Consider the following 70,720-nt stretch of genomic DNA (forward strand, 5'->3'; position numbering starts at 1 on the left):
GGCAGCTCTAGCTGCTCCATGCAGACTGGCAGATCTGGCTGCTCCTTGCAGACTGGCAGCTACTTGCAGACTGACAGCTCTGGCTACTCCATGCAGACTGACATCTCTGGCTGCTCCATGCAGACTGGCAGCTCTGGCTGCTCCTTGCAGACTGGCAGCTCCTTGCAGACTGACAGCTCTGGCTGCTCCATGCAGACTGACATCTCTGGCTGCTCCATGCAGACTGACAGCTCTGGCTGCGCCATGCAGACTGGCAGTTCTGGCTGCTCCATGCAGACTGGCAGCTCTGGCTGCTCCATGCAGACTGGCAGCTCTGGCTGCTCCTTGCAGACTGACAGCTCCTTGCAGACTGACAGCTCTGGCTGCTCCATGCAGACTGACATCTCTGGCTGCTCCATGCAGACTGACAGCTCTGGCTGCTCCATGCAGACTGGCAGCTCTGGCTGCTCCATGCAGACTGGCAGATCTGGCTGCTCCATGCAGGCTGGCAGCTCTGGCTGCGCTGAACAGGCAGGAGACTCCAGCAGCGCTGTAGAGGAGGAAGGCTCTGGCAGCGCTGAACAGGCGGGAGACTCCAGCAGCGCAGGAGAGGAGGAAGGCTCTGGCTGCGCTGAACAGGCGGGAGACTCTGGCAGCGCTGTAGAGGAGAAAGGCTCTGGCACCGCTAAACAGGCGAGGCGCACTGTAGGCCTGATGTGTGGTGCTGGCACTGGTGGTACTGGGCCGAGAACACGCACAGGAAGCCTGGTGCGGGGAGCTGCCACCGGAGGACTGGTGTGTGGAGGTGGCACTGGATAGACTGGACCGTGCAGGTGCACTGGAGCTCTTGAGCACCGAGCCTGCCCAAACTTACCTGGCTCGATGCCCACTCTAGCCCGGCTGCTGGTATGTACCACACCGGACTATGCACCCGCACTGGAGACACCGTGCGCTCCACAGCATAACACGGTGCCTGCCCAGTCTCTTTAGCCCCTCGGTAAGCACATGAAGTTTGCGCAGGTCTCCTACCTGGCGTATCCATACTCCCTGTGAGCACACCCCCCCCCAAGAAATTTTTGGTGCTGACTCTCGGGCTTCCTTGCCAACCGTGTTCCCTCGTATCGCCGGCTCCTCTCTCCGGCTGCCTCCTCATACCGGCGCCTCTCCGCTTTCCGCGCCTCCAGTTCTTCTTTGGGGCGGCGATATTCTCCAGGCTGAGCCCAGGGTCCTGCTCCGTTTAGGATTTCCTCCCAAGTCCAGAAATCCTTATTGTGTTTCTCCTGCTGTTGCTGTTTCCTGTTACCACGCCGCTTGGTCCCGTTGTGGTGGGTGATTCTGTAACGGTTCTCTTCTGTTGAAGGAGAAGCGGACCAAAATGCAGCGTGGTGGTTACTAATATTCTTTAATGAAAATGAACTAGACATGAAATAACTTAAATATACAAAACAACAAACGGAACGTGAAAACCTATACAGCCTATCTAGTGACAACAAACACAGAGACAGGAACAATCACCCACAAAATACTCAAAGAATATGGCTGCCTAAATATGGTTCCCAATCAGAGACAACGATAATCACCTGACTCTGATTGAGAACCGCCTCAGGCAGCCATAGACTATGCTATACACCCCCAAGACAAAACACACCACAAAAAACCCATGTCACACCCTGGCCTGACCAAATAAATGCAGACAAACACAATATACTTCGACCAGGGCGTGACAGCATACAAAAGTGAGCTAGCTACTTAGCTTGGCTACACTCATGTAAATAAAAACAATTAAAGTAACTGTCCTGTGAAAATCTAACATTTAGAAGTTAATACCCAAATACCCAAATAATGTTGTTGATGTGTGGACAAAGCATAAATTGGAGAAAAAACATTTTAAAAAACCACCTCAAACTTGTAGCAAAAACTGCTATTTCCTAATATAGTATGATGTCATGAGGAGGATGAGCTGGCCAATCAGAGGTCTAGAGGAGGATGAGGAAAACAATTTTTTGAAAGGATGAAATGTCACTTACATTGCAAGTAATTATAGGTCCTTTTTCATAGAACGTGAGTTGGCTTGATATAGGTTGAGTTCAATAACTACAGGCAGATGTAGTTGGGGCTCCCGAGTGGCGCATTGGTCTAAGGCACTGCATCTTAGTGCCAGAGGCATCACTACAGACCCTAGTTTAATTCCAGGCTGTATCGCAACCGACCGTGATTGGGAGTCCCAAAGGGTGGCGAACAATTGGCCCAGCGTCGTCCGGGTTAGGGTTTGGCCGGGGTAGGCCGTCATTGTAAAAAATAATTTGTTCTTAAATGACTTGCCTAGTTAAATAGAAAATTAAGATGTATGGCGAGATGCCAGAGGAAGCTTTGAATAGGTCAGTAGCCTACAAAATAATATGAGAAGAATGCAGTTGTGTAATTTATCTAGATATTCTAAAGTAAGTGTTTTGATAACTTTCAAATGTAATAACAGGTCCGTGCAGAATAAACAACCCTTTACATAATACCATAGAAGCAGTTTTCAGCTAATATAACAATGTCCACCTTTCACCTTTCATTGTCATTCCCAGCCGATACATATACTGTGTCTATCGGCATTTTGTGTGGTGGTAATGGGGCCACATTGGCAAACATGTCAGAGTGGTCATACCTTCCTGTGTGGTGTCCCATATACAACAGGAGTTCCCTGATCCTGGTACAGAATACACAGGGTTTCTCCCTCCCAATATTTACTAATACCATTCAATTCAATAATCAATTTAATAATTGATTATTAGTAAAATTGTCATGCCGAGTGGCAGGTCTCTCTCCATTTAGAGACATCAGTATCAAGCCCGTCTGTCAGTCTGGACTTCCAACATCATCTTGCAAGTCTCCATGTGCTGTCTCCAATAATGTTTCTGTGAACACATACACACATAGGCACGGTTCTATCACCAATGGCAGTAAGGATAGATAATATCTGACACACAAACAGGTACTATGTTGAAGTTTGAAATACTGGATATTTCTGCTGTCCTGTATTTTTAGTGATTACCTTCAGTCCTACATTGTGGATGTGTTAAGTGCCTATCTCTCGGTTAAGTCTCCAAGTGCTGGGTCCATAGATGCATCTGTGAACACATACAGTACCCATTCACTGTTCTATTACCAGTGGCAGGTAGGATAGGTGTAGTCTCACGTTGCCATACCTCCAGAATCACATCGTTGTCACGCCTCCTTTGGGGGTCTGGAGGATTTTGTATTGCAAAAACGGTTTGAATGGTCCGCTGCCTCCCAGTGGCAAGATTTTGATTGGATGTTACATTCCAAGAACCGTCCCCCCACATCACAGGTTGTTGGTGGCACGTTAATTGGGGAGAACAGGCTCTTTCTAATGACTGGAGCGGAACAGGTGGAATGGTAACAAATGCATCAAACACTTGGTTTCCAGGTGTTTGATGCCATTCCATTTGCGACGTTCCATTCTCTCCTCAGCAGCCTCCTGTGCCCCACACGCCCATTGAAGGGTGTGGTACATGTTATGTTAGTCACTGTTTTCCGACCAGGTAGGACCCATTATGTAGAAAGTTGTTCCATATGCTAGCATTGCAGAAAATGGATGTTTCAGCATGATCGTGCACGGCCCCATGTCGCAAGGATCTGTACAATTCCTGGAAACTGAAAATGTCCCAGTTCTTCCATGGCTTGCATACTCACCTGACATGTCACAATTTGTGAATGTTTGGGATGGTTTGGATCGATGTGTACGACAGCCTGTTTCAGTTCCCGCTAATATCAAGCCACTTCGCACAGCCATTGAAGAGGAGTGGGACAGCATTCCACAGGCCACAATCGAAAGTCTGATCAACTCTATACAAAGGAGAGGTGTCGCGCTGCATGAGGCTAATGGTGGTCACACCATTAGTTTTCTAATCCACACCCTTACCTTTTTTTAAGGTATCCGTAACCAACAGATTCATATCTGTAACCAACAGATGCCATGAGAAATTCATAGGTTAGGGCCTAATTAATTTATGTCAATTGACTTATTTCCTTACATGAACTGTAACTCAGTAAAATAGAATTGCATTCGGAAAGGATTCAGACCCCTTGACTTTTTCCAAATTTGGTTACGTCACAGCCTTAGTCTATTAATTAAAAATGTTCCTCCTCAATCTACACACAATACCCCATAATGACAAAGCGAAAACTGATTTTTAGAAATGTTTTTACATTTATTACAAAGAAAAAACAGAAATACCTTATTTACCTAAGTATTCAGACCCTTTGCTATGAGACTCGAAATTGAGCTCAGGTGCATCCTATTTTACACCTATACCTTTTTACTATATATAACTTTAACCCATTATTCTATACATAACTTTAACCCATTGCATAAGAGATATAAATCTTGATTGGCTTACACAAGCCTCAGATCAGTGTAAGAATATCTGTCTTGAGTAGGGCTGTGGCGGTCATTACATTTTGTCAGCCGGTGATTGTCATGCAAAAAACTGCCGGTCTCACGGTAATTGACCTTTAATTAACATATTTAGCATCACCAGGCTTCCACGCATAGCCTACAAGCAACTGATGCAGACCTTTGGAACATCTACATTTAAAAAAGTCTAATAAATCCATTTAATATAGCCTACACCAGGGGTTCCCAAACTTTTTCACTCCGGGCCCCACTTCCAGCTTTGGGGAGCATCTGCCCCCCCCCCCCCCGCTGGAAGTGGTGTTGGGGGGCCAGTAGGTAGCACTCTTTCCTCTGGTATAAAAAATATCCCAATACCCCAGGGCAGTGATTGGGGACATTACCCTTGTGTATGGTGCCATCTTTCGGATGGGACGTTAAACAGTTGTCCTGACTCTCTGGTCACTTATCGTAAGAGTAGGGGTGTTAACCCCAGTGTCCTGGCTAAATTCATACCATCGTGGTCACTTAATCATCCCCAGCTTCCAATATGCTCATTCATCCCTCCTCTCCCCTGTAACTATTTCCCAGGTCGTTGCTGTAAATGAGAATATGTTCACAGTCAATTTACCTGGTTAAATAAAAAGAACAGAATAGCATATTCTGAGTTGTACTTACAGTTGAGAGTTGGAAGTTTACATACACTTGGTTGGAGTCATTAATACTCTTTTTTCAACCATTTCACAAATGTCTTGTTAACAAACTATAGTTTTGGCAAGTCAGTTAGGACATCTACTTTGTGCATGACACAAGTAATTTTTCCAACAATTGTTTACAGACAGATTTCACTTATAATTCACTGTATCACAATTCCAGTGGGTCAGACGTTCACATACACAAGGTTGACTGTGCCTTTAAAGACCTTGGAACATTCCATAAAATTATGTCATGGCTTTTGAAGCTTCTGATAGGCTAATTGACATCATTTGAGTTAATTAGAGGTGTACCTGTGGATGTATTTCAAGGTCTACCTTCAAACTCAGTGCCTCTTTAATTGACATCATGGGAAAATCAAAAGAAATCAGCCAAGACCTTAGAACAAATATTGTAGACCTCCACAAGTCTGGTTCATCTTTGGGAGCAATTTCCAAATGCCTGAAGGTACCATGTTCATCTGTACAAACAATAGTACGCAGGTATAAACACCATGGCATGACGCAGCCGTCATACCACTCAGGAAGGAGACGCGTTTCTGTCTCCTACAGATGAACGTACTTTGGTGCAAAAAGTGCAAACAATCCCAGAACAACAGCAAAGGACCTTGTGAAGATGCTGGAGGAAACAGGTACAAAGTATCTATCCACAGTAAAACGAGTCCTATATCGACATAACCTGAAAGGCCGCTCAGCAAGGAAGCAGATACTGCTCCAAAACCGCCATAAAAAAGCCAGACTACGGTGTGCAACTGCACATGGGGACAAAGATCGTACTTTTTGGAGAAATGTCCTCTCGTCTGATGAGACACAAATAGAACTGTTTGGCCATAATGACCATTGTTATGTTTGGAGGAAAAAGAGGGAGGCTTGCAAGCCGAAGAACACCACCCCAACTGTGAAGCACAGGGGTGGCAGCATCATGTTGTGGGGGTGCTTTGCTACAGGAGGGACTGGTGCACTTCACAAATTAGATGGCATCATGAGGATGGAAAATGATGTGGATATATTGAAGCAATATCTCAAGATATCAGTCAGGAGGTTAAAGCTTGGTCGCAAATGGGTCTTCCTAATGGACAAGCATACTTCCAACGTTGTGGCAAAATTGCTTTAGGACAACAAAGTCAAGGTATTGGAGTGGCCATCACAAAGCCCTGACCTCAATCCCATAGAAAGTTTGTGGGTAGAACTGAAAAAGCGTGTGCGAGCAAGGAGGCCTACAAACCTGACTCAGTTACACCAGCTCTGTCAGGAGGAATGGGCCAAAATTCACCCAACTTATTGTGGGACGCTTGTGGAAGGCTACCCAAAACATTTGACCCAAGTTAAACAATTTAAAGGCAATGCTATCAAATAGTAATTGAGTGGATATAAACTTCAACTTTATTTTTCATGTTCACGATTTCTTCATTTTGAATTCAATACATATGGAGTGAAATTGACCCCATACCCCTGCCCTATTGCTTGCATTAGATACCAAATTTAAAAACTATGACTAATTGTGAAGAGAAATGTAAAAACATTCTCTCCCCAGGCGTTCCTTTGTGATCTACATTATTCAGAGCTTTTTTCAACTAGCTGCATACCAAATCCTACATTTTCTCAGCTATTTTTACCTCTGGCTCATAAACCAAACAAGCCCATGGTACTCTTCTGTACTCGCAGACCTCTTGATAAAAAACCGAGCCTTGGCCATCGTCAAACTGGCTAGTTAGCTGATTGGCGGCTATTTAGTCACTTGAGAAATAGGTGCACTGCCTCGGTTAAACAGGCTAAAACAAACTACTTCCTTAGCGCTATTACTGACGTGGATCACTCTAAATTCTGGAAAACCGTTTGTTCATTCACTGAAGCTGGTGTAATTTCTTTACTTCCCTGTCTAAGCAAGTCATTTTGGACTCCTGCATCATTACTGACAAAGGTCAGATTTGTCATGTTTTTAATCCGCCTTTTATCTCAGCTGGTTTCCTGTTTGAAAGAAATTGTAGTCATATGGCTCTTGGCCAGTTGACGGTTCTTCCCACATACAGCCTCTAGTTGCCTCCCAGCAAGAAACCAAAAATCGTCACTCAAACAGGAGGAGGAACTACCAAAATGTCACTAACTAAAATGAAGCAGGTGGGGTTTTGTAGGGGTTCTGAAAGACACTCATGAGGGTGGCCACTGAAAGTTGACTAGCAACCACTGGGCCCTAAAAGACATAAGTACCCACTACATTTGCCCAATAAGAGGCAAACAAAATAAAAACCACACCAAACTTAGACCGGGAGCAAACCAAAAAGTGGAGCAAAACAAAAACAGGGAAGATCAGTTAAAGGATTGTTTTTTATAGAAATCCAAATAGGGAGATGCCAACTAAAAGGTGTTAACCCTCCATATCTCTCAAGCCAACTGGAGCATCGGGCCAGCCGCTCTTAAATATCAACTATGCTGGCAGGTTCACCTTCTGAGATGACAAGCCAGCACAAGTGTAACACATACTGACTAACGAGGTGACACCAATCGGTGTGCCCAACGTGCTAACGTCCAAACTCTAAATATAAATGGAAAAACAAAAGCCTGTAACACCTTCCCCCTTAAGACAACAATATATTCCTTTTTAAAAAGCTACTTTACGCACAACCAACTCTGCGGGCTCTATGCAGGCAGTCGAGTTCTTCCACATAATCTTGACAAACCATTTCTTTATGGACCTCGCTTTGTGCACGGGGGCATTGTCATGGTGAAACAGGAAAGGGCCTTCACCACTCTGTTGCCACAAAGTTGGAAGCACAGAATCGTCTAGAATGTCATTGTATTCGGGTTAAGATTTCCCTTCACTGGAACTAAGGGGCCTAGCCCGAACCATGAAAAAAAGCCCCAGATTCCTCCTGCATCAAACTTTACAGTTGGCACTATGCATTGGGAAGGTAGCGTTCTCCTGGCATCTACCAAACCCAGATTCGTCTGTTGGACTGCCAGATGGTGAAGCGTGATTCATCACTCCAGGAACACGTTTCCACTACTCCGGAGTCTAATGGTGGCAAGCTTTACACCACACTAGCCGGCTGCTCGACCAAGGAAACCCATTTTGAGAAGCTCTTGATGAACAGTTCTTGTGCTGACTTTATTTCCAGAGGCAGGTTGTAACTCGGTAGTGATTATTGCAACCGAGGGCATATTATTTTAATGCGCTTCAGCACTCGGCGGTCCCATTCTGTGAGCTTGTATGGCGGCTGAGCCACTTCACAATAACAGCATTTACAGTTGACCGGGGCAGCTTTAGCAGGGCAGAAATTTGACGAACTAACTTGTTGAAAAGGTGGCAATCTATGACAGTGCCACGTTGAAAGTCACTGAGCTCTTCAGTATAGGCCATTTATCTGCCAATGTTTGTCTATGGAGATTGCATGGCTGTGTGCTGGATTTTATACACCTGTCAGCAATGGGTGTAGCTGAACTAGCTGAATCCACTCATTTGAAGGGGTGACCACTTACTTATGTATGTAGGGAATCTAATTTCAGGTGTTTCTTTTACACCTGCTATGTTAGGTTAATCTATGGGTAAATAGGGTTGATGTGTTATGCTCAACTCGCTGAGTTTTCCAGCACAAAACTCCAGAAAATTGCCAAAAACAGTAGAACCGGCTCATCTGCTTTTACACTATGATTTGACTATTAGATGTTTACTGTTTCTTTTGAAAAAACAAAAGGAATAGTTTTACCATATTAAAACAAGAGTTCAGTTAACAGTGTTGACCTTAAAATGAGGGACAAACATAAATGAATCACTGATGAAATAAATAATCATCTTCAGAGATGATTTTGTCAAAGCAACAAAATAACTAGGGCATACGATGATGGTGAAAAGTGTGAGAATTTTGGGGGGTTAAACTCTCCCTAGAAGTCACAGAGGATTCACCGAGGGACATGTCAACATTTCTACTTAAAAGGCGTTATTTTTGTGGAACGACCCACATGCGTCTCTGACTATGTTGTGTTGCCTGTTCCCATCATCCAGCATGGACTGCTCTAACTGAAGTTTCAGTCAGGCAACAAAACGACTGTGTTTGTCCCAGACATAGCGTAAGTGCATTCACGTGCATGTCCCACAGAAACAGGACACGTGTATACACACCGAGCACCCCACCTCCCCATTAGTTATGTAGCATGGGGTCAGAGGGATTATCCCTTACCCCATCTCTGACCCTGTGAAAACTAGGTCTATTTATAGTCCAGGAGTAATAATAGTCATTGTTGGATTTATAGATTACTTATGGGTGATTTATGGATGGGATGGAAGCCTCTTGACCTGACAATGACAAGGACAGTTGTTAGGAGCTGCTTTGACCTATTCCCTAATTAAGGTTTTTGGGTCATCGTGGAAATGTCAGGGTTGTTTTCCAACTGACTCTGAGGTGGAACCCTACTGGGCACGTGCAGAAGTTTGACCCTGAAGTGGCATAATCCAAAGCCAAGAGATCTTTAGTTTAACGTCCATCAGAACAGATAACATAACAGCTAAGATCAAACCTATGGTGGATAATGATTTAGGGGGCTGTAAATGTTTTTGACCCCAAGTTGATCCACTCCTCCCAAAACCAATGTGCCAATGTGTTCAATGTGTAAACTAATGTTTCTCAACTGTAGTGCTTTGTGTTTTATATTTAAATGTGTACCACTTTGTGCTGTCTATGGCCAGGTCTCTCTTGCAAAATATATTTTTTAAACTCAATGGGGTCGATTTGGAAATGTATGCCTTATTTACGTGTTTTGATTTAAGCTGCCAAAAACCCTCCCACTTGTTGGCCAACAGATTTTCTCATGGAGTTTTCATTCAGTAGGATTTTCAGTACAATCATCTAAACTTTTCTCGACAGACTCACGAGAATATATTGAGAGAATGGGTTCTAAGTATTAGGGATCAATGAAGAAAGCCATCCAAATGTGCCTTTGTCTCTGTTTAGTAGATTAAAACACTCTGATTTATAGATTATTTAGGGTTATGAAAGTATGAAATATACTATTTATGAAATCTACCTAATTCATGAAAAAGAAAACAAGTTCGGAAAGCCTTTATGCACAATATTTTGGGAAATCAAAAATACAGAGGTTTGATTCATCCTGAAAATTGCCATATTCAGTAGTTTAATCCATAAAATATTAGAAGGGGAGAAAAGTGTACAATAGTAGTTGATCATTAGTCATATAAACCTACCTAAGTCTTCACTGATTATGGGACTGTGATGACAACGGTCCAGTCGTGAACAGTATGCCAAGCTCAAGGTTTAAACTGCCACGTTTTGTCTGTGTTGCATAATGATTCAAATAGGCGACATGTCCCCCCAAAATGTCCAACTTTTAATGAATTATTATCCCCTATTGATAGCGACCCTCAGCAACAACCATGTAGCAGGGCATTCGGAAAGTATTCAGAACCCTTGACTTTTTCCACATTTTGTTACGTTACAGCTTTATTCTAAAATGGATGAAATTACTTTTTTTCTTCATCAATCGACACACAATACCCCATAATGACAAAGAGAAAACAGGTTTTTAGAAAGTTTATAGAAATACCTTACTTGGTTAAGTATTCAGACCCTTTACTAAGAGACTTGAAATTGAGCTCTATTGATCATATTTGAGACGTTTCTACAACTATATTGGAGTCCACCAGTGGTCAATTCAATTGATTGGACATGATTTGGAAAGGCACACACCTGCCAGTTGACAGTGCATTTCAGAGCAAACATCAAGCCATGAGGTCAGTGGCGGAACTAGAGTTTCATACGAGGGGTGGCCAAGGCTACTTCAGGGGATCCATAGACCATGACAGAAGATTAGTGTGTCACCTTAACCTGGCATCTAAGGAGCATGAATGAATCCTATGGTTTCTGATTAGAGGTAGAAGTGATAATTCACTTAACCCGGAGTTCTTCAATGTGGCAGATAAGGTGGTCCAAAAGGGTTACTTCACTAGAATTCTTTAACATACTATGAATAGTCAGTGTCTCTACCTCGGATCTGCAGATTAATCTTTTTTTTTTTTCTCTCTCTCTCTCTCACACACACACACACATGACTGTACTCACATATTGGAGAGACTTGGGTCACTCTGTTTTCATGAATATATAATCTGGGTCTATAAGTGTTGAATATCCAAAATATTTTCAGAAAATAAAGCAAAGAAAGTTTTGGAATTGGCCTAATCAAGACCAAATTAAATCTGTGTGACATGATACCCTTTGGATTTATAATTGTAGAATGTCAGTGTACGAGCTAGTACACAGTGCAGATTTTAATCATGACAGGAGGGACTGCCTAAATGCCAAATTATCCTAGGTAGATTTAAAACAGCATAATTCTGCGGTTCTGGTGAGAACTGGCAAAATATTTCACAAACTCATCCATGTTGAGGGAGAGTGCCCTCCTTGACTCAACACTGAGAATTCTAAGGTGACTTAACCTGTCATCAACCATTGTTGTCCTAAAGTGGGTTTTAATCAATTTTTAAAGCTGAGTAGCTTCTTTCGCAAGAAGCACTGCTGACTGGTGTAACAACAGAAATCTTACAGAGTTGAAATAGCTCATGGAGACCTCTTTATAAGGTTCTAGAAACACAACAAAGTCATGGAGAGTAGATGGTCTGTCCCTTCCACTTTTCTCTCTCCTATCAAGAAGCCGCTTGGTTTGATGAACCTCATGTTTGAGGTCCTCTAAATCTGACTCAAAGGTCTGCGCAAAGGCAAACAGACGCTCCTCATTCAAGAATGTTGTACTCTTTGGGTTGAGAGACTGGACCCCTTGCATTATCTCGCAATTCTTCTTTGAAAAGCACCTCTGCAGCTCAGCTGTGAGACTGTCAAGCACCTGATAAAAGATAGCTCTTTGGAAGCTCTCACCATCACTTTGATCACTCAATGAGTCATGAAATCTTAAGCTTGTTTTAGGCTGTCTTTTACACACTGATGTACACTTATTTTGCAGTGCTCTGCAATCTCTTCAACCTCTTTCCATAGTTCTCCATAGTAACTCTCACTTCTGTAGTCCTGTAATGTGTCTGTAAGGGCACCTACTAGATCCACAGCCCTTGCTAGGTCAAGAGAGCTTGATTAAAGCATGTCAGAAAGACATTTGGTGTCACCAAGCACTTTACAAAAGGTAACCAAAAGCCCTATGAAATGTAAATCTACCTGAGAAAGAAGGCCCCTTGCCTCCACTGATCCATCACCACTATTTTCAAGTGTGATATCCTGTAGCGCTCTCAGAACTGCTGGAAGCCTATCCCTCAGATTATGGCATGCCACGTATCTGCATGCCCACCTTACATCCGTAAGTCTCTGTAGTTCCCTGGGCTGCTGCTGTGGATATGGCTCTTTCTGAACTGCAAGCCACTTGAGATGAACGTACGAATCAGATACAAAGTTATCAAGCTTCTGCAGGAGAGCAGCAAAGTTAACTGCCTCAGGCACTGATTTTACAGCATCAACAAGAACCAAATTCTAACAATGTGCATTACAGTGCACATAAAATCTTGCACTGTTTTTAATCCGTGCAGACACAGCAGAATGCTTTCCGCTCGTGACGGATGCACCGTCATAGCCTTGCCCCACAAGATTATTTCTGTAGTCCAGACCATGTTTTTCAAGGCAATCAACTATAACTTTTGTGAGACCTGCTGCATCTAAGTTTTCAGCTGACTGAAAGTGTAAAAAGCTTTCGTGGATGGCCCCGTTGTAATAGTACCTCACAACTAAAGACATTTGATCTTTTTTCATTAAAACTTTGGTTTCATCTGAAATTACACGAAACACTTCACTTTCTTTTTCAGCTAAGGCCTCAATAACTTAGTTTTGGATTTGGTGGCCTGTGAACTTAGCATTGCCACATGCATTCATCCTTTTGACCGTTGTGGGAGTCATCAGACATTTAATAGGAGCACATCTGCAATTGTTTTAATGTAAGTACAGTTTTCCTCCACTTTCTTTTTCCGGTCCTCATTTATGACATCTAACATTAATGAGTTGTTGGCAATAGCCCCTTTATGCTGATTCCAAGTATACATAGCATTGATGCGATGCTCTGCCTTCGAATGGAGCTTAAACCCAGAATCTTTAAAACAGCGCCTTTTTCCAGTTACAAAGACCTGACTGTGATGCGAAGGCAGATTCAGGTGTATTGGGCAGAGAAAAATGCCTACAGGCGAAACAATAAGTCGAATATTGACTTACAGACTTTTCAAGCCATGAACTGTCCTTATACAAGGAGCTGTTAGAAGCTCTTTTCCTAAGTACCATGCTGAATTCTGGGAAATGTTTTCAAACACGGCTGTATCGGACCCTCTTCTCTGGACCTTGAAATGTCTGAAATACACGTTAAATAATGTGTCATATCTCTATGGAAATGTATAATTAAGGGATCCACAAGATTAGGTACGAACAGCTACTAACTAAAATGTGCAGTTTAAAGTATAGGCCTGGCCTACCATTGGGTCCTGATATCTCTCCCTTTATTTTCATGTTTAATTGACCCTATGCAAAAATAAGACTGTATATGGCTATCCAATTACCCACATTTTAGTCAAATCTCAATCGTAATTACAAATCCCCATTATCATAACCTTACCTTAATAAAATCAACTACCGGCCTAAGTTACTAGTTAGATGATGGATAGCCCTACTCTGCAGTAAGTAACTTAGCTAGCTATAATTTCTTACACCTTTACAATAGCAAACAGGCTATCTGCAAATTGTGGTAATCTTTTGAGTAACGTTAACAGATTGATAATAACAATTGTTTGTTTTGAGTTCAAGTATCGAAAATCTAACTGAGTTAATGGACTTCAAATAGCTGAATGTTAACTTGCTGAACACTGACAGCTGTAGCCTACTAGTTACCTACATTAGCTAAACATTTGTATACTTTAACTTACGACACTGCACTGTATATGCGGGTATTACTAGCACAAATGTAAACATAATGTTAGTCTAAATTGGGAACCGATCTCTCTTATCTGATGAACTGTCTGTTAATGGAGCCAAAGGTCTAACATTAACTTACACAGCGACTCAACTTTCATAAAAGTGGAAATCTAAACCCAATGCTAAACCTTAAACATGATACTTCAAACATGATGCTTTTGCCAATCGCAAAAAGAGCTTGTGGAGCTGTTGAAATATTCTCTCTTCTTCTTCTGTATGTTCTTCTTATTCTTATTCCTTTGTATCTCGCAACTAACTTTAATATTCTCTCTTCCTCATCCTCGATTTGAAAAATGCGGGACGAACGTCAACATTAATGCTTCTTTCAACAAGAGGTGAAATGAGATGTCAATCAGCATCAAACTGCCAGTAGCGAATTCAATTTTGGGGTGGCACCCGGGGGGGCCAACGAGATGTCAGATGTCCAGTGCCACCCCGGACACCCCTCTGGCTCTGCCCCTGCATGAGGTCGAAGGAATTGTCCGTAGAGCTCCAAACAAGGATTGTGTTGAGGCACAGAAGACTCGAGGTTGTAATCACTGCCAAATGTGCTTCAACAAAGTAAAGGGACTGAAAACGTATGTAAATGTGATATTTCCACTTTTTAAAATTTGTCATACGTTAGCAAAAATTTTAACAATTTTAAATGTCTTTGTCATCATGGGGCTGCTGCCAACACACTGACTCAACTCCAGCCAATTTAATAATGGGAATTGATGGAAATTGAGGTAAAATATATCACTAGCCACTTTAAACAATGCTACTTAATATAATGTTTACATACCTTACATTACTCATCTCATATGTATATGTATATACCGTATTCTATATCATCTACTGCATCTTTATGTAATACATGTATCACTGGCAACTTTAAACTATGCTACTTTGTATCTACTGCATCTTGCCTATGCCATTCTGTACCATCACTCATTCATATATCTTTATGTACATATTCTTTATCCCTTTACACTTGTGTGTATAAGGTAGTAGTTTGGAATTGTTAGGTTAGATTACTCATTGGTTATTACTGCATTGTCGGAACTAGAAGCACAAGCATTTCGCTACACTCGCATTAACATCTGTTAACTATGTGTATGTGACAAATACATTTGATTTGACTTGATTTGAAGATATTCTTCAATCTGAATATTGGTGTTTTTAAGAGAGTGTTGTGAAAACACTTTTTCTGGTTGTCGGGACATGTAAAAGGCAGCATCAAAACACACAAAATATATATATTTTTCAGACTGTGTCTCTCATACAATCAAATGGTTAAGAAATGCACACGGTTAATAGCCTAAATATTGACTTAGGATAAGGGCCTATGGATACATTTTTTTGTGGAATTTTACCTTAATTTTTGCATTGCTATATTTAGGCAGATTTGAAACAGTGAAAATGGGACAGGTGGAAGCAGTAATTGGACTCCCAAGTTCTGGGGCAATAAGATGGTACATTACATTGGAATTTTACACACAACCACACAGCCACACTGTAAAAAAAAATATTGTGTGAATTGAAATGTACTAAAAAAACTCAACCAGCATTTCTGCAAGTTGTTTCAATGATTTGTTAATTTTATTTTGCCATTCATGGGAGAATAAATCCAACTGAAATATTTTTGGTTGTCCTCTTTTAAAAAAAAGAGGACAACCGAAGATAGAGAAAATAATGTGAATGAACTAGAAGTCTGGTTTTCATTGCCTTGCACTTCCTATCTTGTCACGTGGGGATTGTGGGTAATTCAAAATTTTGTTGACTTTATGATTATTTTACACAATTTTGTATGCATGTTTGAAGAAAGAAAAGTATTCTTTCAATAGTAGTATTAATCAGCTTGTTGTGCCATGAGGTGTAGGTCTAATGGATCATGATAAACGGATATCAAAACCAACCAGGCAAAATAATATTTAGTGATGAGAAGGCCCATTCCCACATTTCCTCAATGCTTGCTGTAAAACTGCCAGTTACTGTTGGTGGAATGCACGAAAATGCTCCAGAAGAAGTGATCTAATTATGCACTAAACAGTACTTGAAACACCCAAATAATGTTTTCAACCCCTTCTGGTAGTACTCCCAGTCCCTGGCCAGGTGTTGCACAACACTTCATTAAGTGGTGTTACAACACACTGTGTCAGGTTTAAAAACATCTCAGGATGACGTGTTTCAATACTCAAGGAAAGTAAAGGTTTTGACTCCTTTGCGTTGGTGGCAGCTCAGATGCCATTCGTTTTGGTGTTACAAAGCACTTCATTTTAACAGTGCAGTAGCACAATGCTGTTGGTGTCCAACAGCACTTTCCTGAATTTGCTGGAAGCAATTTGACCCCACCATCAACCCAGAGAGCCCCATGCCTATCCCCCCCTCTCCTCTCCTACCTGTCCCCCTCTCTCCTCCTTTCCCCCTGTTGCCCCCTCTCGTCCCTTCACACTGAGCACAGACGTCAATTCAACATCTATTTCACGTTGGTTAAAAGTAATTTCATGGAAATGACGTGGGAACAACGTTGATTCAACCAGTTTGTGCCCAGTGGGTCTTCTCTGTTTAGTCTGTCCCAGGTATCTTAATGCGAAAGTGAAACGGCCGGCCAAACCGAGAGAGAGAGAGAAAGAGAGAGGGCTCGTCTCTGGTGCCATGTGGAAACGTCCGCCTGCACGGATCTGCCCGTGAGCACCGACGGGGCAAAGAAGGGGAATTGGAGAAAACGGTAAAAGGATATATAACGTTCAACTAATCACGGAGAGCACGTCTGGTGAGAAGCGGAGAGCAGAGGGCATCGGCTAGCGAAGAAGTAAGTGGCTCGCGTTCAGGTCTTTTAATGTTTACCAGACTGGTGTGTGTATGTGCGCGCGTGTAAGTTACGTGTACGTGCTTGTGTGAGAGGATAAAGACTGGGTGATGATCCAATCTTTTATAGAGAGGGCCGGCAACTGCCCGGTGTAGACCGTATAGGCTATTGAATGAAAGTGCTGAACGATTGTAGCCTATTATTGTTCAATCTGATGATGCAGATTCCCCTCCGGACGACAGAACTGGCAGCTGGTTCACTGTGGTGAGACAAAGTTAGAGCAGAGTTTAGTGAAAAGTAGTCACTGCACAAGCTTACTGTTCCGTAGATAATACTATTAGTGATGATGTTTTGTTTGTAAAGTTCTGCAAATAATGTTTTGCACTTTTTGAGTTTTGTTGGGTTCTGTTATTGAAGTTTTATGGTGGGATGTGAGTTCCCTTGTGCATTTAGACAATTGGTATACAATTTTTACACATACCAAAAAAAGTCTAAAATGATTAGTAGTTCTTTCTTTCTTTCGGAATTTTACTCAAGCAGCACCGCGTTATCCCGTGCGTATGCCTAAGGACAGGTGGAGCGCACTGTTTACTGGCATATCTTATCCCCAGCCCTAAATATGTGCAAGCATGTAGTAACTCGCTTATTCTGCACATTTAGAATATAATTTAAACAATAATAAGCATTGGCTGTATGTGGTTGAGATTGGATCGCCTGGATATGTCCTAGGTCAATGGGTTCCCTCTAGGAGGGTCCGGGGATGCACCTGGTGAGATTTTGAAGGGAAAATACATCCATATCCAAATATTCCGGATCATTTGGTCAATGTATCCCGACCACAACTGAAATACCAATAATGTGTGTATTACTTTAAACTGTTGGTCTAACTAACAGTTCAGACAGTAATTGAGCTTGGCAATTTGTTTGTAGGACGACTGTGAGAAATTCAGTTCTCGTGTGCGTTCAGTTCGATTGAACGCTTGCCACGTTGTGTAATGGCTTGTACTGCATTACACTTTTCCACAAAAAGTGATTCAACTTTCTTGAACAAACTTTGAGATAGCCTAAGTTTTCTCTGTTTGGTGTGTGTGACGGGTGTGGCTTGCAATGAGGCGTATTTGAAGGGCAGGGGTGTATTTTGAACGCACAATCCAACCGCTCCCTGTTTTTAAACTGGTTGTTCAGAATAGCACTGTTTCTGTTTAACTGAACGTTGTGTTGCGTTTTTTTTGTACTGAACGCAGCTCTGGTGACTTTTCTACTCCAAAATGAATGAAAATAAAATGATGGTGACCATTCAAATAATTTCTCCCTCCAGAAATGAGCCTAACAACATATTGGTCCATATTACCAGGCTGGTGTGTCATTTAGCAATAAGCATGATCACCTATAGCCCTAGTGATTCAGCGTAGTGGCTGCAAATAAATAGGCTGAATCATGCCCATCCCAAACTTTTTCAGTCATGGCCTCCTTTCATCATGGGGGGAACATCCAATTTATTTTGTAAATCAAATATAAAGATGGTTCTGGAACTATTCTTAGCGTGAATATTAGGTTGCATAAACATGATGAGTGCTTTCCCCCCCCACAATGTTGGCCTTCACATTTGTTTTCTAAACATAAGTAAGGAGGATAGGTTGCTGCTGCTGGTCCGTCTGTGAGACAGGCTGGCTGCCACTGACTGAGGAGAGAAAAAGGCTTGCTTGAGCCTACTGTCTGAGGTTCAGAGAAACAGCCCTTCTCTTGTTCTGTAGCCTACTAAAAAAACTGTTGTTTCAAAGTTTATAATAGGTCTGTGCTATCCCCGGATCCTTGGGACGTCCCTACCCATTGAAGTTTAAATGTAATTATCAAGGTAAGGTTAGGGTTAGGTAAGGCAAGGGCTATGGTTATGGTTAATGGTTGGGTAACAGTAAGGGTTAAGGTTAGGATTTAGGGTAGGGACAACCCAAGTATCCCGGATTGCGTTTATAATACTACCTAAATTGTCTTTGAAAATTGTGCCCAATATAACCTTTACCAATTATTACTAGTTTCTGTGCTCATCACTTCACAATAGAAACCTTTTTCATTAGAAAAGTATCCTTTTCTATATAATTTTTATTCGTGCTAATGGATTTAGCATGTTAAATGTGACTGTACTTCTTTATTTGTTACAAGTTAGCTCCCAGGAGGAAGGGTTTGTTAAGAAGAGAGAGGAGAAAGAGAGAAACTATTGCTCCATTCTTCTTGCAAGTCTTGCACAACTTTTTTTTACCCTTCACAAACCAAGGCGTCTGAGGACCGGGCCAAACCACGCACACACACACACACACACACACACACACACACACACACACACACACACACACACACACACACACACACACACACACACACACACACACACACACACACACACACACACACACACACACACACACACACACACACACACACACACACACACACACACACACACACACACACACACACAGTCCACTACAGCAGCCTGCAGCATCCTTATTCTCACAATAATCAATGTTCAGCTACTGCTTCTTTATGACTACTCTCACACACACACTCTCCTCTACCTGATTTGTTTTAAAACAGCCCTTTTCCTAATCCCATGTGGATACACGCATGCACTCACACACACATGCATACACGCACACACACACACACACACACACACACACACACACACACACACACACACACACACACACACACACACACACACACACACACACACACACACACACACACACACACACACACACACACACACACAGACACACACAGACACACACAGACACAAACTCCCAGTAAATGGGTGAAAGCAGCAGAATAGTAGATGTGTGTGTGTGATTTACGTTGTAGTATGAACTATCTGAGTTTTTAACAGGAAATGAAAGAACATACTTTTAAATGAAAGAACATACTTTAAAAACTACACTACCAATGAACCAATCAACTAATAATCTCTGCTCCCTGATCTTCCACCACACCCCCAACCTCAAACAGTGGCAGCACCTAACCTACTGGATCCAAAATCTGCCACTCACAACAGCAAGCCCTGCCTTTCCTTCTCCGCCAAGTCAATCACGCTGAGCCCTAGAGAGGAGTGTCAGGCCATCGCCACGGTGATGAAGTGGAAGACGGTGTTGGCCATTTTCCTCCTGGTGGTTCTCTACCTGGTGGTGGGAGCTGCCGTGTTCAGGGCCCTGGAACAACCCCACGAGAGGTAGGGGAGACCGGGGTTGGTTGTCACACTTTTTACTCTTGTGTGTATTTCTCAGCGCAAGTATATATTGGAAGTCTATTTTCAACAGTAATACAAAGACCAACGTGTTGGGTTGAAATAGGGACCCTTTTTATCCTCACATCTTATTTCAACATGGAGTTAAAAGTCATTAAAACACATTCTGTCCACTTGTGAAAACTAGCCCAATCGCGGGGTTGGTTGTCACACAGTATAGAGTTGGTTGTCACAATGTTTGTAGCTTATTCCTTTTGTAACAGAAAGTTAAGCAATATAGCAAACATTGTCATATAAATAGCCAAGCCTTTCTTTGGTCTAACAATATTGCTAACAAAATTCGGCATTTTATACCGTGAGAATAACATATGATATTTTGAGTAGATTTGTGTGTGTATGCGTGTGTTTGCACATGCCTGTGTACATCATTAATTGTCAAACATGTGGCCAGGCATCAACATTATATTCTGAAGTCTCTGCGAAGTCCTTCCAATGCGCAAACACTCTCCACACTACATATTCCCAACACATTTTGATAGGTCAGCCTAAGGTGTTCATGTTTACTGGGAAGGGAGGTCTTTATAGCAACAGCAGAAAAGAGCATGGGATGTATTGTATACTGGCAGTGGCAATGTCCCCAAACAATATGGTTATAATGGAGTTGATTGTTATTTATTTATTTCACCTTTATTTAACTAGGCAAGTCAGTTAAGAAAAATGCTTATTTACAATGACAGCCTACCCCGGCCAAACCCTAACCCGGATGACGCTGGGCAAGTTGTGTGCCGCCCTATGGGACTCTCAACCACGGCCGGTTGTGATACAGCCTGGAATCAAACCAGGGTCTGTAGTGACACCTCTAGCACTGAGATGCAGTGCCTTAGACCGCTGCACCACTCGGGAGCCCAATATAGTGACAACTATCTAAAATGGGTTGACCTACTGTAGCAACTCAGAAATAGGTTTGGAATCTAGCTCTCCCTTTCCTGATTCCAACAAACATAATTCTTCATTTATTCTCAGGTAATTCAAACATTTCAAAAGTAAGTACCAAGAAAACATGTATTTTTACTTTCACATATCAAAAACACTATATTTTGCCATGCTAACATTAATTGACCAGGTGGCTGAGTTCTTTAAAAGAATTCATACTTTTTAATCTTAATATTATTACACATGGCACACTCTAGATTGGGAGTAATAAGCACTGTGACAACTAACCTGTGAGATAACCAACCGTGGTCTCTCCTCGATCCCTCCCTTATCTCTTTCTCATCCTGTCTTCCTCTTCTCTCTCTCTTTCTCTTTTTCTCTCGCTCCAGTGCTCAGCGCCTGGCCATCCTGAATCAGAAACTAGAGTTCCTCTCCACACACACCTGTGTCAACCACAGCCATCTGGAGGAATTGGTCAAGGTACTATGTGTGTTTACGCATGTGCACATGGACGGACTCCCTTATCTCTTCAAAGCAGAGCTTTCTCCTCCCTCGCTTTCACCGCTTTCTCTGTGCACCTTCTGCACTTTTGTGCAGACTTGTGTGAGCATGTATGTGTGTGTGTGTGTGTGTGTGTGTGTGTGTGTGTGTGTGTGTGTGTGTGTGTGTGTGTGTGTGTGTGTGTGTGTGTGTGTGTGTGTGTGTGTGTGTGTGTGTGTGTGTGTGTGTGTGTGTGTGTGTGTGTGTGTGTGTGTGTGTGTGTGTGTGTGTGTGTGTGTGTAGGATCATGTTTATAGCCAGAGTGACTCATTGAGAATGCATCTCTGCTGTCGATGCTGGTGTTGCGCCAGAAAACATCCCTCATAATGATCTCAGCATGAGATATGAACTACCGGTGATTTCATGTAAATGCTAATATGGCAACAAAAAAAACCGCTAGCTACCCAAAAAACTGTAACGATGTCTCTGAGAGACAGCAAGTGCTCATTGTGCAAATGTATTTATGTTTTAAATAAACATTGGAGATAAAATATAGTTTACATGTTGTCAACAATCTAACCCAACCCTGTCTATTTTGCCCCATAGTTGCGCGTGCATCGGTTTTATTGCTAAACGACCAACCAGTCCATAAAGCCAGTGACACGTCAGAACACACACAGTAATGCGTTGGTTTTGCTTTCTTTTTCTGCTATTAAAAACCTCTTTTATAGATTGGTCTATTCATTAGAAGTAATAATCAGAAAACAATAATGAAGTCAAATGTGTGTGTGTGTGAATGGCCATGTCCCGAAATCTGTCTTGCCTACTACTAACAAAACAACATGCTGTGTACTAAACATACTACTTAGATGTTACTGTTTAATAAAAATGTGTGCAGCAAATATCATTATACAATGGGTGAGTCTAACCTCGAATGCTGATTGGTTATAAGTGCATTCCAGCTGGTGTCTATTCCACAAGTTTCCACTGGCTAAATCTGTGATGTTAAATTGCCTATTTACTCTGTTCCATCTGACTGCGCAATCTACTGTCTCATCAGTCCAGGCAGGAAAGTTATAAACTTGATCTCCACTATAAAACGCATCTAGACGTTATCTTGTATTTCTTTTTTAAACCTAGCTGTCTGTCTCGCCAACATTTGCAACATTGTTTCACTATTAAAATTCCATCTCCAACTGTCCCATAGTAAGGTGTTGAAATGGGTGCGTGTTGGTGGCAGGGAAGTCAGGCGCAGGAGAATCGAACTTAGTAAAAAATAGAGTTTTTTAATCAGTGCTTCACAAAACTCCAAAACCAAAATGACAAAATAATAAAAAGTGGGTACAAAACCCGTCGCGCACCAACACATAATACACAAACATACAATCAAATGATCTCCGACAAGGACATGAGGGGAAACAGAGGGTTAAATACACAACATGTAATTGATGGGATTGGAACCAGGTGTGAAGGAAGACAATACAAAACCAATGGAAAATGAAAAATGGATCAGTGATGGCTCGAAGGTCGGTGACGTCGACCGCCGAACACCGCCGGAACCAGGAAAGGACGAAGTCGTGACACGTGTTGTGTTGTGACTCTGTGCAATCTTTTTGGCTCTATAACAAAGAATAAAGAGCAAAAACATATACATGATCAAATACAGATCTTAGAATCAACTATTAAAGACTACCAGAACCCACTGGATTCTCCAATTACATTGAATGAGTTACAGGACAAAATAAAAACCCTCCAACCCAAAAAGGCCTGTGGTGTTGATGGTATCCTCAATGAAATGATCAAATATACAGACAACAAATTCCATTTGGCTATACTAAAATTCTTTAACATCATCCTTAGCTCTGGCATCTTCCCCAATATTTGGAACCAAGGACTGATCACCCCAATCCACAAAAGTGGAGACAAATTTGACCCCAATAACTCCCGTGGAAAATATGCGTCAACAGTAACCTTGGGAAAATCCTCTGCATTATAATTAAAACGTGTTTACGCTACACGTTCCCCAAGGGCACCCCCCCACCCCCTCAACTCAAAAAGTGGCGCACAGAATTCAAAAATATTCTTAGAAATATTTAACCTCCACACATTAACAAGTCCAATAGCTCAAATGAAAGATAAACACATTGTTCATCTACCCAGCGAGTCAGATTTCTAAAATGTTTTACGGCGAAAACATAGCACATATGTATATCAAACCACCACAAAGACACAGACGATATGTAGCCATTTTGTCGAACAAAAGATGCAATCACAAACGCAGGATTAAAAGAAAAATAATTCACTAACCTTTTGAAAATCTTCATCAGATGACAGTAATAGGACATGTTACACAGTACATTTATGTTTTTTTTCAATAATATGCAATTTATATCCATAAATCTCCGTTTACATTGACGCCATGTTCAGAAAATGCTAAAAAATGTCCGGAGAAATTATAAATAACTCCGCCAGATAACACCAGATAACAGCAATACACATCATAAACTTTGACTAAATATACATGTTCTACATATAGTTAGAAAGATACACTGCTTCTTAATGCAATCGCTTTGTCACATTTCTTTTTAACGTTACAGAAATCGTTAGCTATTCAATAATCTGAGACGGCGCTCAGACGTAAGCAATATTTCTCCGCTATGTTGGAGTCAACAGAAACACAAAATTACAACATAAATATCCCCTTACCTTTGATGGTCTTCGATCAGAATGTAGTGGAAGGAGTCATACTTACCCAAAACAGCGTTTGGTTTCAAGTCGTGTGTCTTTGTGTTAGCAAATGCGACAAATTCCAGCTAAAATGCATCCAAAATTACTTCTGGTCTCGAGGGGTTGCGCATCAAAACTTCAAAATTACATATTATATGTCGACTAAACTGGTCAAACTAAGTGCAGAATCAAGCTTTAGGATGTTATTAACGTACAAAACAATTGGGGATTCGACCGGAGAAAAGCAACTCCTCTCAGACAATCTGGAACGAAGGAATGACTTTGTACAATTCGCGCCAGAACGCGCATCTATTTTCTCGCGACACCCAGTATTTAGCCTGCCAAAGGGACAAAGCTCGCGGGATTTGCACAATTACACGCTCAAATGATAGAAGACATCTCGCGGAAGACATAGAAACTGATCCCAGATCCATAGCTGGTTGGGAAGGGTGGGGGCGATGACGTCAAAGTTGGCCCAACTTTCCTGATGAGAAAAATAGTTTGGGAGATTGGCTGCCCTGTGAGTTCTGCTGTACATACAGACATAATTCAAACGGTTTTAGAAGCTTTAGAGTGTTTTCTATTCAATAATAATTATTACATGCATATATTAGCAATTTTGGACAGATTTTTTTCCAGTTTACTATGGGCATGCAATTCATCCAAAGGGGGCAGTATTGTCCCGAGCCTTAACAGGTTTTAACAGCAGACTCGTACACTTCCTCAATGAAAACAATGTACTGAGCAAATGTCAAATTGACTTTTTACCAAATTACCGTACAACAGACCATGTATTCACCCTGCACAACCTAATTGACCACCAAACAAACCAAAACAAAGGCAAAGTCTTCTCATGCTTTGTTGATTTCAAAAAAGCCTTCGACTCAATTTGGCATGAGGGTCTGCTATACAAACTGATGGAAAGTGGTGTTGGGGGTAAAACATACGACATTATAAAATCCATGTACACAAACAACAAGTGTGCGGTTAAAATTGGCAAAAAACACACATTTCTTCACACAGGGTTGTGGGGTTAGACAGGGATGCAGCTTAAGCCCCACCCTCTTCAACATATATGTCAACGAATTGGCGCGGGCACTAGAAAAGTCTGCAGCACCCGGTCTCACCCTACTAGAATCCAAAGTCAAATGTCTGCTGTTTGCTGATGATCTGGTGCTTCTGTCACCAACCAAGGAGGGCCTACAGCAGCACCTAGATCTTATGCACAGATTCTGTCAGACCTGGGCCCTGACAGTAAATCTCAGTAAGACCAAAATAATTTGTTCCAAAAAAGGTCCAGTCACCAGGACCACAAATACAAATTCCATCTCGACACTGTTGCCCTAGAGCACACAAAAAACTATACATACCTTGGCCTACACATCAGTGCCACAGGTAACTTCCACAAAGCTGTGAACGATCTGAGAGACAAGGCAAGAAGGGCATTCTATGCCATCAAAAGGAACATAAATTTCAACATACCAATTAGGATTTGGCTAAAAATACTTGAATCAGTCATAGAGCCCATTGCCCTTTATGGTTGTGAGGTCTGGGGTCCGCTCACTAACCAAGACTTCACAAAATGGGACAAACACCAAATTGAGACTCTGCACGCAGAATTCTGCAAAAATATCCTCCGTGTACAACGTAGAACATCAAATAATGCATGCAGAGCAGAATTAGGCCGATACCCACTAATTATCAAAATCCAGAAAAGAGACGTTAAATTCTATAACCACCTAAAAGGAAGCGATTCCCAAACCTTCCACAACAAAGCCATCACCTACAGAGAGATGAACCTGGAGAAGAGTCCCCTAAGCAAGCTGGTCCTTGGGGCTCTGATCACAAACACAAACACACCCTACAGAGCCCCAGGACAGCAGCACAATTAGACCCAACCAAATCATGAGAAAACAAAAAGATAATTAATTGACACATTGGAAAGAATTAACAAAAAAACAGAGCAAACTAGAACGCTATTTGGCCCTACACAGAGAGTACACAGCGGCAGAATACCTGACCACTGTGACTGACCTAAAATTAAGGAAAGCTTTGACTATGTACAGACTCAGTGAGCATAGCCTTGCTATTGAGAAAGGCTGCCGTAGGCAGACATGGCTCTCAAGAGAAGACAGGCTATGTGCTCACTGCCCACAAAATGAGGTGGAAACTGAGCTGCACTTCCTAACCTCCTGCCCAATGTATGACCATATTAGAGAGACATATTTCCCTCAGATTACACAGATCCACAAAGAATTTGAAAACAAATCCAATTTTGAAAAACTCCCATATCTACTGGGTGAAATTCCACAGTGTGCCATCACAGCAGCAATATTTGTGACCTGTTGCCATGAGAAAAGGGCAACCAGTGAAGAACACACACCATTGTAAATACAACCCATATCTATGCTTGTTTATTTTATCTTGTGTCCTTTACCATTTGTACATTGTTAAAACACTGTATATATATATATATAATATGACATTTGTAATGTCTTTGTTGTTTTGAAACATCTGTATGTGTGATGTTTACTGTTAATTTTTGTTTATTTCACTTTATATATTATCTACCTCACTTGCTTTGGCAATGTTAACACATGTTTCCCATGCCAATAAAGCCCTTGAATTGAATTGAATTGAGAGAGAGAGGCAGGCAGGCAGGCAGGCAGCATTTCTCAGCCAGTCGAATTCATGAATTGATGGATATATACAAAGAGATGTCAAGTGAAAAAGGGTCAAATTAAACGGAGTGCAGCTAGTTTGCGATCTATCCAGATTAATTTAGAAGTTATTGTGTTAGCTGTGTTGTTGGCTAGCTTCTCTGAACATCAGTGGCCTAACGAGTGAGCCTATTTTCTATGACAGGCGACATCGTCCCTCGTTAGCTCATTGTTATGGATGTATCGAAACAAATGTCACTAGAAAACAGCTTAAACAAATGCAACTACTGTTGTTATTCTGTCTGCACTGTTTTAGTTGGCGAACTAGCAAGCAAGGGATAAGAACGTTGCAAGCCAGTTTGGCAATGGAACATTTAGATCATACAACTGGGTTCATGTCCATAGATTTGTATTTTTTAAATGTAAAATTTGTTTAACTAGGCAAGTCAGTTAAGAACAAATTCTTATTTACAATGACGGCCTAAAGGCAAAAGGCCTCCTGCGGGGACGGGGCCTGGGATTAAAATAAATAAATACAATATAAACATAGAACAAAACACACATCACAACAAGAGAGAGACAACACCATAGCAAAGCAGCAACACAACATAACAACAACATGGTAGCAGCACAAAACATGGTACAGACATTATTGGGCACATTCAACAGCACAAAGGTCAAGAAGGTAGAGACAACAATACATCACACAAAGCAGCCACAAATGTCAGTAAGAGTGTCCAGGATTGAGTCTTTGAAAGAAGAGACAGATAAAACTGTCCAGTTTGAGAGTTTGTTGCAGCTTGTTCCAGTTGCTAGCTGCAGCGAACTGAAAAGAGGAGCGACTCAGGGATGTGTGTGCTTTGGGGACCTTTAACAGGATTTGACTGGCAGAACAGATGTTGTATGTGGAGGATGAGGGCTGCAGTAGATATCTCAGATAGGAGGGAGTGAGGTCTAAGAGGGTTTTATAAATAAGCATCAACCAGTGGGTCTTGCGACTGCAGTGATGTGTCCTATAAGGAGCATTGGTGGCAAATCTGATGGTCGAATAGTAAAGAACGAATAGATAGCCAAATAGATACAGAAAAAAATACTAAACGACTGTGTCGCGTCTCGCAACCGAGCCAATAGAATGAACGACCAGCCGTAGCAACCCTAGATTTGTTTTGAGACAATATCTTGTGGAAGGATGAAATAGTATGAATTAATTCATCAAATAACATTTAGAATGAAAATATGTCAATCATTATTTGAATATGTTGGTAACCCGTTGTGTAAAAGGGATAATGGCCTCCATACCGGTATTTGGAGGATATATTGGCACGGGTGTTGTTATATTGGCAAACCGTGCCAATATATCCTCCAAACACGGGCCTCTTGGGCATTATCACTTAAACATACTAGGCTCACCCATGCTGAGAATGCATCATCTTATGCACAATGTCGTTGTTACCCACCATTCATTCATTTTGGTACAGTGTGCCCCTCAGCTTATTACCAACTGTTGTCAAACACACTTAGGTCTGATAAAATAATTCCCTTCCTCTCGCATGCAGCGAATTCTATTAGATTAAACCCAAAATGAGTATGACATCCGGGCATACTCAATTTTTGAAATTTCACAGTCTAAAAAACTTTAAATGTTCACACCCAATCAACCTACTATTTAGAAGTACAGGTATTCAGACATGGCTTATGTGTGTGTCTCATCCACAGCAAGTGGTGTCAGCGATCCGTTCAGGGGTGAACCCAGCAGGGACTCTGACCAATCACAGCAGTCTCTGGGACCTAAGCTCCTCCTTCTTCTTCGCGGGGACCGTCATCACTACTATCGGTAAGGGTGTATGTGTGTGTGTGTGCTGCGTTTGTGTGTGTGTCTTGTGAGTGTAGTATGATGTGTACGAATCTAATTCAATCTCTCAGTACAGTCAACATTACAATGTTAAACCACTCGAGTGTTGCTTTAGCAGTATGCTTAGGGTCATTGTCCCGCTCGATGGTCAACCTCTGTCCCAGTCTCAAATCTCTGGAAGACTGAAACAGGTTTCCCTCAAGAATTTCCGTGTATTTAGCACCATCGATCATTCCTTCAATTCTGACCAGTTTCAAAGTCCCTGAAAAACATCCCCACAGCATGATGCTGCCACCACCATGCTTCACTGTGGGGATGTTGTTCTTGAGGTGATGAGAGGTGTTGGGTTTGTGCCAGACATAGCGTTTTCCTTGATGGCCAAAAGCTCAATTTTAGTCTCATTTGACCAGAGTACCTTCTTCCATATATTTGGGGAGTCTCCCACATGCCTTTTGGCGAACACCAAAGGTGCTTGCTTATTTATTTTAAGCAATGGCTTTTCTCTGGCCACTCTTCTGTAAAGCCCAGCTCTGTGGAGTGTATGGCTTAAAGTGGTCCTATGGACATATACTCCAATCTCCACTATGGAGATTTGCAGCTCCTTCAGGGTTATCTTTGGTCTCTTTGTTGCCTGTCTGATTAATGCCCTCCTTGCCTGGTCCATGAATTTTGTCGGGCGGCCCTCTCTTGGAAGGTTTATTGTGATGCCATATTCTTTCCATTTTTTAATAATGGATTTAATGGTGCTCCATGGGATGTTCAAAGTTTCTGATATTTTTTAAGATCCAACCATGAGCTGTACTTCTACACAACTTTGCCCCTGACCTGCTTGGAGAGCTCCTTGGTCTTCATGGTGCCGTTTCCTTGGTGGTACCCCTTGCTTAGTGGTGTTGCAGGCTATGGGGCCTTTCAGAACAGGTGTATATATACTGAGATCATGTGACAGATCATTTGACACTTAGATTGTACACAGGTAGACTTTATTTAACAAATTATGTGACTTCTGGAGGTAAATGGTTGCACCAGATCTTATTTAGGGGCTACATAGCAAAGGGGGTAAATACATATGCATGCACCACTTTTCCGTTTTTAATTTGAATGACTTCTTAAAGTTCTTTTTTTAATTTCACTTCACCAAATTGGACTATTTTGTGTATGTCCATTACATGAAATCCAAATAAAAATCCATTTAAATTACAGGTTGTAATGCAACAAAATAGGAAAAACGCCAAGGGGGATGAATACTTTTGCAAGGCACTGATTACTAGACATTAAAAATATTCATGCGAGTAGTCTGCTGACTGGCCAGCTCATCCTCTTCAGAAGGATGACATCATCCTCAATGAAGAATTAGCAAGCATTTCTGAAGCGGTCTGTTTGAGATACAAGTTTGAGGCGGGGATTTTGAGATGTTTTTTCTCCAGTTTATGCTTTGGCCACAAATACAAGTATAGGATCAGTCAAAAATATTATTTGGGTATGAGTTAACAGAATATTCACTTTTTAAAGTTACTTTTTCACTGGACAGTTACTTTAAAACTGCAGCCTTTTCTCTCAGCGTCATCGCAAAATCTGTATAATTGCAGGAAATTAGCTTTAAAATGGCAAAGTGTTTTTTTTTAAGAGGCCTTTTTTCTTTTGTCCCTCCAGGTTTTGGGAACATCTCTCCCCATACGGAGGGAGGGCGTATCTTCTGTATAATTTATGCCCTGCTGGGGATCCCTCTGTTTGGCTTCCTACTTGCTGGAGTAGGAGACCAATTGGGAACCATCTTTGGGAAGGCCACCGCCAGGGTCGAAAAGATGTTCGTGGTGAGTCCATGTAGAGGAGGTGTGTGTGTGTGTTTGTGTGTGTGTGTGTGTGTGTGTGTGTGTGTGTGTGTGTGTGTGTGTGTGTGCATGTGTGCATCCTTACATGTGTGAGGCCACTCTTAATTACTTCTTTATCCCAGAAGAGTAGAGGCCTGTCTGTCAGTCTATCCCAGATGAAGGTTGTGAATGTCTATTCATTACAGTTAATAACACCCTAGTGTATTGCCAGGAATAATTGGAAGAGAGGTCTAGTGCATTGAGAATACAGTAGCTATTCAATTCCTATGGTCCAATCTGCCCCTCATACCGTTCATCATGGCCACCTCCTAATCATCCCTAGATTTCAGTTGGCTAACCTGGCAACTCTTCCTCAAGTCGTTGCTGTATATAAGAAATGTGGTCTCAGTCAACTTACCAAGGTTATTATAAATTTTTTTAACTAAAACTAATCATTAAAAAAAACATTTTGTAAACTGAAACTATGAAAGCATAATGACTTTTTTTTTTTTGGGGGGGATCTAATGGAGCATTTCAAGCTTCTTTTCTAATGAGATTTTCGTGCTTCGGAATCTGGCAGGTCACATTGAGATTTACTTTATAATTTAAAAGTAGACTCAGCGAGATGATGTTGCCACAAGCATAGAGTCACATATAGTTTTGCGCATGTGCACGGGTGCGCTTCACACTACTACAAGGTGGTAGCTACTGGACCAAAACAGTGGAGAAGTTTCAACGCTCCTGGTTGTTGCAGAAATTGACCCAATACTACTGTTTACTTCATGCATCTACATCATCTCGTCTACCTTTTAACCTGACCCATCACGTTATGCATGAATGCCAAGAATTGACATTCACAAAAACACCAAACTTATACAGTACAACACATAGTTGTCTCCTAGCCTCCCCCGCATAGGCTTCTTTCTGTCCCTAACACTATAACTAAAACTAAAACTAAATAATACAACAAACTAAATAGAAATGTTTTTATGAAACTTCAAACAAAATAAATCTAGTGGATCTGAAAACTAACTGAAACTAAACAGAGTTTCAGATAAACACAAAACTATAATATCCTTGCAATTTAGCTGGTGAAATTAGGGTTAAATACTGTTGATTAATAAAGACATCTCTTTCCCTTTCTCCCGCCCTCTCGCTGTAGCAGTGGGATGTTAGTCAGACTAAGATCCGTGTCATCTCCACCGTTCTCTTCATCCTGTTCGGCTGTCTGCTCTTCGTGACGTTGCCGGCGGCCATCTTTAAACACATTGAGGGCTGGAGCGCTCTGGAGTCCCTTTACTTTGTTGTTATCACCTTGACAACCATTGGTTTTGGGGACTTTGTCGCAGGTAAATTATCACGAAGATAGTCATTCAAGTCCTAACTTGAAATGTGTATGCACACACGCGCACACACACACTTTTTTAGTAATCCTTTATTTATACAGATTTGTTTCATGAAGATATGAATCTCTTTTAGAGACCAGTTAAAGGCTGCAGCAGTCAGCACACATGAAGTGAGCTACAGTGAGAAGGGAGAGACAGTATAGAAGGAATGATTTAACCGCAGCTATCAGTAAGAAAAGTGTCTTGTCTCTGTCACACTTTCGCCATTCACTCAGGGAAGTGGGGACGGAGACAGAACAGAGATAGAATTTACTGCAGGGTCAGAACTAGAACAAGGACCTGGTTAGATGGAGAGATAAAGAGAGAAAGTTAGGGGTTGTGTGTGTGTGTGTGTGTGTTTGTGTCTGTGTGTTACTGTGTGTGTGTGTGTGTGTGTCCTCTCCAGGTGGTTCAGAGATTGAGTATCTGGACTACTACAAGCCTGTGGTGTGGTTCTGGATCCTGGTGGGGCTGGCGTACTTCGCTGCTGTTCTCAGCATGATAGGAGACTGGCTCAGAGTCATCTCTAAGAAGACCAAAGAGGAGGTATCTCTCTCTCTCTCTCTCTCTCTCACATACAAACACATCAATCAAGTGTATTTTAAAAAGCCCTTTTTAGATCCGCAGCTTTCAGAAAGTGCTTTAAAGTTGCCCAGCCTAAAACCCCTAAGAGCAAGCAATGCAGATGCAGAAGAACAGTGGCTGGGAAAAACTAACACACACACACAAACACACAAACACACAAACACAGAAAAGGATCTGAACCCGGGTCTCGGCCCCACGGGAGAAACCAACGTCTTGACCGTTAAACCAAGAGGAATTGTCCTATTCGGGAACGAGCTGACTCTGATTTTGAAGTCGCAGTCATGGCTACCTCATCACTGTCTCTAATTAAAGCAACTACCTACAGTATATCCTCTGATAGACATTACTGTGAGACTCTCCAGTGACACTCTCCAGCTCAACAGAGTGTACAGTAACACATTATACAGAAGGAGAGAGAGAAAGAAAGAGGAGAGAGAGAAAGAGAATCCTTACTGCCCCCTCAGAGTTATCACGCTGACATCCTGCTATTTTACACAGCGTCATCACTCCACAAGTGACATCACGCTTCCGTGTGTGTTTGTGTGTGTGTGTGTACATGGCTGTGTGTTCGTGCATAGGGCTGTGGCGGTCACAAAATTTTGTCAGCCGGTGATTGTCAAGCAATTAACTGTTGGTCTCACGGTAATTGACCTTTAATTAACATAAAAACATTTAGCATCTCCTGGCTTCCACACATAGAATACAAGCCACTGATATGGACCTTTGGAACATCTATATTTTAAAAAGTCACAATAAATCCATTATTTATTTTAGACAGGACTAAAAAAGCATGAAATGAAGAAAATGTAGTCTATTTCAGAAGAACATAATCGCATATTCTGAGTTGTCCTTATGTTAGGTCCTGATCTGGCTATGCCAAATGCCTGTGGGCTACACTGCTAAATGAACTAGACAGAATTTAGAATTCCGTGGTATTATTTATAGTATGAAGAATACAACTGAACAAAGCTGAATAAAATAGAAAGGATATTTTATCCAAATGATTTGAGGGAGTGCGCACATGTGGCTATTCTGTGTTGAGCGGTTAACAAATAAATAGGTATTCCTACATGCTTAATTTAGAGTTATTAATGTAACTTTAGTTGTTCTACAAATGTTGTGCTATATGTTTTGATATTTAATACATTGTAAGGCTGCATGATGCGACTCTGATGATGATTTGAAAAAAGTAGCATGAAAGGCATTTGAGCTCTGCTTTTGTTTTTGCACAGGCTGCACACACTACATCAGTCACTCATTCACAATTTGACAAATACTTAATAATGTCTAGAATTTCATGGTGGCATCCCCTTTGTGGCTGTTGTGCCCTTCCCCCTGAGTGCTGCGCGCTCTGAATCATCTCTCACTCACAAATCAAATCAAACTTTATTTGTCACATGCGCCGAATACAACAAGTGTAGACCTTCCCATGAAATGTTTACATACAAGCCCTTAACCAACAGTGCAGTTCAAGAAGAGTTAAGAAAATATTTACCAGATAAACTAAAGTAAAAAATAATAAAAAGTAACACAATAACATAACAATGATGATGCCATATACAGGGGGCACTGGTACCGAGTCAGTGTGCGGGGTTACAGATTAGTTGAGGTAATTTGTACATGTAGGTAGGGATGAAGTGACTCTGCATAGATAATAAACAGCGAGTAGCAGCAGTGCACAAAACAAATGGTGGGGGGAGGGGTCAATGTAAATAGTCCGGTGGCCATTTGATTAATTGTTCAGCAGTCTTATGGCTTGGGGGTAGAAGCTGTTAAGGAGCCTTTAGGTCCTGGACTTGGCGCTCCGGTACCGCTTGCCATGCGGTAGCATAGCAAATAGTCTAGGATTTGGGTGACTGGAGTCTCTGACAATTTTATGGGCTTTCCTCTGACACCGCCTATTATATAGGTCCTGGAAGGCAGGAAGATTGACCCCAGTGATGTACTGGGCCGTACGCATTACCCTCTGTAGCGCCTTACAGCCAGATGCCGAGCAGTTGCCATACCAGCAGATTCCGAGCAGTTGCAACCGGTCAGGATGCTCTCGATGGTGCAGCTGTAGTACTGTTTGAGGATCTGAGGACCATGCCAAATCTTTTCAGCTTTTGTCGTGCCCTCTTCATGACAGTCTTGGTGTGTTTGGACCATGACAGTTCGTTGGTGATGTGAACACCAAGGAACTTGGAACTCTCGACCCGCTCCACTACAGCCTGTCGATGTTAATGGGGGCCTGCTCGGCCCGCCTTTTCCTGTAGTCCACGATCAGCTCCTTTGTCTTGCTCACATTGAGGGAGAGGTTGTTGTCCTAGCACCACACTGCCAGTTCTCTGACCTCCTCCCTGTAGCCTGTCTCATCGTTTTCGGTGATCAGGCCTACCACTGTTGTGTCAACAGCAAACCTAATGATTAGTCGTGTTTGGCCTTGCAGTCATGGGTGAACAGGGTGTACAGGATGGGACTAAGTACACACTCCTGAGGAGCCCAAGTGTTGAGGATCAGCATGGCAGATGTGTTGTTGCCTACCCTTACCACCTGGGGGTTCATTGACTACCACCCGTAGGCAATGAACAGCATTCTCACATTCCTTTTGTCATGTTCCTTTTGTCCAGGTGGGAAAGGCCAGTGTGGAGTGTGATTGAAATTGTGTCATCTGTGGATCTGTTGGGGCGGTATGTGAATTGGAGTGGGTCTAGGGTATCAGGGAGGATGCTGTTGATGTGAGCCATGACCAGCCTTTCAAAGCACTTCATGGCTACCGACATGAGTGCTACGGTTTAAAGGTCTTGCTCACATCGGCTACCGAGAGCTTTATGACATGGTCATCCAGATCAGCTCTCGTGCATGCTTCTGTGTTGCTTGCCTCGAAGCGAGCATAAAAGGCATTTAGCTCGTCTGGTAGACTCGCGTCACTGGGCATCTCGTGTCTGGGTTTCCCTTTGTAGTCTGTAATAGTTTTCAATCCCTGCCACATTCGTCGAGCATCAGCGCCGGTGTAGTAGGATTCTATCTAATATTTTATTGAGGCTTTGCTTGTTTGATGGTTCGTCTGAGGTTGTAGCTGGATTTCTTATAAGCGTCCGGATTAGTGTCCCGCTCCTTGAAAGCGGCAGCTCTAGCCTTTAGCTCGATGCAGATGTTGCATGTCATCAATGGCTTCTGGTCGGATATGTATGTACGGTCACTGAGGGGACGACTTCGTTAATGCACTTATTGAAGAAACATATTCCAGTCTGTGCTAGCAAAACAGTCCTGTAACGTAGGATCCGCGTCATCTGACCACTTTCGTATTGAGTGAGTCACTGGTACTTCCTGCTTTCGATTTTGCTTGTAAGCAGGAATCAGGAAGATAGAATTATGGTCAGATTTGCCAAATGGAGGGCGGGGCAGAGCTTTGTATGCATCTCTGTGTGTGGAGTAAAGGTGGTCTAGAGTTTTTCTTCCTCCGGTTGCACATATGACATGCTGGTAAAAATTTGGTAAAACTGATTTAATTTTGCCTGCATTAAAGTCCCTGGCCACTAGGAGTGCCGATTCTGCATTAGCTTTTTCTTGTTTGCTTATGGCCTCATAGAGTTGGTTGAGTGCTGTCTTAGTGCCAGCATCGGTCTGTGGTGATAAATAGAAGGCTACGAATAATATAGATGAGAACTCTCTTGGTAGATATTGTGGTGTACAGTTCATCATAAAGTACTCAACCTCAGGCCATTAATACCTTGAGACTTCTTTAATATTAGACATCGCTCACCAGCTGTTTTGACCAATAGACATACACCCCCACCCCTTGTCTTACCAGATGTAGCTTCTTCTCTGTTCTGCCGGAGTATGGAAAATCCCGCCAGCTCTATATTATCTGTGTTGTCGTTCAGCTACGACTCGGTGAAACATAAGATAGTACAGTTTTTAATGTCCCGTTGGTAGCATAATCGTAATCATAGGTCATCAATTTTATTTTCCAATGATTGCATATTAGCCAGTAGAATTGACGGCAGTGGGAGTTTACTCATTCGCCTACAGATTCTCAGAATGCAGCCCGACCTGCGCTCCCTTTTCCTCTGTCTTTTCTTCACGCAAATGACAGGGATTTGGGCCTGTTCCCAGGAAAGCAGTATATCCCTCTCGTCGGACTCATTAAAGGAAAAATCATCTTCCAGTTCGAGGTGAGTACTCGCTGTTCTGATGTCCGGAAGTTATTTTTGGTCATAAGAGACAGTAGCAGCAGTAGCAGTACAAAATAAGTTAAAACGAAGTTGCAAAAAACTAACAAAATAGCACAATTGGTTAGGAGCATGTAAAACGTAAGCCATCCTCTTCGGCGCCATAGTACACATTATGCTCCATCACGTGATCGGGTCTTTCTCACAGGCTACAGACACATAGAGGATGCAACTGGGTGCTCCCTTGTCCAATTCCGTGGTGCATATTGAAGATATTGAAAGAACTATCCACATGAACAGCAAAATCATTAGCCTATGTCAATCTAATATCCCGCATAGTGCAAAGTCAACCTATTTTATTTTGTGCGAGAAATAAATATTCCAAACATAGTCTGGGACAGTTGTGGGATGCGATAGATCCCTAATTAATACAACCACTAGCATCAAAAACTGTTTTTAAGCAATGTGGCTGACGCAACAGATCAGAACGTTTAGCTTAAAATGTTGATAAACTGTGAGGCTATTTCTTCCACAGCAATGCACTCATGGTAGTAGGCTATAAGCCCAAATGTTCCATTAGCAGGAAAACACCATTATCAAAAACTGACAGCAAATGCGATTTTTGCATGTAATGCTTTTATTATTTTTATGGTGATAATTATCTTCCCCAAACTTGAAACTCACATGCTGCTTATGTTTGCCAGTTAGGGTCTACACCCCTTGTAAAGCGGATTAATGTGCTTAATTTTAAGAAGTTCTTTGGACACTTTAGTTGTGATACAAACCTTATCAAAACATATAAGCCTATGGGCTAGCCTACATGAGGTGTGCGACTATGATTCGAAAAAGTTGCAAAAAAAGTTATTGTTTCTTATGATAGGCTAATATTGTTACCGATCAGATTATTCTTGATTTAATCTTGTCTTTACATATACTAAATAATATATGTCTGAAATTTGTTTTGATTTAAAATGGACCATTATCATGCACCAAAACAGGGCTGCAGGAGAAAAATACATGTCATCTATGCACTTAAATAGCTAATGGAGGAAGCTTTTCCTGTGGTTTATTTTCTTGCCAGCCAGGTAGGTTATATTCCTGTTGTAAAATATAAGCAATGTGCTTAATATTAGGAAAGTTGAGAAAAATATATAGTAGGCCTAGTCTATAGAAAGCTGATGGGATCCTCTTTTTAGTAGCGGCCATCATTCTGTTTTCTCGTGCAATTGCATAGCCTATAGAAATGTTGCGCAACATTAGCTCATGGGCTCTCATGAAGTGATGGATTTGATTTTCGATCACATTTGCATTGATGTCAGAGTGATTAGAGGGACAATAGAGTGCTGAGTTTCAGGCAGTTAGCATGTTTTGTAGGCTACTAATGACCAGCAGCAGCATCAGAGCTTAGAGAAGCCTAATTACCGTGACTAAATGGTCACGTGGAATTTGACTGCGTTCATGACTTGTGACCGCAGGTGTGACGGTAATACCATCATCCCAACAGCCCTATTCGTGCATGTGTGTGTGTATGTGCATGGTACCAGTAATGACACACAACAGTAATGGAACAGATGATATTCCTCGGGCTATCACAATGGAACTCTATTTAATGTGTTTGTTCCAGAGTTTGGTAGCTACCACCCAAACCCACACATTTTGTCAGAGCTCTGACCTGTCAGAGCTCCGACCTTTTGCAGACTTCTCTCCCCTGGCTTACCTCTTTCCTTTGATAAGAATGTTTTCCAATTCAATACAGCGTTCCTAATCAAATCAAATACCTATATCCTCTGATGAACATTACTGTGAGACTTTCCAGTGACACCCTCCAACCCAACAGTGTACAGTAACACAGTATACAGAGAGTGAGAGTGACAGAGAGAGAAAGAGAGAGAGAGAGAGTGTGTGTCTATGTATGTGTGTGTAGAATATAATAACTTGCATTTGTCAGAGCTCGAACCTTCTGCACTTACACAGCTCTCTTTTTCAAGTCTTGTTCGCCCAGAGCATCTTTATATCAATACTTTATCATCCCAATAACTCTCTGTTTGACAACCTCTAAACCACTAAAGATATCACACATGTTAATAATGCCATGGTGTGTGTGGCCAGGCTGCTGTAATTGAACACACATGTAATTGAGGTGACTTCCAGGATACGTCGAGAACAAGCAGTCTTTCACAGAATCTCTCCCTCCCCCTCGTCTCTCTTTCTCCCTCTCTTCTCCCCCCTCTTCCTCACCTGTCTCCCTCCTCTCCTCTCTCCATCCTCTTTCTTTCTGTCTAGGTAGGGGAGATCAGGGCTCATGCAGCAGAGTGGACGGCTAATGTCTCGGCAGAGTTCAAGGAGACCAGACGTCGCCTCAGTGTTGAGGTCTACGACAAGTTCCAGCGGGCCGCATCAATCAAACGCAAACTGTCGACCGATCTGGGCTTAAACTCCACCCCCGAGCTTACCCCACCCAAGAGGATACTGCCCGTCAACTTCACAGATGAACGGGAGAGGGAGCCGATGTTCCCGTACATGACCAAAAATGGAAGTATTTTTCAGAATGGACTGGGGGGAGAGCCTAGGAGAGGTGACGTGGCTATTATAGAATACCTCAAGTAGAGATCACAAACGTTCACCTCTGACCCCTGACCCAGCTTCAGCACAAGCCACACCCACCTGGTTACAACAAGAAATGGCAGCCATCTTTCAGCACAGGGTGTATGACATCATTAGTCAACATCTGCCCCGATGACAGACTATATAACTATATGACTATGATTATGAAGCGGTTTGATTATTAACTACAACAGAATCACAACATGAATTATGAACTAGGAATATATCTTTATGGATCTGAATGGAAGAGTGACATTCGGGGAGTACATGTAAGGTCAGGGCAAATCTGAATTGACATCCTAATCCTAGTGCACTACCTTTGGCCACAACCTCACTGGGTTCTGGTCAAAAGAATAGGGTGTCATTTCAGACATAGCCTTGGTTTATGTATCCTATTTATTATGTTGCCAATGTATGAGGAATATTAATGAGGATGTCTATATGCCTTTAATCAGAGAATGTGTGGGTGTGCATATGTGTGAATGGGTTCTATGGGGCTCTAAGAGTGAACCTTTCCCCTGACTGTTAATCAGAATCGGACCTCTTAGCTTTCTTTCTACTGAAGGAATCACAGCAGTGTCTTAGTTCTTTTCTACCAACAGACTGTACATGCATGTGAATTAACAGTATTTTCTCTTTCTCTTTTATCGTTTTAAACAGCGAGACAGTTTGTCATTTAGAGTACGTGACTGTTGTCCTCTGGGCTGCTCTAGGGATGCTGAGAGTGTGGAGCAGCAAATGGAGGCTCCACTATGACTGTTTCAGGGCAGACATTTTAAGGCCATACACTACAGACTGAAATGACAGTTTTGCAGCTACCTATACATTTTTAGATTTGTTGGTATTTTGGTCAATTAATATTAGTATTTTCAAAAAGTAAACATACAAATGTCAAAATATTTATGAAAATTGATATTTTCTTTAGTTTATCATACTACAGTCAAAAATGTCATGGATTTTAACCACTTTAAAATGGACATACCTCCATAATTTCAAAGCTCACTACATTGAATTACACATCATTTAAAAGCCCATTTCATAAAGAATGTAACAAACTTTACCATATGTAGTAACTTACTTTGAAGAGATGGTGATTGGGTCTTAATAGGTGTTTTGTGTTTGGTAGTCTAAATTCAGTGTATTTATCTTTAACGGCCACTTCCAGAAAGTCAGACTCTTTCCACACCCCAACTCATTTTCCTCATCTTCAGAAGCATCTACGTTCACCAAATTGTGTATGGTTTATCCATGGACATATTCTCAGATATCTATACAGGGGCGTAGGCATGGGTGGGCCTGGGAGGGCACATCCAAATACTCCTCCAAATATCTGCAGACCCACCCACCAACACATTTCTGTACAATGTTACGTACTTTAGTATTGTACACATAGAAAAATGTTAAAAAAAACGTATTTATCCACAATCTGCTCAGAGTAAGTCTGTCCTGAAGTGGCTTAACAAAATGAAACCAAAATATTTAGGCTGACTTAATCCAGTGTCCCGAAAAATGGATTTGCAGCATAGGAAAATATGTGCATATATAATGATATTGCCTCATTTGCACATTTTAGTATAATGTATAAGAAAAGGTGCAATACAAAAAAAGTGTTATAGTTGACATTGGTGCCAGTTTTTTGCGATGTCAAAATGCAGTCCTACTACATATGGGGGGTGGGGAGGACATATCGTCACAAATGTTGAATACAGTTCTTCTAAACTATTTGGTCTTAATTTAGAGTAGGCTGGTTTTAGGGTAATGGTTAGGGTATGGGTGACGGGTTAGTTAGACACAGATTTATGGCGCTATACTTCTGTCCTCTCTAGGATGGCCAGATAGTGACAGCCATGTAGAGAGGGTGAGGCTAACTGCAATTGGCTGGAAGAAATGTCTTCTTAGTCAGTGTCTCTGCTACCAGGAAAAACAGCCCTCGTCATCTTGCTTTTAGTTCAACACGTTTCCGAAATCGACAGTTCTGATCAACATCATGTTCCCATATTGAGAGCTATGCCAAATCCGAAGGCGATGAGGGTGTGGCGGTTGACTATCAGGCAGATTTTGCCCAATTATTGGCAAAGGACCTGATCAGGTTGGTCAAAAGGCCATAGGCAGATTTTGGTCAATTATTGGCCAAAGAGCTGATCAGGTTGGTCAAAAGACCAATTACTGGAAATAGATCAGAATTGCCAAATCAGATCTGTAAATCATGTTCTCCTTAAAGGAGATGGATGAAGTAGATCCACATGGCTTATCAGTCTGTTCAATTCTGATGGAAAAGCATCAGCTCTCAGCCACGACTGTCAGCATACCATTTATGATTTATTTTTTATCACATGCATATCTATTTTTCATAGCAATACGATATCTTATCTTATAGCAGCCCTTTCTATGTTCAGTGTGACGTATAGTATTTTTGGCTGAAACCATAGAGGGGTATTTGAGGAGGAGGGGGTTGAGCCAGCCGATGTACTCTAGATACTGAGAGATAGCCATCGTGCAGTGACGTCACCCGCCCTGAGATCTAGTCAACTGTCGCTTGTGCATATGGTTTGGATGTGTTGTGAATTTTCTGCACATTGCAGACGGATGCACAGGCCAAATTACTTTGAATGTTACTTGAAGTCTTACAAAAACAATGAATGAGCTGGTGAGACACAGCACTTTAACAGGCTATAGAACCATCAACACTGCATTCTACACACGGACGCACACTCACACGTACACTCACACACCTGAGGGTTCTCTCTCTCACACCCCGTGTACACCTGCCATTCAAAATGCACTTTTATTTAACTGCCTATGTTTAAAGTTACAACATTTATTGTGTTCACGGCTAACTATTTCACCACGAAAGGCTTTTGTATCGTCGTAATGCGGAGATAAACTGCAACGCTTCTCTTTCTAGCGATGTTGCTGCACGTCTAGCACACAGTCCACAGGGCTGTGTTGTATTCATTAACACCAATGTCAAACCATGGCTAAATTCCATTATCCACATTAGGGTCCCACCTAGAAGGCAAGCTCAATACACTTCTTCATTCTAAGTAGTAGGCTAGATGCTAAAGTGGATATTAGAATAGAGCCCATATGTGAAATCCCTGACATTTCAGGGTACTATTATTTCTGACTGACCATCACTAGTAGGTGGAGAGATATAGAGGAGTGGATAGGAGGATAGAGGACAGTAAAAGTACTGTACTAACATGGTCTAAAAAGCCTGGGGAGCAGCACCACACAACGTGTGTGTCATTCAGGTCATGGCGATGTGTTACTTGATTGTGTCCACAGCAGTGCCACAGTAGTGTCCTTGACTTTTCTCTGTCTGTGCTACTGTCAGATCTGGGTCCAATATGCATTTGTTTTGTTTCAAATACTTCAGGTGCGCTTGATTTAGCTTGACTAGCATGCAGAGTTTGCACTTGGGACTATACCATTAGTTCCATTGTGCTGGACAAGCTACATCAAACACAGCTCAAGTATTTGTAATATATTAAATGTGTGTAAATGGCCCAGGTCTGGCTATTATTACAATATCTTTAGATGTTGTCTAATCGCTGCAACGGGAGAGGCGAAGGTGGAGTCATGCGTCCTCCGAAACATGACCCGCCTAACATCGCTCCTTAACACCCGCCAGCTTAACCCGGAAGCCAGCCGCACCAATGTGTCGGAGGAAACACCGTTCAACTGGTGACCGGGTCAGCCTGTAGGCCCCCGGCCCGCCATAACGAGGCGGTAGAGCGCGATGAGCCAAGTAAAGCCACACCAGCCGAACCCTTCCATAACCGGAACGACGCTGGGAACACGGGTCTGTAGTGATGCCTCTAGTACTGCGATGCAGTGGCTTAGACCGCTGCGCAACTTGGGATGCCCAGTATCTTTAGCTTTGACTTTAATATGGGTTATTGATGACTGTTAGCATGTTTGATATTTTTAGCTGTGCTAAAAAAACTGACTGTTATTAATTCCATGCCTGGACTTTATTCTGCAAATACAACATCAGATATGTTCAGGCTTTTATGATTGTTAATCTTTTTGTTTTCTCTGTTTGTTTGGGACATTTCTATACTGGCTGTCTGCCAGAGATAAAGTTAATTCTGTAAAATGTCTGTAGAACAAGTCTATACAAAATCTAACTGGTTTGTTTTTAAATATATATATCTAATGACTTGAAAACATACAGTATTCTCAATTATTTTTCTGTTTACCGTCTTATTCAAAAACACCCATCTGCCTCATGACTTATTCTATTGATATAACCTGTGGTGGTCCAACTGTACAGTGGTTGTGTTCAATAGAAAACATACCAACACAGAACTGATGCTTCATATAGATGAGTGTTTCATGGTTGCTTCAGTATCATTTCACAACGATATTTGTATGAAGCCTGCAGACTTCTCATTTTCCTCACAGTATCTACACAGACAGTGTGGGATATGCACTCGACTTTAGACCATTTTTGAGGAATGAAAAGCGGTGACAGGGTTTTGTTTTGAGGTGAGCTATCAATTTAATCCGATGATGAGAGAGTAGAGAGACACCCCAGACTCTGTCTCTGGTTGGAACAGACGGTCTGTCCTTGTTGACCAATCAGAACAGACCATTCGGAGCATGAAAGGGATGTTATGTAAGCAGGACTGGGTGGCCAAAGTCAACAGACAGACAGACGGTATGCAGATGCATTTTACTGTCCCAGGCCTCAGATACAGCAATCCATGGATATTATTAATCCACCGGCTACTACACAGGCACGCACGGACGCACACACAGCACAAAGCATAGATATGCACAGCAGTGTGCAAGCATGGAGGATGTTACCATACCTAGCTAGCTCCCACAGTGGATAACTGCATAACGTACAATCACTCAGCTGCTAAATCTTTTTGCAGAAAAATTATGACCTATACATGTGACAGTAACTAAATGGACTACTGTGGGACCTGTAGTCATTAACCAACAACAGCATCTGCAATTTCTAGAGAATTAGCCTATTGTACTGTAGGCCTAACTCTTTACTCAGTATACCAAAAATACAGTACGGTACTTTATTCTGTGGGATGGAATTACAGTACCATTTGAAATACAGCAGTTCTTTCCCTGCACATAAAATATTTCCACAATGCACAATACATTACAGTATGTTGTAGTAAAACATTTTACAGTATTTTACTGTTGATAATACCCCAAATTACTGTATAAATGACAGTTTTCCATTACAGCCTAACTTTTTACTCAACTACTGTATTGTAGGCCTAACTCTTTATTCAACCTACTGTATTGTAGACCTAACTCTTTATTCATCCTACTGTATTGTAGGGATATCTATTTACTAAACCTACTGTACTGTAGGCCTAACTCTACTTAGCTGACCCTGTAAGCTTAAACCATGTACTACTGCCATATCCACAATTTACAGTAGAACTGGGAGAAATATCATAAATGCCAGAATGTATGGGGACATCAGAGAATTGAAGGTAGATTGTGCTCTACGTTCTAACGTTCTCTGACTGGAGTTCCACTGTACATGTACTCGCACAATCCCTCATGATTAACCAACTGACAGACATTCTCTGTGTTTCCTCATGGTCCTGGTAAATGTACTCTGCCAGGGATGTTTATGTCATCCATATGCATGTAGTGTATGTAGCTAATGCAGCAATATGACCAACAGTCTTCTCCATAGTCATGTTACTTTAGTTCCATTCAGGTTGGGTTGTGCTTCATATAAAGGCTGATCAAAAGAGTCCCGGTTAAAAAGGCCAAAGTCCGACCCCTAAAATCATCCCCAGTGGAATAGGTCAAACTCTTTTTATAGTGCATTTACAGTAACATGACTGTCACAAGTAACAACACACACTCAGACGACCCTCAGACACAGGATGTGTGTCAGAGGAGTTGACTAAACCACATACAGATAGGACCAGACCAGACTAGGAATACACTTTAAATTGGGCAAAACAAGGCTCTCTAACTCCTTGACTCAGCATAGTGCAGGGGTCCTCTGACCTGTTCTCCCACTACAGAAACATCCCCTGGTGTCCCTGGTTCCCCCCTCTCCTCCCTCGCTCCATCCCTCGTTCACCAGTCAGTCTCAACTTCCTGCTGTGGCTTGGCTCAGGCGTTGGCCTTGGCGACGGTTGCTTAGACAGCATTGCCGGAGAGAGAATAGAGCAGTTCATGCATACACCGACACACACACATCAGTCATAACGAATGAACACACACACGCACCAGTCTCAACGGCAGTCAAAACACACAACAACTCCCAACACACACACCCGTCTCAGTGCCAGTCAAAACATTGCTCGGCCGAGTTAGCACATCATATCCTGTCCCAGCGCTTCTCCCAGGCCCAGTTGTTAATGGCTCAGCTTTTACTGCTGACTTCCACAGACAGAATCAGCAACACGAACAGCACAGCACGGCCCTCCGGGACTGCATCCGCTCGCTCTGGGAGAGAGAGAGAGAGAGGGCGTGGGGTGTGTGGGTATGTGTTTTGGAGTGTGTTGGCTCTTAGTGTGTGTGTTTCAAGTTGTCACATGCGCAAGTACAGTGAAATGCCTTTCTTGCAAGCTCTTTGATGCAGTACTAGTACTATAAAACAAGTAAAGTAGGACAAAAACACACAAGAAATAGAAATAAGAACACAATTAAGTACGCTACTGTATATAGAGGGCCAGTTCCAAGGTCAGTGCCAATACCATATTTGCAATGTGCAGGGATACTGGAGTGGTAGGTGTAGATATGTGTTGGGGTAAGGTGACTGACGAGGCATCAGGATGTATGATAGACAGAGTAGCAGTGAAGTATATGGTGATTGGATGTGTGAGTGTGTGTAGAGTCAGTATGAATGTTTGTGCATATATTATGTGTGTGTGAGCAAATTAGGTGTGTGTGTAGAGTGTGCATAGAATGAGTGTGTGTATATAATCAAATCAAACATTATTTGTCACATGCGCCGAATACAACAAGTGTAGACTGTACCGTGAAATGCTTACTTACAAGCCCTTAACCAACAGTGCAGTTCAAGAAGAGTTAAGAAAATATTTATCAAATAAACTAAAGTAAAAAATGATAAAAGTAACACAATAACGAGGCTATATACAGGGGTACCAGTACCAAGTCAATGTGCAGGGGTACAGGTTAGTTGAGGTAATTTGCACATGTAGGTAGGGGTGAAGTGCAGATGCATAGATAATAAACAGCGAGTAGCAGCAGTGTAGAAAACACATGGGGGGGGGGTCAATGTAAATAGTCCGGTGGCCATTTGATTAATTGTTTAGCAGTCTTATGTCTTGGGGATAGAAGCTGTTAAGTAGTCTTTTGGTCCTAGACTTGGCGCTCCGGTACTGCTTGCTATGAGGTAGCACAGAAAACAATCTATGACTTGAGTGACTGGAGTCTCTGACAATTTTATGGGCTATCCACAGACACCGCCTATTATACAGGTCCTGGATGGCAGGAAGCTTGGCCCCAGTGATGTACTGGGCCGTACTCACTACCATCTGTAGCGCCTTACGGTCAGATGCTGAGCAGTTGCCACACCAGGCGGTGATGCAACCGGTCAGGATGCTCTCGATGGTTTAGCTGTAGAACTTTTAGAGGATCTGGGGACCCATGCCAAATCTTTTCAGTCTCCTGAGGGGAAAAAGGATTTGTCGTGCCCTCTTCATGACAGTCTTGGTGCTTTTGGACCATGAGAGTTCGTTGGTGATGTAGACACCAAAGAACTTGAAGCTCTCCACCCGCTCCACTACAGCCCCGTCGATGTTAATGGGGGCCTGTTCAGCCTGCCTTTTCCTGTAATCCACGATCAGCTCCTTTGTCTTGCTCACATTGAGTGAGAGGTTGCTGTCCTGGCACCACACTGTCAGTTCTCTGACCTCCTCCCTGTAGGCTGTCTCATCGTTGTCGGTGATCAGGCCTACCACTGTTGTGTCGTCAGCAAACTTAATGATGGTGTTGGAGTCATGTTTGGCCACACAGTTGTGGATGAACAGGGAGTACAGGAGAGGACTAAGTACACACCCCTGAGGGGCACCAGTGTTGAGGATCAGTGTGGCAGACATGTAGTTACCTACCCTTAACACCTGGGGGCGGCCCGTCTGGATGTCCAGTTGCAGAGGGAGGTGTTTAGTCCCAGGGTCCTTAGCTTAGCGATGAGCTTCGTGGGCACTATGGTGTTGAAAGCTGAGCTGTAGTCAATGAACAGCATTCTATTTGTTCATCACTTCATTAAGCCTGTTTGGCTTCATGATGTTCAGCTGTGTGCGGAGAGGCCTCCCGAACATCAATGCAGCTGGGCTTTCATTTGTTGTGGCATGTGGGGTGTTTCGGTAGGAGACCAGCAACTTGACCAGTTTTGTTTGCAAAGTCCCTTCTTCTCGTTTTGCTGCACGAAGTCCTTGCTTTTAGGGTTTGCACAAAGCGTTCTGCCAGCCAATTGGTGGCAGGTTGGTATGGAGCTAAGGTTGAGTGTTTGATTCCGTTTACTGGCATAACTCGTTACTTACAACATGTTGCGCGTTGTCACTTACCAGCTGCAGCGGCAATCCGAAGCGTGCAAACGTTGTTCTGAGACACTCTATTGTCTGAGCTGAGGTGGAGGAGTCAGTGCAAAACACCTCTGGCCGTTTGGAATGGGCATCAACTATAACCAGCAACTTGTGCTTTTCAAAGGGACCAACGTAGTCCACATGAATTCTTTGCCATGGCTCTGTGGGCCATTCCCATGGGTGGACTGGGACAGGAGCAGGCATGTGCAGGGTTTCCAAACATCCGCTACAGTTCTTCACCATGTTTTCTATCTGTTGGTCCAGACCCGGCCACCAGAAGTGTCTCCTTGCGAGCAGCTTCATTTTGACAATTCCATCATGACCTTCATGTAGTTGCTGCAAAACCTGATGTTGGCATTTCTGGCGTATCATGACTCTCATTCCCAACATCAAACATCCTTGGTACGTTGTAATTTTGTTTCTCCACTGGAAATACGGAGTCAGCTCCTTTCTGCCTGTAGCTGGCCATCCTGACATGGTGTAGGTGTACACTTTGGAAAGGTCACATCTTTCCTTGTCTCCTGTTTGATAACTGTGCGTGTGACAGGTAGTGCCTCGAGCTGAGAGGTAAGGAAAATGTCCACTGCATCCACACTTCTTTGTCTTTCTCCATCTGCATTTGTGTGGCGGGATGACGGCTTAAACTCAATGTCATACATATGACTGGCAAGGACAAGGTGTATCGCTGTAACCTGGCCGGTGTCATTGCCGGAGTGTCTTTCTTTGGACTGAAGATGGAAAGCAAAGGCTGGTGATCCGTAACCAGTGTGAAACGCTTGCCATATAGGTATGCATGGAATGTCTTGACGCCTCACACTAGTGCCAGTGCTTCTTTGTTGATTTGTGAGTAGTTCTTCTCTGCATCATTCAAGGTTCGTGACGCAAATGCTACTGGCGTCTCTGACCCATCTTTCAGTGTGTGTGAAAGGACGGCCCCTAAGCCATAAGGGGACGCCTCACAAGCCAACTTCACTGGCAGTTCAGGGTCGTAATGCATTAGGACCTGTTCAGATGTGATGAGCCATTTTGCCTCCAGAAACGCATTTTCACACTGCTCTGTCCACTGCCATGTCCAATTCCTTTCCAGGAGCTGATTGAGAGGCTGGAGTACTGCTGAAAAGTTTTGGAGGAATCTTCTGTAGTCATTGATCGGTCCCGTGAAAGATCTCACTTCTGTGTTATTTTGCGGTGGTGGTGCCTGTACCACTGTATTGATTTTGTCCCGTGTTTTGTGCAATCCATTGCGGTCGATTTCATGTCCACAGAAGACAGTCTTGTCTTTGAAGAATTCACACTTCTGTAAGTTTGCCTGTGGTCCATACTCTTTCAGTCTTCTCAGGACCTCTTCCAGGTTAGCCAGATGCTCTTTGTCTGTGCGTCCTGTTATTATCATGTCACCCAGGATATGCTGGGTTCCTGGAATTCCTTTCAAAATCTGGTCAATAATTCGTTGCCAAATGGCTCGGGCCGATGCAATGCCAAAAACCAGGCGGTTATACCTGTATAAATCTTTGTGTGTGTTTATGATAGGTGAGAATTGTCTGTTAATTGAATGGTTAGAATATTCCGCCCTGAAACATATAATTGTATGGAATTGATTAGAATGTATGAAATCATAATCAATAAATGTGTAGTCCTAGTCAGAATTAGGGTAAAACAATATGTCTTTATGTTATTTTAAACACAGACTGTCTGAGCTCGGTGCCGACCTGACTAGAGATTTGGGAGAGAACGGGGAGTACGTCTCAAGGACAAGGTCACTAATCTCTGTCGGCTGGGTAGTGAGACAGACAGTGTGTGCGTAGCAGGACATGTGTGTGTATGTTTGTGTGTACGTGTGTGTGTATGTTTGTGTGTATGTGTGGGCGTGAGAAGTCAGTATAAAATGAATTGATTTGTATTCTTGACTTCAGAATGTTCCCATGAATAAACATTTAACTGTGGTAGACTGGGCCTCTGTCTGTTTTCATTCGACCAGGATCTTACAAATTCTGGTTTGCAGACTGAGAGTGATATAATTAAATTGGGTGATGTACCTGGAGAACATAATTCTCCTATCAGTTTATTGTCAGGTACTGTTTGGAGCTCTCTTCAACCGGTAGCTGCATGCCAGCCTGTTTCAGATCAATTTTACTGAAGTGTTTCCCACCAGCAGCAAAGATGTCATCCAGGCGTGGCAGGAGGCATTGGTCCACATGCAACATTGACTTCACAGTTACCTTGAAGTCCCAACACATTCTAACAGACCTGTCTTTCTTCACAATAGGAACAATGGGTGTGGCCCATTCACTGCTGTCCACTTTCGTCAGGATCCCTGTATCCTGTAAGCGATCGATTTCCGCTTCCACCTTTGGTCTCAGGGAGTATGGAACAGATCTGGCTTTGCCGAAATTTTGGGTTGCATCATCTCTCAGTACAAGTTTGGCTGTGAAGCCTTTTACTACTGTGTTGTATTTCTTCCACATGTGTTCCAGTGTTTGGTCTGTGCCTTTCTCTTTGGACTAGAACGTGTGGAGCATTTTCAAGTCACACCAGTTCAGCTTTATTTTTGAAAGCCATTTCCTGCCAAATAATGGGGGGGGGGACAGTTCCAGGCACCACATGCAGCTGCAACTGCTGTGTTTGCTCCCCATAACTCCCTCTGATCTGCAACGCCCCCATTGGGCTCAATCTCTTTCCTGAGTATGTCTTCAGCAACACATTTGTCTTCTTCAGCTTGATAGCCTTGAAATGCTCATTGTAAACAGTCGTGGAAATTATAGCCACTGCAGATCCTGTGTCCAGCTCCATTTTGAGGGGTTTGCCTTCGATTTCTGGCGTCACCCATATTATGCTACTGCTTGGAGAAGTCACTATGTTTAACTTGGGGATGCAGGTAGCCTAGTGGTTAGAGTGTTGGGCCAGTAACTGAAAGGTTGCTGGATTGAATCTCTGAGCTCTTTGTTTTTCTGCCCCTGAACAAGGCAGTTACCCACTGTTCCCCAATAGGCTGTCATTGTAAATAAGAATTTGTTAACTGACTTGCCTTGTTAAATAAAGGTAAAAAAACTCAGTTTACCAAATTAATCATTCATCTGAATCACTGCCGCTGTTCTCTGCTAGTGCATTCACTCTGCTAGTGCATTCACTGTGACTGAATTTTGCTCTGCATGATCTTTGAATATGCCCCTATTGCATTTGTGACAAATGTAGTCTTTGAAACGGCAGGCCTCTGCTCTGTGACCATCTCTGTCACGCTGGTTGTATTTTTCGTCCACACGGAGGCGCTGTCGGCTTCATGAAAACATGTGCAGGGAAGTTTGTGATAGGTCAGTTTATTTATTTCCATAGCTTCAGGAATTTCAACAGCCTTTGCAAAAGTGAGATCTGATTCTCTGAGCAAACATTTTTGAATGTGTTCATATTTCAGGCCACAAACAAATCTATCCCTTTTTATTTATTTTATTTAACCAGGCAAGTCAGTTAAGAACAAATTCTTATTTTCAATGACAGCCTAGGAACAGTGTGTTAACTGCCTTGTTCAGGGGCAGAACGACAGATTTTTACATTGTCTCCTTTCGGTTACTAGTCCAACGCTCTCCTTTCGGTTACTAGTCCAACGCTCTAACCTCTAGGTTTCCTGCCGCCCCCTTAATGTGTCATTTAGGATCTCCAAACTGGCAATGCTCAAGACAGTTTCATCAACTCTGCTACATATGTACTAACACCCTCCCCTCATTCTGATCTCTCTTGTGGAAACAAAACATTCCGCGACGAGGATTGGTTTAGGTGATTTTGCAATATCTCCACAATCTCTGTGAATGTTTTATTGAAGGGCTTCAGAGTCAGTCAGATCTCTTCGCAAACGGTACGTTTTTGGGCCAATTAAACACAACAACGCTGGTACTCTCTTGTTATCAGCAATGTCGTTTGCAATGAAGACCTGTTCCAGCCGTTCAATGTAAGTTGCCCAGTTTTCTTGCGTGTCACCAAACATGTCGATTTTCCCGATGCTAGCCATTCTCTTTACCTCCACGGGTCTTTGATCTGCTGTCTCGTTCTCGTCAGCTCTCCCCTCGTCGCCACTGCTTGCTAGCTACAGGGTCAAAATATTCCTCTCTTCCTATGAGCTCCATCTGCATTCGTGATGCATACTGCAGGTAATCATCCTCGTCGCCATTGTAGTGTTTTAGCTTATTATTTAAAAATATAATAATAAAGACAGCGAATACAAGGAAGTGAAACTGGAGCTTCACATTTACTGAAACGAGTTAGTACCATAAAAACATGGAACAACACTGTGTATGACCAAGGGTGTTCCATTCTTAAAGTAATTAACAGAACATATCGCATTTCGCGAAAACAACAAAAACATTTACATCTCAAATCTTTGAATACACACACATGAAGGTACACATAAGCAAACATTTCTGATGAAAAAACACCGATATAAAAAATGTTGGTGGATATGGCATTTTAGAAATAAACTCTATATATTTTATGAATCTATTACAGACAACTGATGTTTATATCACAAGTCTAAGACAGTGCTACATAGCTCCCACTTTATTGTACCCACAAATCCGATACACAGGACTGCACAATTTTGTTCCAGCCCAACACTAACAGACCTGATTCAACTACTTAAGTGTTTCATAAGTTTATCATCAGGTGTGTTAGGGCAGGGCACAGAGATGAAGAGTGATATTCAGAGCTGGCAAAGACATTATGGTCAATATCTATTGATATGGATCTGAACAGTGGCAGTTCTAGCTTGTATGGCTCCCTGGGCCAACCCCCGCTTCAGCGCCCCTCCCCAACAAAACAAAAAAGCACTTTTCTGCACTAACTGTAATTTTTATTCAGATATTTGGAACAACACAAATAATCCTAACATTTAAAACTATATGAATCTATATAAAAAAATAAGACTCAGAAATATCAAAAAGTAATAACAAAGACAAATGGAAACAAAGTGTAGTATTTAAATACAAATAAAAAAGAGAATCAAATTATTACACTATTACCCTATTGCAAACAAAAACAAACAAATAAAACTAAATTGCACAAATCCTATATCACACAAATACACAACTATAATAACACACTTATAAAGAAGAGAACCTGATGATTACACTATTGCACTTCAAACAAGAAACATAAACTAAATTGCACAACTAATTGCATTACTAATTGCATTAATACTGTGCAAAGTTAGAGGTGCACTATTTGATAGATTCCCCCACTGTCATGCGGAGCGGAACAGGTGAACCCAAGAGCAGACTCAGACAAGGAGACTGGGATGAGGTAACCAAGGTATTTATTGAAACACAGGGGGAAGATTGAGTGCAGGCCAGAGGAAGCTTGGGCGGGTTGCTGGAAACCAGGTGTGGAGGCTGAGGCTGGAGCGAGAGGTGTGGGGACAGGGTAAGCATCCAAGGGAGCGTAGAATGGGGTATCCAGGACAGAGTTGCAGGACTGACGAGAAGTCGGACTGGAGACAGGGACCAGAGTCAGAGCGGGCAGAACTGTGGCGGAGGAAAACAGCATCAGGCAAGGAAAACAGGCACAACAGGAACAAACGTCTAGGAACATGGACTGACTGGGCAGAGATTACGATCTGCCAGTGTGGAAGTGGCAGGACTGAGTATTTGTAGAGGTCTTGATTATGGAACAGATTGCAGCTGGTGGGGATCTGCTCTGACTCCAGCACACCTGCCTCCCTGCCCACACAATCACACAAACACACACACACAGAGGGAGAGGGAGCACTGTGGGAGTGGCGGCAGGTCAAGGAGACACCGGATGAGCACTCGAGGGCGTGGCAGGAGCAGATGTGACACCCGCTCCCCCTACCTCAGGCTCCCCCTACCTAGTGGGGAGACCTGTCAACCTCCCCCGGCCCGCTCCCCATCTCGTACTTCTGAGTGGGAGACCTTTCCAGGCAGTAGTGAGCCTAGCTCACAAACAAAAATCAGGGTGCCCACTCCAACAAGGTTAATTGACCCACAGTCCCACACGGTGACATGATATCATTGACGTGACTTGCAAAAGAGCGATAGAAAACCGATCGTGTAAATGTCACCATTCTGAATACATTTCTTTTTTTGTTTTTTGAGTGGGCGCTCCATGCCGCCCCCGGCAAGATGCCGCTCTGGGCGACTGCCCATGTCGCCTATGCCTAAATCCGCCACTGGATCTGAAGATGAAGTCCCATCCCCTACTGTGTGTAACTCCTGTACATTTCACTGGACAAAATGTCTGTTTATAAATGGTGGTGACCTTTGAAACTGATTCTGAAAAGGGCATTTTGGGCTAAACTGTCTTCATCTTCCGTCTCTTTGTTCTCACACATGCATATAAAACCTATGTGCACACACAATCCGCACAACATCTTTCCCAAGACACTGCATTTCACAGTTGAAGGATAATTCAGGTGACTCCCGCAGAAGCATAGACATTAGACAGGAATCCTAATTATATTTGACACCCCAATCAGAGCAGGACCCAGTTAAAAATGGCAGACACATTTTGATGTGAAGGGGCTCTATGACAACAGCCTATCTAGGATTTTATACAGTGCATTCAGAAAGTATTCCGACACCTTCTATTTTTCCACATTTTGTTACATTACAGCCTTATTCTAAAATGTTTTTTTTTTTAATTCTCTCATCAATCTACACACAATACCCCATAATGACAAAGGTTTTTAGAAATGTTATTTATTTATTAAAAAATTTAAAACAGAAATACCTTATTTACATAAGTATTCAGACCCTTTGCTATGAGACTCGAAATTGAGCTCAGGTGCGTCCTGTTTCCTTTGATCATCCTTGAGATGTTTCTAGAACTTGGAGTTCACCTGTGTGAAATTCAATTGATTGAACATGATTTAGAAAGGCTCCCACCTGTCTATATAAGGTCCCACAGTTGACAGTGCATGTAAAAGCAAAAGTCAAGCCATGAGGTCAAAGGAATTATCAGCAGAGCTGAGAGACAGTATTGTGTTGAGGGAGGCACAGATCTGGGGAAGGGTACCAAAAAATGTCTGCAGCATTGAAGGTCCCCAAGAACACAGTGTGCTCCATCATTCTTAAATTGAAGAAGTTTGGAACCACCAAGCCTCTTCCTAGAGCTAACTGTCCAGCCAAACAGCAATCGGGGTAGAAGGGCCTTGGTCAGGGAGGTGACCAAGAACCCGATGGTCACTCTGACAGAGCTCCAGAGTTCCTCTGTGGAGATGGGAGAACCTTCCGGAAGGACAAACATCTCTCAGCGCTCCACCAACCAAGCCTTTAAAGTGGGCAGACGGAAGCCACTCCTCAGCATGACAGTTTGCCAAAAGGAACCTAAAGACTCTCAGACCGTGAGAAACAAGATTCTCTTGTCTGATGAAACCAGGATGGAACTCTTTGGCCTGAATGCCAAGCGTCACTGTGAGGTGGTAAGGTTGGACCCAGGTGCAGAGAAGAGACCAGATGAGGAGTCAGAGGTTAAGGTTAAACATAATACTTTACTGCGAAATGGTAGCCGTGGAATCATAGTACACTTGAAAAAACAGCAAACACTAAGTTTTGAAAACTTAATCAGGAAACGAACGCTTACGATAAACAATTCAAGCTTCTGCAAAGGACCACAGAAAACACACCTATTTTAACAGGGACACAACCATGAAATAATAAGACACACCTGAGTCCAATAAAGGTCTCTAGGGCGGTCTCCTAGCCACCCTCTGTTGCCATGAGGAACCATGACTGTCACATCTGGAGGAAACCTGGCACCATCCCTATGGTAAAGCATGCTGGTGACAGCATCATGCTGTGGGGATTTTTTTCAGCGACAGGGACTGGGAGACTAGTCAGGATCGAGGGAAAGATGAACGGAGAAAAGTACAGAGATCCTTGATGAAAACCTGCTCCAGAGTGCTCAGAACCTCAGAATGGGGTGAAGGTTCACCTTCCAACAGGACAATGGCATTAAGCATACAGCCAAGACAATGCAGGAGTGGCTTCGAGACAAGTGTCTGAATGTCCTGGAATGGCCCAGCCAGAGCCGGGACATGGAACCCAATCTAACATCTCTGGAGAGACCTGAAAATAGTTGTGCAGCTACGCTCCCCATCCAACCTAAGCCTGCGAAGATTTGCAGAGAAGAATGGGAGAAACTCCCCAAATACAGGTGTTCCAAGCTTGTAGTGTCATGTCCAGAAGTAAGAATCTTCCATATATAATACCCAATCATACGCAACGCACACCACAGATCATATCATATTAAAGACCCTCCTTCACGTTCACAAAAATATCCCTTTTCTACAATTTGGCAACTCTAAATATATTTCCACTTTCTATTATATTTAGCTACATTCAATTCTTTACATTGTATTATTCCTCCTGCAGTTGAGGAGGGGGGTCCACCAGTCTAGCCTGCAAAACAATCTAATTTCAACAAGTTTCCCTTCGAATGGAAGATGAAGCTTAAAACCTGAAAACTATGGGAGGTTAATGTTTTTATTTAAAAGGGTTTATTAATATGCCTCTCTCCTCTCCTGAGGCTCGTTATAACGGTAGAGCCACACTGTATTTTGTGAGGAGTGGTGCAGTCCCACACCTTTCCTCATTTTTGTTTTGCTTTATTGAAGAGATAATAAAATGTTGAAAAGGCGGTGGGGGTAGTGGGAGTCAAAGTAACAGATGCTTAAGGTGCAGTCTCTGTTGGGACCGTAATTAAACCATATAAGCTTTATTCCTCTCCTAGAGTCAGCTCTATCCCTAAGGGAACAGCGTCTTGAAAAGGTCCTTTAGGTCAAACTAATGGAAACTCTGCCTGAGAGAAACTACATACGGGACTGTGAAACTGTGAAGCTATAGTAGAGGAGATTCGGCAACTTTTGGAGGACAACTCAATTAAATAAAAGGCTTATTTCTTCAAAGTAGAACCAATGGGTTTCGGCTTTTGGCCTTCAAGAGTTTTTAGAGAAGTAAAACAGAAAGAGGCTTTTATACGTCTGACAATGTGTATGCAAATAAAAACATGACGTGATTGGTTAAATCAGTTGTAGAAAGACCAACCAATAGATTGTGAGTGCATGCTGTGAAGTCATAGCACACTGTATGCATTATAGGCCTATGTGTAGTCTACACAAAATACACGTTTTCCTGAGAGCTTATTGTTCCTTATGGAATATTATAAACACATTTCAGTCTTTGAATGTGTAATTATTTGCGAAAGAGAAACACACACACTGGGGTCTCCTGTCGGAATGGTATAATGAGTGTTTGTTCTGAGAGGGACCAGAGAGTCTTGCTGTAGGAGAGAGAGCAAAATAGCGAGAGCGAAAAAGAGAGAAGCGATGTATGTGTCAGAAGGAAGAAGCACTGGAATCAGAATAATGAAACTCAGCCCGCGGCTATACACACGGCTATACACACGGCGATACACGCGGCTATACACGCGGCTATACACGCGGCTATACACGCGGCTATACACACGGCTATACACACGGCTATACACACACACGTTCCTCCTCCAATCAACATTCAACAATCCCAACTTTCTCTCACTACAAATCTTTCTGCAGCTGGCTTCAAAAGGCAGTATTCCTCTCTGAGACACTCTGGAGCATATATATTGATTTACTTAGCTGTGTGTGTGCGTGTGTGTGTGACAGAGCCGAGATGTGTGTGTGTGTCGACACACTAGTTGCTGCCTGACTGAATACAGCTGGCAAGAATTCAATCAAAATGTACACCAATGTGAGACCATGGGTTGAAAGAGAGAATGGGAGGTTGACGCAAATGTGATCAGAACGTTTAGTAATGGGCTGGTTTCTCAGACACAGATTTAAGCTTATTCCTGGATTTAAAAGAACTTTAAATGGAATGGATTCTACATTAAGCAGGCTTTTTTTGTCCAGTGGAGTTCATTTGGGTCTGGGAAACCTTCCCTATAAGAGATTAAAACATTCAAATCAAATATACAGAAGTCTCTCGTGCCATTATAATGGGATAGAAAATATAGACACGGTTCAGAGAAAAACAAACACCTCTCCTCGCCGCTGGGGGCTGGACTAACACACAGGCCTTTGCCACCAGGGTTGTTAGCCGACAGGGCCCTGGAGGGTCAATGGTCATGTTATTACAGAGACACGCACAAACTATCCCCCTCTTTCTAGATTTAAGGGGTATCACTCCAGCTTCTAAGGTACCTGGTACGATGAGCTAATTACAACAAAGTTCCTCTGCAACTACCACAGAGATGCTTTAGGATGTTTCACCACAAGTGAATATGCCCCCAATATGGAGATCTGTTATCTTCTGTTAAACTGAAGTTATGGAGAGGGTGTTCTTTCAGTGTTACTCCTGAATGTCTTGGGTGAAAATCTACTTGACCAGAAAGCAGATGTGTGTGAGTGTGAGTGTGACAATGATGTGAGTGTGTGTCAGTGAATGTAATGTGTGTGTAGTCCGGTCTCCAGCCGTAGGCAGGAATTTTCTAAGCTGAGAGGAGAGAAATGGTCCACATTGCAGACATGGTGGCCCAGGAAAGGATGACTGAATACAACCACTGAATACAGCCATCTCTCTCTCCATCATCTCTCAAACTTTCTTTTAGTGACACACTCAGAATAAACTTTCGAACCCTCCCACTCTCTCTTGGGAGACATGACATGGTCAGAAAGAAAGCTTTCACTCTCCCTCTGTCCGTCTCCTTCCCATTCTTATTTTCCCTCCCTTCTCTCCAGCTCCATCATGGCACATTGTTTATCTTGGCTTCTACTACCCTCTGCTGGCTAATGAGACTCAAGTGTAATTGATATGCAGTGTGTGGCTCACCTTCTGGACTCTGCTTCCCACCTATGTGTGGATGTGTTTAACTATTCTTGTCCACAAGAATAGTAAACAAACAGAAATTGACCAACTGGGGACATTTTGTTGGCACCCACAAGGTGAAATGCTATTTCAAAGGGGGTTTAGTGTTAGGAGGTAGGGTTAGTTTTAGGGTTAGGAGCCTGGGTTAGGTTTAGTGTTAGGGTTAAGGTTAGGTTTTGGGGTTAAGGTTAGGATTAAGGATAGGGAAAGAGAACGGGTTAGGGTTAGGGGTTAAGGAAAATCGTATTTTGAATGAGACTGAATTGTGAGTCCCCACAAGGTTAGCTGTACAATATTGTGTGTGTGTGTCTCGTGTGCAGTGTGGGGCTGTGTTTCTGGCTGCTGGGTGCATGTGGCTAAATCTAAAGGTGTTCTGTCTTGGGACACACGGTTAGAGGGAGTGGTGGCACTGTGTCGTGTGGCGGCCTGACATGGGCTAAAGCGCTGAAATGTGGTTCTCCTCATGATGAAGGGACTGGCCTCCCCTAGAGGGATATCAGCAAACCCAGAGAGAGAGAGAGAGAGACAGAAAAATAACATGAGGCTAATAGCAAGTAGTTGCCTAAGCTATTAGACCTAAAAAAGGAGAAAGCTGTTGTAACCCATTATCCATACACTATTTCTTCCAGTCTCACCTCTTTGCACCAGCTCAGGAAGTCCCTCTGGCCTAAACTCCTCCACTTCCTGTTCACTTCCTGGTTTCGGCATGGTTGCCGTGACTTTGATCCTTTTAGCAGCATTCAGCAGGGCCTCCTGGGCTTTAAATGGAGTGCTGCTGTTGTCGCTAGCTGCTATTGCACCACAACCCCTCATCCTCAACGGCCCCTGATCTGCAGGAGCCGTGTTCTCAGAGTCTTCCGTGGGAGCCAATAAATGACTGAAAGTTTCTTCACGTGCAGTCGCAAAAAGCATCCAACGCTATGATGAAACTGGCTCTCATGAGGACCGCCACAGGAAAGGAAGACCCAGAGTTACCTCTGCTGCAGAGGATAAGTTCATTAGAGTTAACTGCACCTCAGAAATTGCAGCCCAAATAAATGTTTCACCGAGTTCAAGTAACAGACACATCTCAACATCAACTGATGTTCAGAGGAGACTGCGTGAATCAGACCTTCATGGTCGAATTGCTGCAAAGAAACCACTACTAAAGGACACCTGTCACGCCCTGGTCGAAATAAATTATGTTTATTCTTCATTTATTTGGTCAGGCCAGGGTGTGACATGGGTTATTGTGGTGTGTTTTTGTCTTGGGGTTTTGTGGGATGTCTAGCGTTAGTCTATGGCTGCCTGAGGCGGTTCTCAATCAGAGTCAGGTGATTATCGTTGTGTCTGATTGGGAACCATATTTAGGCAGCCATATTCTTTGTGTGTTTCGTGGGTGATTGTCCTTAGTGTCCTTGTTCCTGTCTCTGTGTTAGTTTACATTAGTATAGGCTGTTTCGGTTTTGATTACGTTCTTTGTTTTGTAGTATTTGTATTGATTCGTGTTTACGTTTGTTCATTAAACATGGATCGCAATCTACACGCTGCATTTTGGTCCGACTCTCCTTCACCACATGAAAACCGTTACAGAATCACCCACCACAAACGGACCAAGCAGCATGTCAACAGGCAGGAGCCACAGGAGAAACAGCAAAGGCAGCAACAGCGGCGCAAATGAGGATTGGACATGGGACGATATATTGGATGGCAAGGGTTGCTACACATGGGAGGAGTTCCTAGCGGGAAGGGATCGCCTTCCATGGGAACAGGTGGAGGCAGCGAGGAGAGGAGAGGCAGCCGGAGAGAGGAGCCGGCGATATGAGGGAACACGGTTGGCTAGGAAGCCCGAGAGTCAGCCCCAAAAATTTCTTGGGGGGCGGCTCACAGGGAGTAGGGCTACGCCAGGTAGGAGACCTGTGCAAACTCCCTGTGCTTACCGGGGGGCTAGAGAGACCGGGCAGGCACCGTGTTATGCAGTGGTGTGCACGGTGTCCCCAGTGCAGGTGCATAGCCCGGTGTGGTATATTCCAGCTCCTCGTATCGGCCGGGCTAGAGTGGGCATCGAGCCAGGTAAGGTTGGGCAGCCTCGGTGCTCAAGAGCTCCAGTGCGCCTGCACGGTCCGGTCTACCCAGTACCACCTCCACACCCCAGCCCTCCGGTGGCAGCTCCCCGCACCAGGCTTCCTGTGCGTGTCCTCGGCCCAGTACCACCAGTGCCAGCACCACGCATCAGACATACTGTGCGCCTCGCCTGTTCAGCGCAGCCAGAGCCTTCCTCCTCTCCTGCGCTGCTGGAGTCTCCTGCCTGTTCAGCGCAGCCAGAGCTGCCAGCCTGCATGGAGCAGCCAGAGCTGCCAGCCTGCATGGAGCAGCCAGAGCTGCCAGCCTGCATGGAGCAGCCAGAGCTGCCAGTCTGCATGGAGCAGCCGGAGATGCCAGTCTGCATGGAGCTGTCAGTCTGCAAGGAGCTGCCAGTCTGCATGGAGCTGCCAGTCTGCATGGAGCAGCCAGAGCTGTCAGTCTGCAAGAAGCCGCCAGAGCTCTCAGTCTACATGGAGCAGCCAGAGCTGCCAGTCAGCATGGAGCAGCCAGATCTGCCAGTCAGCCAGACTCTTCCAGATCCGCCAGTCAGCCAGACTCTTTCAGATCTGCCAGTCAGCCAGACTCTTTCAGATCTGCCAGTCTGCCAGACTCTTCCAGATCCGCCAGTCAGCCAGACTCTTCCAGATCCGCCAGTCAGCCAGACTCTTCCAGATCTGCCAGTCAGCCAGACTCTTCCAGATCCGCCAGTCAGCCAGACTCTTCCAGATCCGCCAGTCAGCCAGACTCTTCCAGATCCGCCAGTCAGCCAGACTCTTCCAGATCCGCCAGTCAGCCAGACTCTTCCAGATCCGCCAGTCAGCCAGATTCTTCCAGATCCGCCAGTCAACCAGACTCTTCCAGATCTGCCAGTCAGCCAGGATCTGCCAGAACCGTCAACCAGCCAGGATCTGCCGGATCCAACTACCTGGCTGAGCTTCCTCTCAGTGCTGGGCTTCCTCTCAGTGCTGGGCTTCCTCTCAGTCCCGAGCTTCCCCTCAGTGCTGAGCTGCCCCTCAGTGCTGAGCTGCCCCTCTGTCCCGAGCTGCCCCTCTGTCCCGAGCTGCCCCTCTGTCCCGAGCTGTCCCTCAGTCCCGAGCTGACCCTCAGTCCAGTGGGGTTCTGGGTGAGGACTACTAGGCCATGGTCGGCGGCAAAGGTGGACGCGAGGAGGGGGGGCTAAGACATTTATAGAGTGGGTTCCACGTCCCGCGCCGGAGCCGCCACCATGGACAGACGCCCACCCGGACCCTCCCTATTGTTTTGATGTGCGTCCGGGACTCCGCACCTTAGGGGGGGGTCGAAATATATTATGTTTATTCTTCAGTTATTCGGTCAGGCCAGGGTGTGACATGGGTTATTGTGTTGTGTTTTTGTCTTGGGGTTTTGTGGGATGTCTAGCATTAGTCTATGGCTGCCTGAGGCGGTTCTCAATCAGAGTCAGGTGATTATCGTTGTCTCTGATTGGGAACCATATTTAGGCAGCCATATTCTTTGTGTGTTTCGTGGGTGATTGTCCTTAGTGTCCTTGTTCCTGTCTCTGTGTTAGTTTACACTAGTATAGGCTGTTTCATTTTTCGTTACGTTCTTTGTTTTGTAGTATTTGTATTGATTCGTGTTTACGTTTGTTCATTAAACATGGATCGCAATCTACACGCTGCATTTTGGTCCGACTCTCCTTCACCGCATGAAAACCGTTACAACACCAATAATAAGAAGAGACTTGCTTGGGCCAAGAAACACAAGCAATCTGACCTTTGGTATGAGTCCAAATTTGAGATTTTTGGTTCCAACCCATGTGTCTTTGTGAGACGCAGAATAGGTGAACAGATGATCTCTGCATGTGTGGTTACCACCATGAAGCATGGAGGAGGAGGTGTGATGGTGTGGGGGTGCTTTGCTGATGACACTGTCAGTGATTTATTTAGAATTCAAGGCACACTTAAGCAGCATAGCTACTACAGCATTCTGTCGCAACACGCCATCCCATCAGGTTTGCGCTGAGTGGGACCATCATTTGTTTTTCAACAGGACAATGACCCAATACTCCTCCAGTATGTGTAAGGGCTATTTGACCAAGAAGGAGAGTGATGGAGTGCTGCATCAGATGACCTGACCTCCTCAGTCACCTGACCTCAACCCAATTGAGATGGTTGAGGGTGAGTTGGACCGAAGAGTGAAGGAAAAGCAGCCAAGAGCTCAGTATATGTGGGAACTCCTTCAAGACTGTTGGAAAAGCATTCCAGGTGAAGCTGGCTGAGAGAATGTCTAGAGTGTGCAAAGCTGTCAAGGCAAAGAGTGGCTACTTTGAAGAATCTAAAACATAAAATGTATTTTGATTTTGATTTGTTTTTCACTTTTTTTGGTTACTACATTAATTCCATATGTGTTATTTCATCGTTTTGATGTCTTCACTATTATTCTACAATGTAGAAAATAGTACAAATAAATTAAAACCCTGGAATGAGTTGGTGTGTCTTTTGATTGGTATTGTATATATATATTTTTAGCTAAACAGGTAGCTCTGCACCACCTGCCCTGTATGACGGGTCGCCACAGCTCACAGTCGCCACAGCTCAACACAACCTTACCACAGTTAACACAACCTTACCACAGTTAACACAACCTTACTACAGCTAACACAACCATACAACTGACCAGTATTTAGCAGGGAAATGTGTAGGCCTGCCTAATTTACAGATACATTAAGAGATGGATGGAGAGAGAGAAAGAAAGAGAGAGAGAGAGAGAGAGAGAGAGAGAGAGAGAGAGAGAGAGAGAGAGAGAGAGAGAGGGGAAAGAGAGAGGGAGAGAGAGAGAGAGAGAGAGAGAGAGAGAGAGGGGAAAGAGAGAGAGAGAGAAAGAGAGAGATAGATTGATGTTACCTTCTGGAACACTGGGTCATCTTTTTTTCCTAGCTACCAATAAGAGGCTCTAGTAGTCTATGAGAGCAGAGCACATACAGTAATAACTACTACAGCTCCCACTCTCTAGTTCCACACTCCAGGCGAGAGGTACCAGGAACATTCTAGCCAATGAGAGGGCAGATACGCATATGTGAACAACAGGCACAACTACAATATAAACTTTTTTCTCAAAGTTGCCAGGATGCCACGTATAACAGTAACTACCTAAATATTACAAAACTTCTATTCGATCAAATAAGCCTTACTTAGCAAATTAGCAATTACACTTTGTGTTGACCAAATTCGTCACTCTCATTGACCTCCATACAAAACAATCTTGTTTTTTATAAAAAATGATTTGTTGGTCCATTTAACTGCCAAAAATGCTGTTATCAAGGTATTTCATTTGGAGTTTCCCCCTAGTAATTACCACTTCGAGGGGCATTCAAGTGGATTTTTCCCAGTCATACAGTATGTTGTAAATACCACCTTCCCACTTGGTTATGAAAGCAGCACAAAGGCCCAGGATTCTGGTCTGGAAGTACAGACAAAAGGGGAAACCCAGACAAATACACTGAGTGTACTAAACATTATTAACATCTGTTCTTTCCATGATATGAAATGACCAGGTGAATCCAGGTGAAACCTATGATCCCTTATTGATGTCACTTGTTAAATCCACTTCAATCAGTGTAGATGAAGTGTAGGAGACAGGTTAAAGAATGATTTTTAAGCCCCGAGACAATTGAGACATGGATTGTGGTATGTAGTGCCATTTAGAGGGTGAATGGGCAAGACTAAAGATTTAAGTTCCTTTGAGTGGGGTATGGTAGTAGGTGCCAGGCTCACTGGTTTAAGGGTGTCAATAACTGCAATGCTGCTGGGTTTTCCACACTCAACAGTTTGTGTGTATCAAGAATGGTCCGCCACCCAAAGGACATCCAGGTAACTTAAAAAAAGAAAAATATACTTTATTTAACTAGGCAAGTCAGTTAAGAACAAATTATTATATACAATGACAGCCAACCGGGGAACAGTGGGTTAAAGAGGATGGAGCTGAAGCTGCATCACTGTCTCACCCCATGGCCCTGTGGAGAGAAATGTGTTTTTTTGCCAATTTTAACTGAACACTTGTTTGTGTACATGGATTTTATGTATGTTTTTCTCCCAACACCACAATCCATCAACTTCTATAGCAGACCCTCATGCCAAATTGATTCAAAAGCTTTTTTGAAATCAACAAAGCATGAGAAGACTTTGCATTTATTTGGGGTTATTTGTTTGTCAGTTAGGGTGAATATGTGGTCTGTTGTATGGTAATTTGGTAAAAAGCTAATTTGACATTTACTCAGTACATTGTTTTCACTGAGGACATGTACGAGTCTGCTGTTAAGGATAATGCAAAGGATTTTCCCAAGGTTGCTGTTGACACATATCCCACAGTAGTTATTGGGGTCAAATTTGTCTCCACTTTTGTGGATTGGGGTGATCAATCCTTGGTTCCAAATGTTGGGAAAGATGTCAGAACTAAGGATGTGTCAGACATATGTGTATAGGTGGCAGGGAAGTCAGGCGCAGGAGAGTCAAACGGAGTGTAAAATGGAGTCCTTTAATAATGTCCAAGTAATATGCTCCATAACACTAAATAGAAAAAATGAATATAAATAAATATGGTACGAAGAACCGTCGCGCACCTATACAGAAATCACTACACTGACAATAAACAATCTCTGACAAAGACATGAGGTGAAACAGAGGGTTAAATACACAACAGGTAATGAATGGGATTGAAAACAGGTGTGTGGGAAGACAAGACAAAACCAATGGAAAATGAAAAATGGATCAATGATGGCTAGAAGACCGGTGACGTCGAACACTGCCCGAACAAGGAGAGGCAACGACTTCGGCAGAAGTCGTGACAGGATGAAGTTAAAGAGTTTAAGTATAGCCAATTGGAATTTGTGGTCTGTATATTTTATCATTTAATTTAGGATACCATCAACACCACAGGCCTTTTTGTGCTGGAGGGTTTGTATTTTGTCCTGTAGTTCATTCAATGTAAATGGAAATTCCTGTGGGTCCTGGTAGCCTTTAATAGTTGAGTCTAAAATGTGTATTTGATCATGTTTTGCAGTTTGGTCTTTGTTATAGGGCCAAAAGATTGGAGAAGTGGTTTATCCATCTCCGTTTTGGATAGATAACTCTTTGTGTTGTTTGTTTAGTGTTTTCCAAGAAGTAGCTAGAGTCTAGGGATTCTTCCATGACATTGAGCTGATTTCTGAAGGGCTGTTCCTTTTTCCGTAGTATATTTCTGTATTGTTTCAGTGATTCACCATAGTGAAGGCGTAGGTTCAGGTTGTCTGGGTCTCTTATGTTTTTGGTTGGATAGGTTTCTCAATTTCTTAGGTTTTTGTATTCTTCATCAAACCATTTGTCATTGTTAATTTTCTTAGGTTGTCTGCTTGAAATGTTTAGATTTGATAGGGAAGCTGAGATGTCAAATATACTGTAGGTTTTCTACTGCCAAGTTTACACCTGACCTACGTGGCAAACCGTGGGGTGTTGGGTTGAGCATGCAGAGATTAACAGAGACAGGGAGGTTTTAGTCCATAAACACAACTTCACAACTTCTGGACATTAAATAAACATAACAAAGAAAATCATGTAAGTTTGACTCGGTCCTTCTTCTCAGCTTTTGCTCTGTGTCGGTCTCACCCCGTCTTCCTTCGCGGTGTGCCACAGTGCTCCTTATATTTGGCCTCCACGGCTGGTTGGCACTTTCCCCTAATTACCTCCACTTGGAGCTATCCGTGTCGGGGTGCCCAGCTCATGTACTCCCAGCAGAGGGAGCCAACGTCGCATCACGTACCTCCCCTCTATTACCATTCCCCAGGGTAGACCTACTGGGATACCACAACTATTACAATGAAACATTTTGTCCAGGTAGTTGTCTAAAAGGGATTGAATGTGTTGTTGCATAATGTTTTTTTGGTAGGATTCCACACTACTTTCCTTCCAACTATAGCATTTCTTAATATTATTCAGTTCCTTTGGCTTTGATGCCTCATGATTGAGTATGCTCTGTTCAAGTAGACTAGGATTTTGCTGTGATCTGCTAGGGGTGTCAGTGGGCTGACTGTGATCACTCTGAGATACTCTTGGTTGAGGTCAGTGATAAAGAAGTCTACAGTACTACTGCCAAGAAATTAGCTATAGGTATACCTACCATAGGAGTCCCCTCGAAGTGTATCTGTTTTTGTTGGTTATGTTGTCGTATTTGTGCCTAGGGGGGCATATGGGGGAGAGAATGCTGTCACCTCCAGGTAAGTGTTTACCCCCTGTTTGCTGAGGGTGTCAGATTATTGTCCAGTTTTGGCATTTTTTACCTTGTCGGCTCAGGGATTCAATCCAGCAACCTTTCGGTTACTGGCCCAATGCTCTAACCACTAGGCTACCTGCCACCCCAACTTGACACAACTGTGGGAAGCATTGAGGTCAACATGGGTCCTCGTAGTGCTGGCTCGTGATTGGTCTGTGTCAGCACGTGATCCTGTGTGATGAAAAGTGTAGTAGTAAGAATGGATCACTATTTAAAGAAATATCTTGGTTTGTATCAAAAGTTTTCAATAATTCACACTGGTCATAATAAATCAAATCAAAATCAAATCAATTTATATAGCCCTTCTTACATCAGCTGATATATCAAAGTGCTGTACAGAAACCATGCCTAAAACCCCAAACAGCAAGCAATGCAGGTGTAGAAGCACGGTGGCTAGGGAAAACTCCCTAGAAAGGCCAAAACCTAGGAAGAAACCTAGAGAGGAAGCAAGCTATGAGGGGTGGCCAGTCCTCTTCTGGCTGTGCAGGGTGGAGATCATAACAGAACATGGCCAATATGTTCAAATGATCAAATAAACACATTATAGAGCCCAAAAAGGTCCGTCCAATTATAATTTGGGGGGCTGTTCTAGGCTTTCCTGATACCTGCTTACAAACTAAAATTAAAGCAGGAAGCACCAGTGACTAGGTCAATTTAAAAAGTGGTCAGATGAAGCAGATGCTAAGCTACAGGACTGTTTTGCTAGCACCGGCTGGAATATGATCCGGGATTCTTCCGATGGCATAGAGGAGTTCACTACTGGCTTCATCAATAAGTGCATCGATGAAGTCGTCCCCACAGTGACTGTACGTACTGTATATACCCAACCAGAAGCCATGGATTACAGGCAACATTTGCACTGAGCTAAAGGGTAGAGCCGCCGGTTTCAAGGAGTGGGACTCTAACCCGGAAGCTTATAATAAATCCCGCTATGCCCTACGACAAACCATAAAACAGGCAAAGCATCAATACAGGACTAAGATTGAATCGTACTACACCGGCTCCGACACTTGTTGGATGTGGCAGGGCTGGCAAACTATTACAGACTACAAAGGGAAGCACAACCGAGAGCTGCCCAGTGACACGAGCCTACCAAATTAGCTAAATAACTTCTATGCTCGCTTCAAGGCAAGTAACACTGAAACATGCATTCCGGACGACTGTGTGATCATGCTCTCCGGGGCAGATGTAAGTAAGACCTTTAAACTAGTCAACACTCACAAGGTCGCAGGGCCAGACGGATTACCAGGACATGTACTCCGAGCATGTGCTGACCAACTGGCAAGTGTCTTTACTAACATTTTCAACCTCTCCCTGTCTGAGTCTGTAATACCAACATGTTTCAAGCAGACCACTATAGTCCCTGTGCCAAAGAACACTAAGGTAACCTGCCTAAGTGACTACCGACCCGTAGCACTCACGTCTGTAGCCATGAAGTGCTTTGAAAGGCTGATCATGGCTCACATCAACACCATTATCCCAGAAACCCTAGAACCACTCCAATTCACATACCGCCCCAACAGATCCACAGATGATGCAATCTCTATTGCACTCCACACTGCCCTTTCACACCTGGACAAAAGGAACACCTATGTGAGAATGCTATTCATTGACTACAGCTCAGCGTTCAACACCATAGTGCCTTCAAAGCGCAATACTAAGCTAAGGACCCTGGGACTAAACACCTCCCTCTGCAACTGGATCCTGGACTTCCTGACGGGCCAGGCCCCAGGTATTAAGGGTAGGTAACAACACATTTGCCAAGCTGATCCTCACCACGGGAGCCCCTCGGGGGTGCGTGCTCAGTTCCCTCCTGTACTCCCTGTTCACACATGACTGCACAGTCAGGCACGACTCCAACACCATCAATAAGTTTGCCGATGACACAACAGTGGTAGGCCTGATCACCGAAATTATGAGACAGCCTATAAGGAGGAGGTCAGAGACCTGACTGTGTGGTGCCAGGACAACAACCTCTCCCCCAACGTGATCAAGACAAAGGAGAGGATTGTGGACTACAGGAAAAGGAGGAACGAGCACGCCCCCATTTTCATTGGCAGGGCTGTATTGGAGCAGGTTGAGAGCTTCAAGTTCCTTGGTTTCCACATCACCAACAAACTAACATGGTCCAAGCACACCAAGACAGTCGTGAAGAGGGCACAACAAAACCTATTCCCCTCAGGAGACTGAAAAGATATAGCATGGGTCCTCAGATCCTCAAAAGTTTATACAGCTGCACCATCGAGAGCGTCCTGATGGGTTGCAGGTTGCATCACTGCCTGGTATGGCACTACAGAGTGTAGTGCGTACGGCTCAGTACATCGCTGGGGCGAAGCTTCCTGCCATCCAAGACCTCTATACCAGACGGTGTCAGAGGAAGGCCGTAGAAATTGTCACACTCCAGCCACCCTAGTCATAGACTATTCTCTCTGCTACGGCACTGTAAGTGGTACCGGAGCACAAAGTCTAGGTTCAAGAGGCTTCTGAACAGCTTCTACCCTCAAGCCATAAGATTCCTGAACATCTAATTAAATGGCTACCCAGACTATTTGCATTGGCCCCCCTTTTATGCTGCTACTACTCTTCTTTATTATCTATGAATAGTCACTTTAATAACTCTACCTACATGTACATATTACCTCAATTACCTTGACTAACCAGTGTCCCTGCACGTTGACTCTGTACCGGTACCCCCTGTATATAGCCTCACTATTGTTATTTTACTGCTGCTCTTTAATCATTTGTTACTTGTATTTCCTATTTTTGGGGGTATTTTTCTTAAAAGTGCATTGTTGGTTAAGGGCTTGTAAGTAAGCATTTTAAGGTCCACACCTGTTGTATTCGGCGCATGTAAAAAATACATTTAGAATTGAATTAACCAGGGCTTTTGGCACAGCTAGGTTGCTACGCAGAAGCTGGCCAGCAGAGCTTGTGATTTCACGCTCAAAGACGGACAGTGCCACCTGCTAGTGGTATAGATAAAGCATGGACAGATGATTTTACGACATTGAGGTCTTGAAGGCAACACGTTATTTGCTTGCTGCGTGACCAAAAGTGGCAGCGGACTATGCAACAAACTCAAATATTTAGCATTGGAAAACAATTCTAAACTACGAAATAAAAACCCACCAATCATGAATTTGAATGTGACATTAAAGAGTTGTCAATGTGAACTGTATAGGGTTAAAGTGATAGTGTAGAAATTGAATAACAATTTAGTCAGAGAAATTATTAACAGGATGTTACCCTTGCTGCAATTTTCCAATGCACATGCGAGCTTGGACTAATTCCAATGCGAGCTTGGACTAATCCACATAAATATTTGATAACTGATAAAGATACGTCTCTTACAAGGTCCTTCACAGATGTTATCTTTGTAATTGTCTTATCTCTAAATATGTAATTCATGTAGAAAAGGAATGTAGCTTTTGTGAGTTGGAAAACAAGACAGAGCATTTATTTTTTGATTGTTTGCATAGTGAAATATTTTGGACATATATTAACATATATATTAGTGATAAGACGAGTACACCTATAAGCATTACCAAATGTGATATTCTTTTTTATTGTACATACACGCACAGTGACTGCCAATATATTGTACATTTTTACATTTTATTGGGAAAAATGTTCATGGGTAAGTTCATGGGTCATTTAAAATATATGTATCTAGTTGATTTACAATATTATATAACATCCCT

The 70,720-nt window shown here is 43.0% G+C and overlaps 1 protein-coding gene and 1 long non-coding RNA gene across 3 annotated transcripts; one reads left to right on the forward strand and one right to left on the reverse strand.

Annotated features, from left to right (window-relative positions):
- Window positions 1-2,728: 2,728 nt before the first annotated feature.
- Window positions 2,729-21,426, reverse strand: LOC135507865 (uncharacterized). The gene is made up of 3 exons (XR_010450721.1): window positions 21,308-21,426; window positions 3,020-3,095; window positions 2,729-2,882 (listed from the first exon to the last, which is right to left on the reverse strand). It is a non-coding gene; the product is annotated as an uncharacterized LOC135507865 (long non-coding RNA).
- Window positions 16,658-43,440, forward strand: LOC135507864 (potassium channel subfamily K member 2-like). 2 transcript variants are annotated; one of them, XM_064927588.1, is made up of 8 exons: window positions 16,658-16,848; window positions 19,852-20,071; window positions 21,409-21,499; window positions 28,603-28,720; window positions 30,389-30,549; window positions 31,709-31,895; window positions 32,338-32,477; window positions 38,954-43,440. In XM_064927588.1, coding segments are annotated over exons 1-8 (1,242 nt in total). In that variant the 5' UTR covers window positions 16,658-16,847; the 3' UTR covers window positions 39,278-43,440. The 2 variants fall into 2 exon arrangements, with proteins under 2 accessions (XP_064783660.1, XP_064783661.1); XM_064927589.1 differs by lacking the exon at window positions 16,658-16,848 and adding an exon at window positions 16,869-17,109.
- Window positions 43,441-70,720: the final 27,280 nt, after the last annotated feature.

Source organism: Oncorhynchus masou, chromosome 21, assembly GCF_036934945.1.
Source record: "Oncorhynchus masou masou isolate Uvic2021 chromosome 21, UVic_Omas_1.1, whole genome shotgun sequence".
Classification (NCBI taxonomy): domain Eukaryota; kingdom Metazoa; phylum Chordata; class Actinopteri; order Salmoniformes; family Salmonidae; genus Oncorhynchus; species Oncorhynchus masou.

Coding starts and splice junctions, on each gene's coding strand:
- LOC135507864 (XM_064927588.1), top strand. Junction 21,500..28,602: donor ATCTGGAGGAATTGGTCAAG/GTACTATGTGTG, acceptor TCTCATCCACAG/CAAGTGGTGTCAGCGATCCG. Junction 30,550..31,708: donor GGGTCGAAAAGATGTTCGTG/GTGAGTCCATGT, acceptor CTCTCGCTGTAG/CAGTGGGATGTTAGTCAGAC.